The sequence below is a fragment of the Tachypleus tridentatus genome, chromosome 6, assembly GCF_004210375.1.
Source record: "Tachypleus tridentatus isolate NWPU-2018 chromosome 6, ASM421037v1, whole genome shotgun sequence".
Taxonomy (NCBI): Eukaryota; Metazoa; Arthropoda; class Merostomata; order Xiphosura; family Limulidae; genus Tachypleus; species Tachypleus tridentatus.
The window spans coordinates 29,034,827-29,106,915 of NC_134830.1; the positions used below are offsets into that span (position 1 = coordinate 29,034,827).

At 32.6% G+C, this 72,089-nt stretch overlaps 1 protein-coding gene across 5 annotated transcripts; it reads right to left on the reverse strand.

The window, feature by feature from the left end:
- Nucleotides 1–7,350: 7,350 nt before the first annotated feature.
- Nucleotides 7,351–59,967, reverse strand: LOC143252161 (uncharacterized). Of its 5 annotated transcripts, none has more exons than XM_076503868.1 (6): nt 59,560–59,908; nt 44,927–45,088; nt 43,902–43,993; nt 34,950–35,314; nt 29,164–29,346; nt 7,351–11,605 (listed from the first exon to the last, which is right to left on the reverse strand). In XM_076503868.1, the coding sequence occupies exons 1-5, from the start codon at nt 59,776–59,778 to the stop codon at nt 29,165–29,167; spliced, it is 1,020 nt and encodes a 339-aa protein (XP_076359983.1). In that variant the 5' UTR covers nt 59,779–59,908; the 3' UTR covers nt 7,351–11,605; nt 29,164. The 5 variants fall into 5 exon arrangements, with proteins under 5 accessions (XP_076359983.1, XP_076359979.1, XP_076359984.1 ...); XM_076503869.1 differs by lacking the exon at nt 7,351–11,605 and adding an exon at nt 22,566–27,378; XM_076503864.1 differs by lacking the exon at nt 29,164–29,346 and having other exon boundaries at nt 59,560–59,904.
- Between the last annotated feature and the right edge of the window lie 12,122 nt (nt 59,968–72,089).

The following is a 72,089-nucleotide window of genomic DNA, read 5'->3' on the forward strand; positions in this document are numbered from 1 at the left end:
ATCAGGGTGAAAAGGTTATATTTCTATAAGTGTTAAGTGTGAGGTAGACGAAATGAAGAATAATGGGGTGAAAAACACCAGCGAAAGAAAGCGTTAACATCGAATGTCACTGAATTTAAATCAGTCTTACAAATGAAGACCGTTTTTCGTTTTACCCACATGAGTAGTGAAGGCTTAAAACTAATGAGTATGATTATACTTGAACTTTTATTGAATATAAAGAGTGGTCTTCTCTATGATGAACTTTTATTGAATATAAAGAGTGGTCTTCTCTATGATGAACTTTTATTGAATATAAAGAATGGTCTTCTCTATGATGAATCTAAAATCTTGGAGGAAAAAAGGTGACTCTGGAGACACGGCACCAATATGTCGATCAACAAAACAATTTAAACTTTGAACCAGAAAAAAAGATAGTTTATAACGGAAGCTAGAAGTACGTTAAAAAAGTCTGCGATGAACCTTAAAGCTTAGTGGAGAATATGGTAATCTAACGGGTTGTAGCGTATTGTTTCAACCGTAACGACCCTTCGATTATCCATCGAAATAACACGTTATAGCCAGGAGGCCCATAATATACTGATTCAATGCGTTTTTGAAATAGCCTCACATTGCAAATAGATTATTAGTATTTCTTTATATGCTTAAAAATGTGTGGTCCAGCAAGAATTACGAGAGTCTTTTTGGGTGTTTGAATAGTACTGAGTCAAATACGTTATAGCCCTGATGGCTTCCATCTTCAGAGTTATGATGCCTTGAACCAATACGTCATGACGCCAGAAGTATGTGCTAGCCGTCATTGATTTATAGGTGAAAAACTAAAGAGAAAGCAGCTACTCATCAATACCCACTGCCAACTCTTACGATAGTCTTTTACCAACAAATAGTGGGACTGACAGTCGCAATATAACGTCCCACGACTGAAAGGGCGAGCATGTTTGGTGGGACAGAGATTCGATCCCACGACTCTCAGTTTGCGAATCGAGTCTCCTAACCACCTGGCCATGCCTTGCTATGAAATAAAAGAATAAAATTATATAAGGCTTTGAATTATAAAATATTTAATAATAAAATTTCCATTAAAATAAATTGATTGTAAAGTGGTTTGTTTAAATTTTTAATACAACGTGGTACCATGCACAGAAAGGAATTTAAAAAATGGCTCCGGAAGCTACAGAGTTATGTGGATCTGCCATGGTTAACTCCTTAGGGCGCTTGACTCCAATTTAGTGGAGGGGAGTGTTCGAATCCCTATCCCACTAAACATGCTCACCCTTAAAGCCATGTTGACGTTATAATGTAACGGTCAATCCTACTATTCATTGGTAAGCGAGTACCTCAACAGTGGGTGGTGATGACTTTTCTCTAGTCTTTCACTTCTGGGCCCGGCATGGCCAAGCGTGTTAAGGCGTTCGACTCGTAATCCGAGGGTCGCAGGTTCGAATCCCGGTCACACCGAAAAGATGCTCGCCCTTTCAGCCGTGGGGGCGTATAATGTGACGGTCAATCCCACTATTCGTTGGTAAAAGAGTAGCCCAAGAGTTCGCGGTGTGTGGTGATGACTAGCTGCCTTCCCTTTTAGTCTTACACTGCTAAATTAGGGACAGCTAGCGCAGATATCCCTCGTGTAGCTTTGCGAGAAATTCAGAAACAAACAAACAAACCAATGTGTTATTACTCTAAAACAAGTTTATTCTTCCTTTTATTGCTTGAAGAAACTATTTGTGTGTATGTGTTTTCTTATAGCAAAGTCTTATAGCAAGTAATTTGTATAATAACACTGGTTCTACGTGATCATGAACGATACATTAGAACAGCAAACAATTTTATCAGACGTCTGTAGAAAGATATGTAATTCAGCATTTCACTTATTACAACAAAATCTTACAAAAACATATATGACGACAAAATATAACATCAATTTGTTATAAACAGTCTGTAACCTTATATCATTCAGTACTTGATTAGTTATCCTCGTGTTATAATGACTTCCGCAAGTCAACATAACACGATGTCGATGTGGTTATTGATGTAATGGATTATGATTTCAAACTATCTTGTTACTAGAAGGTGCTGCAATTCAGCTACAGTAACTTGTTTAGGGTCATAGTCAGCAGTTTTGTTTTGTTTTTTGGCTCAGTTCTGCTTAAGAGTTCTCAGTGGGTTTAAAATGTGGAGACTTTGTTAGCCATGGCAATCTTGTAACGTCCTTTTGGTGAACATAATTCTGTACAATATACACATTGCGGTCAGTGGCATTATCATTCTGGAGCACAAAAAACTTATAGCCAAACCCTTTCCTAGCATATGTCAGAAATACCGTTCCCACGTGATGCATGTAGTAGGCGCCATTGACGTTTACCTAGAGAATATGAAGAACAATTTTCCACCATGATGAACAGCTGCACAAACATGTGTTGCACAACTTCCTATGCGTTTCTTGAAGGAAGGACAGTCTTCCTTTACATGCTCTCCAAGCAAATGACGAACACGAATCCTACAATCATCTTTAATGATCCCAGAAATAAGACTCATCTAAAACGATGATATACCACCAGTGTCTTAACCGCAAGTTGGCAGATTGTCTTACAAAAATAACATGATGATGGCGGTGAATTCTAGTTAATATCAGTTTGCAGATATCTCTGTTTACAAAATAACCTTGTTTGTCTAGTCTCTTAATTACTGTTCTTCTGGATATTGTAGAAGAATGTATTCATGCCACTCCTATTGTAAAATGTTACAAGACATTTTTCGACCTTGATGTATTAACTTGATCCAAACATAGTCATCTTGAGTAGTAGATTTTTGTCGTCTTTCTGTGGACTTTCTTGGAGCATTTGATGAAATCCGATGACGTTTTATGATATACAGTACACTAAAAATACCCTACTATTCTGACAATGTCCGTATACCTCATACCATTTCTGGGAGGTGACGAGGTATGACTCTGCACAAAGTACAGAAAAACCATTTGAACAAAGCGTTAATTTGTTTCAAACAAGATTATACTAAACAAAACAACACAAAAAACAGATGTGTATGTCTGTTTAATGAGCAAATGCTCAAAACAACCTATACAGGCAAAAATAACAACTTGTACATGTTTTGTCATCATAAGCTACCTTCTCTACCACCACTTGGACGTTTACTCAATAACTACTCCATGTTTGTAGGAAATAACATTAATATAGAACAGTATGCAAACATTTTAGCCAAGGCTGCAGTAGCAAAAGTATGGTATCTGTACTTACTTATCTGAGTAGCTAATCTTATTAATTATACGTAGCAACTGATGAGTGCATTCATTAAATGTATGTCACAATCCGGATATACTAACTACTCGGCCACTAACAGCCTATTTTTGAGTTATCAAATAAGAGCAGAAGAGTTATGAAACTTATTTTGTTTAATTAGCTAAATTGAATAGCCACCTATTAATTTATTGTGTTGAGCTCTGTCACGGATAATAGAAAGAACTTCAGTTAATACCTTGTGTGTTGTAACGACCTCTATTCTAGATTAGTGAACAATTACTGTTGTTGTTGGAATTTTTTTATTGTACGCCCTCACATAGTTAGTCATTCAAAGTGCTTTCAGTGTCAAAGATTTGGACACATTACTTCTCCCTGCTGGAGTCACGCCAGGCGGCTCTCACTCATGCTTTGAATAAACTGTAGCCAAGCAACACTTTACCAGGCAAAAGTACGTATGTATGTGTCGTGAATATGAATATCTTTTGGCGAGTCATTTAGAAGATATATCTGCTTTACACTATGTTCATTTTACTATTGTCCAGTTTTGGGTAAAATGGATCGCGTTTTCCTTATTACATCCTTTCGTATTTTTTAAAACCTTTCAACTTCGCGATCATACAAGTGTATTTGAGGTTTAATCGATTAACATCATAAACTTTCTAGAGGTGTTTGTCAACATATTTAAGTACGTTTATACAGTGGTGCCTCGGTTCTCGAACTTAATCCGTTCCAGAAGGCTGTTCGAAAACCGAATCAATTTTTCCCATAAGAAATATTGTAAATTAAATTAATCCATTACAGACCTCCAAAAATTACGCATTATGAAGCATTTTAAGTAAAAATATTGCTTATTTATACCTGTATAATAATACTTACATGCATAAAGTCAACTACAAAAAGTATAAACACAATAAAAAAAATGAATGAAAATTTAACTGCACTTTACCTGTGCTAAGTAGAGCTGATGGTGTAAGTGAAAGGTGGTGAGGAATGTGGAGAGTAGAAGGATTATTATAGTTTTGAAGGGGAGTCACCTTCCATAAAAATGTCAGGTGGCTCTCCTTCTGAGGTTCTTTCTCTTTTCTGTCTCTTTGCACTGCTACAACTTGCTTGAGACTCACTGGACCTATTTCACACTAAAAACTTGTCTAATGAGGTTTGTTTCTGCCTGCATTTTAAAATGTTCCTGAAGTAAGATATTGTATTGTCATTGAAAAGGTTTATGCTGAGGTTTGCTATAGCTTTGTCAGGGTGAAATTTTTCCACAAAACTTTGTAACTCTCCCCCATTTTCTACTCATTTCCTTGATTAGTGAACTAGGAACATCCTCCCTTCCCTCCTCCTCATCTGAAGACACTTCCTCAGTTGCCTTCTGTTGCTGCTCCTTCAGAAGGTCTTGGAGTTCTTCCGTGGTGAGCTCAGTGTTGTGGTCTTCCACCAGCTCCTCCACATCATCACCACTCACATTCAAGCCCATACACTTGCCTAGTGAGACAATATCCTCGACAACAGGCTCAGCCTCAAACTCTTCAAAGTCTCTATCTGCTACTGAGTCTGGCCATAATTTCTTCCAGGCTGAGTTCATGGTCCTCAAAGACACTTCCCTCCAGGATTTGTCTATGATCCTCAAGCAATGGAGGATATTAAAGTAATTTTTCCAGAATTCCCTGAGGGTTAACCCTGTGTCAGAGGTCAATTCAATGCACCTTTGAAACTGCTTTGGTGTAGAGTTTCTTAAAGTTCGACCTGCTGGTCCAGGGACTGAATGAGAGGAGTCATGTTTGGGGGCAAGAGCTTCACCGTAATAAAACTGTACTCCTCCATCAACTCGTCCTCTAAGCCTGGTGGGTGAGCAGGTGCATTGTCCATCACAAGAAGAGCCTTGGTGGCAACTGTTTTTCCGTGAGGTAATTCTTTACACTTGGGGCAAACACTTCATGGACCCACTCCATAAAAATTGCCTGGTTACCCATGCTTTACTATTAGCCCTCCACATGACATTTAGTTTACTTTTCAGGACATTATTTTTCTTAAAAAACCCTCGGATTCTCAAAATGGTACACAGGCAAAGGCTTAAGTTTTAAGTCCCCACTTGCATTACTACATAACAATAGATTAGCCTATCCTTCATTGGCTTGTGTCCAAGCAGTGACTTCTCCTCCTTGGTTATGTAGGTCCTCTTTGGCATTTTCTTCCAAAAGAGATCTGTCTCATCACAATTGAACAAACACATGTTGGGTGATAAAACCCTCAGCTTCTACATAGTTCTTAAATTCTCTAACAAATTTATCAGCAACGTCTTTGTTAGAACTGGCACCCTCTCCATGTCTCACCACACTATGTATGCCACTTCTCTTCCTAAATTGTTCAAACCACCCCTACTAGCCTTAAAGGCATCACTCGTTCCAGGGGTGTTTTTCAGGAGGTCAGCATGCAACTGCTTTGCTTTCTCACAAATGATGGTCTCAGAAATGCTATCACCAGCTAACTGTTTTTCGTTTACCCAAATCAACAACAGTTTTTCTACCTCTTCCATTGTTTGTTATCTCTGTTTCGTAAGCACTATCACTCCTTTTGCAACATCAGCTCCTTTGATGACCTCTTTATTTTTCAGTATGGTGCAGACTGTAGACTTTGCCATACCAAACTGTGTAGCAAGGTCAAACACGCGAACCACACTCTCATACTTCGCTATGAGATCTTTTTTCACCTCTATTGTAGCTGTAACAACTTTTCTTTTTGGTTTGCTGCTTTAATTATCATTCTTTGAGCCCACGCTGGCTTATTTAATCAGAATATTTAGAAAAACAAAAAGAAAAACGAGAACGTTCACATCAGATTTTAGCGGGGGTGTGGACTGAGTGACAGGTGCAGGTAAAATGTTTTGGGCAAGCTTGGCGTGGGCCGACAATGGTCGAAGGGTCGTTCGGATTATTTCGGGGGTTCGGGCCACAACAGCTTGGTTCGGGAACCGCGTTTATGTTCGACAACCGAGACATTTTTTCTCAAACAATATGTTTGAAAACCGAGGTACCACTTACTTTATTTAGCATCTAGAAGACTTTAAAGAAACTGTTAGTAATTTCTGGTTTCTGCTCTTGCAGAAAGTTGATTTTCTACTATGGGTTATTTTACATATCATCACTACTCTTTCCTATCTTATAGGTTTCCGTCTGTATTCTCATCATAAGGATAAGCATGCATTTTTCTTTTACTTTAACCGTCTTCTTCTTTGTACTTGTGGCTTATCTTTTCTTTATTTGAAATTAAAAATTTTATATTATGCAGTATAAGGTTGGAAACTATTAGCCGTGCTCTTCTTTAGTGTCCTTGATTTGCATTCAACTGATTCTCTTGGTGGTTTTCCATCAACTAAAACTTGAATATGTGTGACCTATTTGTAGTTCCCCAACAACTCTTAGTCATAATTTTGATATTATATACTCTGCTCTTATTGCTTCTTCATTCATACACTATGTGTCTTACCATGTTTTTAATGTCTCTTCCTTTTGATATGCTGTAATCAAGTGTTAAATAATAACACTGATCGGTACAAAAACACCAGTTATCAATAAAAAATGAACACTTTTCAGCTTGGGGTAGTGACCTTTTCCAACGGCTCCACTTCCTAACAGTAAATAAAGTTTTGTGGTGTAAAATGGTAGAAAAGTACAAAAAAGAAATATCTATGTGTTCATTTTAATTTTTAGATTTTTTTTATTACGTTATTATTTAAAGATTTAGCTGTATAATATTTAAGCACCTGTTGAGTCACTTGAGTAATTTGGTGTTTTGATTACTGTAACTAGAATAAACTTTAACATTTATTTGGTTTTCCACGAATTCCTTATCAGATAATATGAGGTACTGTAAACAAAAGAAAAAACACAGTGAGTTAAGATTAAAATAAATACATCTCTGTAAGATACAAAAAAATTAAGTGTATCACGACTCTCACTTTTGAATACGTAATAAGGATATGGATTTGGCAGAGTTGTTTACAAGCTTTGAGTGTTGTTATTGCAATTTAAAATAAATGTAAAATTGTGATATGAACATTAAGGTATGAAGAACAAGTAATATCATAAACAGCTTGCTTGTCTCTCCTTTTATTCACAAACATATAAGATACACATTTAAACAATCCATTGGTCACTCAGCATATTTTTCGAACTGCCTTTCTAATAACAATCTTCATGAAAAAAAACAACATAGACCAGTGTCAGAGATCAAATATATGGAAAAATGATAAAAAAGGTTCTATTAAGCGGTATACTAAAAAAACTAAGAATGCCTGTTAACTGAAAATTAGAATTAGAAGTACCTAAATATTAATCGAGAAACTTCAATAAATCTTTCATTAATGTGAAAACTTAGCAGGTCTCCATTTTCCACTGTGTATATATGTAGCCCTCTTGTTGTGTTATAATCACAGAGTAACGTTCCTACAGCAAAGTTTATATACGTTTTCTACCGATGTACGAATTATTTAACTTAAGTTTACTAGAAGTAGTTATCATAACATACAATCGTATTCACACTATACTGAGAAAGGTGAGACAGAATTAATTTCTAGACAAAAATATTTATTTTAGTACATATAACACTCACTACACGGACGACCAGCGCCATTCGTTATTTTCTTTACTGAAAAGTTACACTTGATCAGTAAAGAATATTAGTCATTAATAAAAAATGAAATACATATATTGAATAACACACTGATAATTTCAACCAGTTTTAGCTATTTCCATCTACACTAAAAATCAGTAAAAAATATGTAATACGGATAAACTTTTTGCTATTCTACAATACATGCAATCAGATATGCCTTTGAATCAGGGTTAAGTACGAACATTAGAACCGAACAAAACTATAACTATCAGTGAATACTACTGACATCTCTAGCAAAAAAAAGTATATATATATAATCGTATAATGTGTGGATATATTGATCTAGAACTAACATACAACAAGAACGTCTAAATACACACTTGATTACTTCTAAACAAAAACTTATAAATAAAAAATAAGTAATATAAATTTCGTACCATCTCATTGTGGTTTGAATTTCTTATTCAACTTACTTATTGCAAAGTGTGGTTATTAGAAGCTGTTTCATAGGTCGTCTTCTTTAGAACTCAGTAACGTAGTTTAGAATAGTTCTTATTGTTCAGTACACAATTACAGTTCATTTCACTTAATATTAAGAAATAAGTGAAACGTTAAAAAAAGAGACTTACATAATATTATTCCAATTGTTGCATTATCATATTCTTTCTTGTTCAGTTGTTTGGCTTTTACTTTATTTCTTCATTTTTTTCTGTATTTAATTACAAAACGTTTAAACTATATAAATTTTGTACCTAATGTTTTACATTGTTTACTATACTGGTTGGAGATGGGATAAGTACATTCCAAAACTATAAATAATTAAATGTTTTTTACTAAACATACAAGTATCAAATGTTCGGCACCCCAGTGGCTCAGCGGTATGTCTGCGGACTTACACGCTAAAATCCGGGTTTCGATACCCGTGGTGGGCAGAGCACAGATAGCCCATTGTGTAGCTTTGTGCTTAATTCAAAACAACAAAATCAAATGTTCGTTGTTGTTGTCGTCGTTCTACTACGCGCCAGAATATTTTCAATGGAGAAATAACGGCTATTTAAAAAACATAATTTTACCATGACAACCCACTTTTGACCCCAAACCTCCTTCTATATCGTTTTAGAATCTGCATGGAAATCATTTGGTCTGTATTTGATCTCGCAGTTTCAACTTTCTGTTGTAATCTAAATATTTAATGTTGTAATTTTGTTTGTTTGCTGTATGGAAATGCAGATGATAATTATAACGTTAAAATGAAAATAATGTAGTTACGTCTGTTACATCTAATAAGGTTTAAAATTTTGACATTAAAAATGACGTTGAGATTAAAATGTTTCATGAGATAGGCCTAGGATATTTAGAAAGTTCTAAAATATTTTGACATACATTATGACGCTAAGATAAAACAAAGTTTAGAAAAATATGCCTATAACACTAGGAAGCTCGGAAAAATTTTGTTAAATTCTTGTACAGCTTTCTGGGTGTTCTAGGCCAATCTTATTAAACTTATCCATCTTAACAACATAATTACGACACGCATTTCCCTTTATCAAATAAACAAATTATAACATTAATATACTGCTTATAACACAATGATAAATCAGGGAAGTTGATACGTCTACTTTTTATACCATTTACCACAGATTAAAAAATTGCAACAGAGAATTTTACCAGTATTTTTTAGGCTTACTCCATTCCTTAACGTCCATTCGTCTGTCGCTAAGCCTATTATTTTAAAATATCATATTATGGCTTTTTGCTAGAGCTTTTGTTTTGATGGTTGTAAATTCCAAAGTATAACTTTTATGTTAGAGTGGCTATTTAGCGCGTGCTCCTTGTCACTGATAGCTAGGTTTCCTGTTGTTGACCCAATATAACCATGCCTACAGCAAGAACTTCTGTCCTAATGTACCACAAGAAACTTTTTTGAAGTAGGTATTTTGTACTTGAAAAGGTTTTAAAATCACCATTAGGCTGACTTAAATATAAGTTCATTTCAGAATATTCTTGATCTTCCTTTTTGATTGAGTCCCTCGATGGGACTGCGGTAAGTCTATGGATTTATAGCACTTAATTTCAGGGTTCGATTTCTCGCAGTGGACACAGCAGATAGCCCTATGTAGTTTATCCGTAAAAAACAAACAGTTTTTTTGCTTTAATGCCAAGAAAGCCAATAAAGGTTAACACCAAGTTCATAAAACATTTGGAAACGTTGAAGTATTAAAAAAATGCTGTTGATGAATGCCAAAATGAAGGCGTTATTAATCAAATATATATTATTATTAATAATACTTCAACAACCATCTAAAACAAGACTGCAGCGAAAAGCCAAACATAGAATACTTTAAAATAATAGGCTCAGCAACAAATGAATGGACGTTAACGAAATCCTCCTAAGTCGAAATATAAAAACAAAGCTGAGCAGCCAGCTAAAAGCACCACTGCTTCACATTTTCTACATGAACAACGAATTCTGGTGATAATGAATATCATATCAAAATATCCTGTATTAATGGTATAATACTCCAGTAAGAATAACATCTTACGTATTCAAATAATACAAACTAAAGACATGAAATATTTGTTTGCGACTAAGCGACGTTTGTTTTGCAATAAAAATTCGAATGTTTTATATAGAAACATTTCAAATGATAATACTATACACCAAATTCAATAAGAAACAATACTGAAAAATATCATAATTAAACAATAAAACTTCCTACGTTCTAGCAGACTTACGCCAAAATGATTTGAATATTGGCTTAAACTATAAAGAGAACAAGATAATCTCAAACTAAATCTCTCTATAGAATTTTTTATTTCATTTTATTAGAAATTTCATAAAGAGATTACGCAGTCTACAAAATTTCTCAGCGTTACCTGTTACTTTAATTTCTTCTTATATTAACCAGTTACATATAGAATATGTATATCTGTTTAAATATCACCATATCCCATAACTCTTAAACTGATTTAGTTTCGATTCTTTAGATGTTATTCATTTTCCTTTTTTGATATCTATAATTACGCTAAAATGTTTAAATGTAACTTACAGATCAATATTTAAAACAAACTATGATGTGTGAAAATAGCATTTCGAGTAATTTTGGATGACGAACAAGGAGACATCGGACAATTCATTGCAGAATACATTTATTTTGTATCTCCTATGTATTAGCAAAGGTTTTGTATTTGAATAATAAAATCAAAATTTTACGTACTCGGGAATGACATCAAAATTTTATAGAAAATTTGTTTTAGTTTTACAATTTTGACTAAACGATTGGTACATCTTGTATTACGTAACTGACGTTTAAATGCAACGTCAAAACAAAGTTATAGGGCTCACTATCCTAGTAATCCAATAGGCAATTTTTTGTGTGTCGCTAGCATATCAATACGTCACCAGTAAAACCTGAATCTCACTCTACATATATAATTTTTATCATTTATATTCTGACGTTATTTTTACAAATCACATTTCTCAAAAGTTCAGCATCCGTGGATTTGCGAGATCATGCTTTCCATAAAGATATGATTATAGCCTTGTTCATGCTGACGCAGAGTCTGATGTTCCAATACACTTGAATTGGGTGCATTTACAATGCTAACATTACAAGGATGAATTTGGCAGTTGTTGTTATTGATGGAGTTCCGATTCCCCAGAAACTTTATTCCTGTAATACCAGTAGTAGTCTCTAGAGGGTGTTGCATGAATTCAGGAATCATAAAGGCTCCTTTAATGAAGAAAACAAGAAGAAAAACACAGGTTATTTAATCGGTATATGAAGAAAAATATTTCCCATTAGTATTGATACTAAAACTAGTATTATTCTTTAATTAAGAAACAAAATCGATATGTAAAATGGCAAATGTACGGTCCACAAACTAAGAAGTTAAAAGACGCGATATGTACGTTTTCTTTCAATTCTTCCTGCATTGCAAGATTCTGAATGAAAATAATATGATCACTTTTTTTAAGTTGCTCTGTATTTTAAAAAAAATCTAGCCATATATCGCAAAAGGCTAAAACCAACAACAGTTAATTATAAATGTTACATTCCAACTGAGATATAATTTTAAATAGTTCGAAAAGAAATGTAAAAAAAGTGCAATTCCAACTTTAATTTTTTTAAAAAAAGATTAAAATGTGAGTGATCTTTAATAACAATTAACAGAAGTGAATATGTGATTGAATCAATTTATTTTAGCCTAAACCCAAAGTAAGCATTTTTATAACTTTTTAACGCAAAACTACATAACATGATTTGTTCAACACTTTCAAAACTAAGCAAAAAATAATGAAAGTTTAGAAAGCGTTTGGTGCGAGTACAGTGTAGATAATTTACTTATTGAATTATATGCTGATCACGAATATATCAGGTCTTCACGGAAATGATTTTATTTGTTTTGGTTGTAAACAGTCAATGTCTAATGTTGCCTTCTTTTTTTTTTTTTACAAATTTCTATTTTTATTAACACACATTTCTGGGTAAACATCAACTCTATAATCTGGCATTCAGGGTTGCAGTGTGCATAGACCAATGAAAACAAGACTCATGATGGAAAGGTTTTCCGTTCTTTAACCTTCTACATTATTACTTTTTTGGTTCTTTTCGACTAGCTGCCACTTTTAGAAGAGAGACCTTCAACATCATTTTAGCTCAGAAATAACTAATCTAATGACGTAAATAAACGTCATAAGTCAAACCTTTGTTTAGTAGCTTCTTTGGGTCTTTGCCAAGAACACAAATAAGTCATCATACGTAATATATATCGTGAGCTAAAATAAATTGCTCCGGACATGATGTTTTTTACTGTTTTTGCAGTAGATTCCACCTTACAACATGAGCCTGGTTCGAATCCCCGTCGCACCAAACATGCTCGCCGTTTCAGCCGTGGTGACGTTATAATGTGACGGTCAATTCCACTATTCGTTGGTAAAAGAGTAGCCCAAAAGTTGGCGGTGGTGACTAGCTGCTTACCCTCTAGTCTTACACACTGCTAAATTAGGGACGGCTAGCGCAGATAGCCCTCGAGTAGCTTTGCGCGAAATTCAAAACAAACAAACAAGCTTCTAGTTAATACCTAATTGTTACATGCGTACATAAAACCTGGAAGAAAATAGAAAATAAACAGGATTTGAAAGTTCTCAAATACTAAAAGTAGAAACAAAAGTTAAACACCAAGTTTCAAAGTATGAAAAGAAACAACTATTTGGTTTGTTTTGAATTTCGCGCAAAACTATACGAGCGTTATCTGCGCTAGCTGTCCCTAATTTTGCAGTGTAAAATTAGAAGAAAAGCAACTAGTCATCACCACCCACTGCCAACTCTTTTATCAAAGAATAGTGGGATTGAACGTCACTTATAACGCCCTCACAGGTGAAAGAGCTGTCATGTTTAGTACAACGGGGATTCGAACTCACGATCCTCAAATTACCAATCAATTGCCTTACCCACTCGGCCAAGAAATACCTACCCAACTCACTGTATTTTATCTAAACGTTTAAAGGAGTTTAACTAGCGTAACATTGTTCTAAACTTTTCTCAATATGTTTTAAATTATTCAGACCATGACTCATTTTTCCTACATTATGGTAAAGTTAACTACCTTTTTTTATCTTTGCTGTTTTACGATTATTTTATGTTTCACCCTGTAAACACAATACAGTGACAGTAATATCAATAACAAGTTGTTTATTACCGAAAAGATTTAAAGTTTTAAGAATAAAAATAGCAAGTGGATTTAATTTTAAGTTAAGTAATTCTTTGTAAACTTTATGTGATCAGTAAATAAACTCGGAAAAAAATATCAAAATAATTAACCATTTACGATTGCAAATCATTTAAACGTTCATTTGTTTTTTAACTGCGCCTGTCTAAGGTTTGAGAAGAAAACAAATATCCGTGTCTTATATATTAATTTAATATCTGAACAACACTTAGACCCATTTTCTTCTGAAATCATAAATCATACAAACATGAACGCCCACAGACATTTATTTGAAGGGGGTGGAGTGGCAAAGTCAAAATCAACATTATATATATATACACTGAGTAAATAAAGAATTTGTTTTCACTTCCCAGGGGTCAAGTGCACCCTTACATGATATTTTCTTACCTTCACTTCTCATTAGAGTAAGTTATACGCTGACGATTATTACATAAACTTGAGTAACATACACTTTCTCAAAAAATATGTAATGAATTGACACTGGGATCAGATTTAGAAGAAAAAAAGTCAGTTGAAAAACATGAACATTGCGAAATTTTTACAGCTTCTTTGTGAGCTAAAACATAAATCGTAACTGACAATACAAAGCTCCAACTGGTGTAACAAATATGTATATATACGTTCACACATGCCAATGAACTCATCATAATAGTTTAACCTATCTCTTATATCTCACGGTACACAACAGTTTTTACATGACCGGTAACGGTCACATACTTCGCTTTATTCTTCGATATTTATTTATTTTTAATAATAACAATAATTATAAGTTTTTAACTTTTAAAACGAGACTCTAGACGTTTTTGTTTATCTTATAACAAAGCCACATCAGACAATCTGCTGTGCCTACTGAGGGGAATCTAGCCCCTTGATTTGAACATGATAAATCCAAAAAAATTACAACTATCCTAGCGGGAAACTAGATACTTTTAAACTCCTGTAACAAAACTTATAAATCAACATTAGAGATCAACTGTTCCATGAATGCATTGATAACTTCAGAAAAATATAAGTTTATAGAGCACTCAGTGCAATTCAATATTTATCTTTATGTTATTTGTTTTGAAAGTACTTAACAAACATTACTTTTCTATCATTATTATTCTCTACACTATTGCTGATAGAAAAAGTTAAAATTCAATGAAAAGTATCTGTTGAGTCCTTCTTCAGTTTATTGAAATAATAAGGCGGACATCCCTGAGAGAATATTCCAGGTGAAACTACACTATTAAGTACGCATTATTGGAAGGTGACAGCTGTGCTACTGATAGTTCGGGAGCAGTCGTCAGGTTCAGATGTTCCACTTGATTCACAGATACTACAATACTACTCGGGAGTTACTTGATAGTACTACTAGAAATCAATGAGATGGTTGTATTTATGATTGAATAAATTTTAGTAAACAGTTGAGGCACAAAAATTAACGTAAAGGTTACAAAACCACTATGTTTTATATAAATAAAAATTACAAAATATACAAAACTTTGCTATTTTGTAACCTATTCGTTAATTTTATAACTAACCCAAGGTGTATTTTTTCATATTTCAATTTTCATTAATTCACAAAAAGTTCATAAAATTCTCAACAGACGGCGTTATCAACAATAAAAAAAACAATTTTCCTTGCATATTACCTTTGTCATAGTTAGAATTTGATTCAATCAGTAGTCGGTAGTTTATTATTTTAGTCCATAAAGTTTCTAGTATGAATTTTAGGTAGCTAACAACAGTCAAATACCGATAAATGCTCATTTTGAAACTTGCTTTCTGAAATGAAGACAGTATATCTTACAGACATTAACACAGATTAACATTAGATAAACAGATACACAAGATATATTGTAAACTAAAAATGACGGAAGTATCAAGAGGTAAGCTTATCTGCTGTGTGTGTACAAGTTAGACTCTTAATATTATTTATTCGTGTTTCCACATTCCTCTGATTCAAATACACGAAGTCTCGTTTAAAACAGACGCTCGCGTGAGTAATTTACGTATCTCTTGAGGCGCAAGGGGTCACGGGAAATCCTGTAATGGCCGATCTTCAACTAGAAACATGTTCAATAATTTAATTAAACAATTACAGACATTCTGTTAATCGTCATTTGTTATTTATCCTGACCATATCTAGCACAAACGAAACAGTAGGATATTCTATTCCTCTAGAGTAATAAAAAATCAAACAAAAAAGAGACGCGAAATCATCAATGAACCACTGTACACTACCGTTAATTCACACAAAATACTTTTATAAATTTCAAAATCTGCACGAAATATACATTCAAATATTTTTATAAAGCATCCTGAACTAATTATCATGAACAGCTTTATAACGTGAATACTTCTAGTTTTTTTGTGGCATGTTTACTCACATTTACTGAAATCTTACTGCAACACTTATTTTAATACCTATCTTCTGGGTGGTTAAGGCGTTCGACTGGTAATCTGAGGGTCGCGGGTTCGAATCCCCGTCGCACCAAACATGCTCGCCCTTTCAGCAGTGGGAGCATTATAATGTGACGGTCAATCCCACTATTCGTTGGTAAAAGAGTAACCCAAGAGTTGGCGATTGGTGGTGATGACTCGCTGCCTTCCCTCTAGTTTTACACTGCTAAATTAAGGACGGCTAGCGCGGATAGCCCTCGAGTAGCTTTGCGCGAAATTCAAAAACAAACAAAAACAATTGTTTTTACTACTAATATTGCTGATTCTCATTTATAGTCGTTTTCACTAGGACCTCGTTTCAAGTTTTCCTAAGCCTAGTCTTTATTCATATAACGGTAAGTTTACCATTAACAGTCAACTAATCGTTCACTCTTCAAATTCTTTGTAATTTGTCGCCATTATACTAGGTTAATGCAGACTAAACGTCGCGTGCCACATCAACTTACTTTTTCACCAGTGATACCGTTGATTTCTGTTTACATTAGCTTCTGTTAGGTCCTTATTTCAAATTCTCCTAAGCCTAGTCCTCATTATTCGAATAACGGTTAGATTAACAAACCTCGTCATTCACTATTTGCTCCTCGCTAGTACAGCGGTAAGTCTATGAATTTACAACGCTAAAATCAGCGGTTCGATTCCCCTCGCTGAGCTCAGCAGATAGCCCACTGTGGCTTTGCTATAAGAAAACACACATACACACACATTCACTGTTTATAGATACCTTTAAAATAATTAAGCTATTTTGTATTACTGATAAAGTAAAAATAAAAAAAAGTCTCACATACAATTTCACTGTAGAAAATTTATAAAACACGAAATGACCTTATAAACAGAATAAATGGAACATATGCATTACAGTGCTCAGGTACTCCAGGAGTAGGTTTTTGAAATATATGAAAACAAATGTTGTTAACAAAATCATGTTTTTGACAAACTTCTCAAATAAAGAAACGTCGATAAGAATGTAATCACATTTATAAAAGCAAAATAAGTTTCTTAAATCCCATATTTTATTGTTTCTATTTTAATTTCGCACAAGGCTACTCGAGGGCTATCAGCGCTAGCCGTCCCTAATTTAGCAGCGTAAGACTAGAGGCAAGGCAACTAGTCATGACCACCCACCGCCAACTCTTCTACCAACGAATAGTGGGATTGATCGTAACATTATAACGCCACTACGGCTGAAAGAGTGAGCGAGTTTGGAGTGACAGAGATTCAAAATCGCGACCCTCAGATTACGAGTCGAGCGCCTTAACCACCTGGTCATGCCGGGCCCCAATTGTTTACCGTTTTCCTTTTTTTATTATCGTAATATCGCTATTTTAATGATTCGGTAATGCGAATTTATTTACGACTCCTCTTATTTTTAATAATTCGCATTAAAATTTTTTGTCAAGCTGAAGGGAAATATTTTTCATGCCTTAATCGTTTCCAATGCAGACACATACATATTGATTCGAAACGTACATTTACTCAACATTAGAAATAATACTTATAAGTAGTACTTTCAACTGTCAGCAACATTTAGGAACAATGGGTTGTTCTGAAGCTTCTGGTAGCTGTTAACAAAAGAACAAATGCATACCAGGTTTTCCTAAATATTCTCCTCGGTGGATTCAGCAGACTGCCCGATATGGCTTTGCTATAAGAAAACACAAACCTTTGTTATTATGTTCTGCTTGACTGCTAGGACATTCTCGTTTGGCCACTTATTTTTCACATTGGAACATATATCTGAACAGCAAAATTCTACTTTATGGCTATATGACAAGTACAATACTTGCATTATCGAAGCAAAAATGTATGACTATCAGCAACATCTTTTACAAATGAAAATAAACAGGTGATCAAAAACCTTTTGCACTGCATGTTTTACAACGGAAGACTCGAAACGTCGTCTTTTATTTTTTTTATATTTTAAATCACACGGCTAAGCATGGGTGAGTGGTTAAAGCTTTTGATTTACACTCTGGGGGTCACGGGTTTAAATCCACCTCCCACCAAATATGCTCATCCTTTCAACTGTGAGGGCATTATAATATTACGGCCAATCCTACTATTCGTTGGTAAGAGTAGCCCTAGATGTAGTGGTGACTAGCCTTCATCCGACTTTTACTGCTAAAGTTTGGACAGAAGCCCAGAGATCCATCGTGAAGCTTAGCGAGAAATTCAAAACAAACCAATTCTATAACAGAGTTCCTACTACATACTTCTCAATATGAATATAGATTTCATAATCTTAGTAGAAACACACACAAATATAAAACAAAATAGTAAAGATAAAATTAATAATTAAATTATGAATGAGAGGCAAATCACAAAAACAAACTCATGACTTTCGTTTTGTACCCTCGCCCTTGGCATTTTGTGATGAAGCGCCACCTACATTTCATATTCTGATGTACAAGACGCTACAGACGCCATTTTTAAATTTGGTAAAAATAATCTTTTTATGATGATAATTTCTGAAAAATATTCTAGATAAATTAACATGTAAAGATATTCTTCAATTATAACACATAACTTTTACCGAGTTACTATGGTATATATTAAACTTAAATTTATCCACAAATTCTGATCTCACTGATATGCAAGGTAATTTATATATTTTTTCAAGTCACTTTTATTTATTTTTTACTTCAACATTTAACTAATGAGTGGTCTGTTAATACTTGAAGACTGTTCATATCAATTATACGGAAAAATATTAGCTATTAAGGCCTAAACATACTAGTTTAACAATTTTCAGCTATTTGCATGTACATTATTTGGTAGATGACATACTTTACTTTAAAATACGCATAACTTTCCTTCTTTTTGAATTAACAGACCAAAGGAGCTACAACTAGCTACCAGCGCCCACCATACATTGTCTTACGCAATACGGTTTAAGTCCCTTGTATGGAACTTGTGTAAGAGGCAATTCATCATCAATTCCCGGATTTTAATTTCAAACACGTTATTTTTTATACATATACAATACTTATTACACAAAGTAATATAATTTTGAAATGTTAAAAACAGCATAACACTGGAAATATTCTTTCAGGGCATCATTTCAAAGAAGAAATAAACGTTATTTCTACCTTTGAGAAAATATAACTTTCTCTAAATTATTATGAAAAGAGAGAAAAAAAAAACATAAGACGTTATGGCCGCTATGAAATATATATGAATCCATGTTTAAGATTTTCAGTGACTGTATAAATCATTTTAAATCTACGTGTAAACATGCTTATGGAAAATGCTAATTTTTCTAACAAATATTTTCTTTCATAAATACGGGCCTGGCATGGCCTAGCGCGTTAAGGGTAATCTGAGGGTCGCGGGTTCGCGCCAAACATGCTCGCCCTCCCAGCCGTGGGGGCGTTATAATGGTACGGTCAATCCACTATTCGTTAGTAAAAGAGTAGCCCAAGAGTTGGCGGTGATGACTAGCTGCCTTCCCTCTAGTCTTACACTACTAAATTAGGTACGGCTAGCACAGATAGCCCTCGAGTAGCTTTGTGCGAAATTCCAAAACAAACAAACTTTCATAAATACAAAATGGAGTGTTGGAAAATTTTCTAATTAAATTATCCGTTGTTGGAAAGAACTTGGGCACATGCAGGATAAGTAATATTTTTTCTTCTGTATTTTGACGTAAATAACTACACAATTGGTAAGTTTATTAAGATTTAGTTAAATAAATTAGTTGTGCGGGAAAGCAGAACGTAAAGAATTTACTTTTTTCTTTTGAACGTATCCAGATAACTCTTTCACTGGAAGACTTATCCACTCGAACTGCTGTGTAACTTGATAAGTTCATACACACACCATAAATATAAATGAAATATCAGATGAATGCAAGATGACTTTATGGATTATACCCCGCTAAGAATGCGGAAATTCCATATGCCCACTATCTTTGTTCATTTATGATCTATTGCACAAATAAACAATCAACAGTTTTGGAGAAATATATGACATTTTCAGCCTGAACTATACCCTATGCAACAAGAGCTAACCGGCCTTGTCATAGCAGAATAATCCATCCTCAATTTAGAACTACTAACCAGAAGGAAATCAACAAGTCAATAGCACCCACAGCCTTTACAGTTCTCTTAAATGGAATAACGAGAAAAGCCATCACGATTATACAAACTAATCAACAACTGAAAATGCAAGCATGTTCATACACATATCGTGTTTCAAATCTTAAGCTTCTTGATTCAAAAGGTAGCATGTTAACCAGCAAGTCAAACTCAGTTTAACAGAATCTGAATCTTCATAATAACACTTAGGAAATACTTCAGGTAACAGAAAGTGTTCTTCATGCTTGAAAACATTTCACTTATTAAAAAATAACTTTGTACGACATTCATAGATTTTGCAGCATTTGATATAACCATACATGAAAGAGCACAATCTATAAAGCCTGATCAATACATTGTTGACAAATAAGTATGGTAACAATACATTATACCCCAAGACTGCACAGCACTATTTCAACTAAAGAAGGTCTACAAGTGCTGGATTCTTAATACCTTTTCACAAATTTTGCGAAAAGTAAAAAATAGGTTACTCCCCTCCAAATAACGGCCATACATGCTAAAGGTGAAACACTGTGGGACTATTATACCATACAAAATTAGGTTCCTGGATGAGGCGAGGTGTTTTTCTTTGAAATATCTACACATCTAATGGCTTAACACATTGTAGTTGCCACATAAAAACATTGAACCAATTGGTTATTTGATACAAAGCAACTAGGCTGTCTGCGAGATCAATGTTTCATCGAAATAGGATGTTGCTAAAAAATGCGCCAGAGCAAATTCGATATATGCTGGATTTTGAAGTATTAATTACTTTTAAATAAACGTGGTTCATTTTTCGAGTTAACATAAAAATTACTAAGAACATTTCTCAAACTTAACACCTAGATTTTAAACTACCAATAGTTTTTTAAACACTTCTAACTCTTTACTTACGAATAGCGAGATTGACATTTACACTGTAAGGCTCTCACGGTTAAATGAAGGAACTTATACAGTGACCGGATTCAATTCAAAGTCCAGCGCTCTAACATCCGAAACGGTTTAGCAGGAACATTGCACAAACACCTTTTTACATTGTATAGGTAGATCATAAGAGAAGATTTCGACAATTCTCAAGTGGGTTAAACCACTGCTTGTTGTCATAAAAAATTTGAACCTTCTCAGTTAATCATTTAGAAATATAAACTGATGAAATTTGTCACGATCCGAGTTTGCTGACGCAATGTAGATTTCTTCTAGTACATTTCCACTTCTAATCAAACAAAACGTATGTTTGAGCCATACGATTTAACCGAGATGCTCATTATTGAAATAATTTGGATCAACGTTACATTAAACCCCTTTCTCCGAGTATCACCAGTTAGTCACACTGGACTTTCAAAACATACGAAATGAAAACGACAATTTCTTTTTCTGTATTTTTGTGCGTCTAGTTATATTTTGAACAAGTAACTAATCAATTTTTAGTCACCTACGTGTTATACATTCTTCAACGCAAGAGGCTTGACAACGTACATTAATTTGCTAAATCTATCGCTTATTTACATTAGACCAAAAAAAAAAAAAAAATACTACGATGTTTTGGACCACAAAATGTCTTAGTTATCTTCCTATATTTTCAAATTTTTAAGATGAAATGATTTGTTATATTAGTTTTATGTCAAGCATTTATCGTTACGTTCCTGATAAATTATATTCATTATACATTTGTCAGAATTTATCTAATCAGAAATAACAAAAACAATTATAGCAGCAGCACGATTTTTTTGACCGTTAACAGAATGATAAAATATGCGCAAAAATTAAACTTGTACTTTTAACGAAATTATTAACTTGTTACAAAAACGTATGTTTATAATCATTTTATAGAAAGTGTTCGTGCCATTTTCAAGTAATTTACCTATATTTTGGCGTTATTTCACAATATATTAACTCCGAATTCCTCATGAGAAACAATTTTAAATTTCAAATAACTTTGTATTATGAAAAATATAAAAAGGGGTGACTAAATTTGCATTTTCTTTTTTAGGTAACCCCAACCTACCCTTTTCTTCCACGACGTTCGTAACTCAGGGTTAAGTTACATTATTCCTCGACCAATGAAAGTTGAATATTCGTTCACTAGTACTAGCAACTTCTAACTCTTGTTAAAGAGTGGATGTATTAATAAAGAAACAAAATAACGAGTTCTGTAAGAATGATAATTAAATAAATGTAATTACACTTTTTACCGTCGCATGTAAATTTCGCCTTTAAAGCAAAAATGATACTTACGAAAACTTTCACTATAATTTTTTTTGTCCGAACACAACCATGAGAATATTGTGTGCTAGCACAGTGTTTTAAATGAAATATCCTCTCCCATATACCTTACATTTGGAAATGTTTTAGGATGACTGTTTATACATAAACCCCTATATATTAATGTGAACTTGGTAGTGTCTTGAGAATTAGAGCAATAGACATTAACAGACAACTATGAATTTAGGTCTGGTTTAATAAAAAAAATGAAAAAAGGAAATATGACCATACTACGGAAGCAGACACAAACAAAGAAGTAAAATCAAAATTTGTAAATTTGCATATCATCATAAGGTTCACCCAGTCTATAAATTTCTGATGTTGACTGTTTCAACGAGCATACATCCACTCATTGCATATATCACAGTACGTTTTCTTTTGCAGAGTAAAGCTAACATGGAAAACAGTAAAAGCATCAGTAAGTATAAATAACGAATGGCATTTATAACACATCGATTCATGGTTCTGTTTGCCTGTTGCAAACTGTTTTGCAACCATATCAAGATACGAAAACTGATTTGTTCAGATCTCTCTGCAAAAGTACCAAAGTACTGTTTTCATGGCTAAAGTATAAAACTGAAGCTTCACAGTTTCTCACAGTATATGTTATGCTACTGATGCTTCACAAACTTACTGCAAACAATTGATAAGCTGCATTCCAACATTCTGCCATCAGATGCACTAGAACATTGCATTTTCCAGTTCTTTCTGGCATTGTGACTAGTCAAAATTTGGTAATTCTTGATGACTTTGTGTGAAAGCATTGTTCATTATGTTCTAGGTAGATCAGAAACCATTCTATTTATAGAAACGAAAATTTACTTAAAAGTTTTATAAACAGAATTATTTGCAACAGTTCTTTTTTATTCTCTTTTCCCAGAACATTCTTTATAATTCGATTCTTCATCCAAAATTTCTCCAACCATTTTTCTTAGCTTGCTTTCAGAATAATGAGTTTATTTTGCACAAACAGGAGAGTCATTCACTGCAACTAAATGCAATTTTAATCCTTCTAGTTTGGCTGGATTCTTCCAAAGAACGAATTCTAGAAGCCAACTTTTCAATTAACACAAACTTTTAAAAAATCTTTTCTCAATATCCAAACATAGTTTTCAGCTACTTATTGCAGAAATCACATCAGTATGTTTTATTATTTCAATTCCGTGACAAGAAATTCCTCCAATTTATCATGAATACACTACTCATGGAGTACAAATTCTCAAGACAGCACATGATATTCTACTAAGAAATTACCTCCACAGCCTTACATAAATAAAAATAAACTACCACAAACAATGCTTTACAGCATTACAAAAATAGGTAAGTACACAGTGTAATTAAAAATAATGTTTAAAAAGCCACACCAAATGGAACAAGACCAAATTTAAATGATGAATAGTTCTAATACACCTTCTTTCATCAAACCTTGAACTGATGAGGGCAGCTAAAATGTTGAAACTAGTTTCCACTTAAATTTAGTATTGTTCCATTAGTGTAGATTTAAGTGTTATAGCATATTTACCAATGCCTGCTGAATGGTATACCATATTATTTCACTGAAATTATACAAGCAAAACGTATGTATTTCACATACATTTAAATACCTTCATGAAAATTCTCTTTATGAAATATTACCTGGAAAATTAAAAAAAATCTCCCGTAAAATTACAGGATGCCAAAATCAGAGAAATGTAAAAAATCATAAATTTATATCAAACTTTAAAAATGTACATGTCAATGGAAACTTTGAATCTTTCAAGTTTTCTAGCACTTTAACATTCAGCTCTTCTGAATATTAGTAACAATATTACTAACATGGAAATATTAAAAAAATGATGCAAATATAAATATTAAAACAAGGTTATTAGTGAAGAACTTTATGGAAATTGGTATCAAAAAACATAATAAAACAAGTTGGCAAAATATACTGAATGACCTTGTAAAAAATTTAAGTAATGCACAATGAGAGAAAATTTAATATTTGTTCTATTTTAAACAGCAAAATAAACACAAACTGACATTACTTTCCAGATTAAATCAAGTGTTGGACAAAACAAAAAGTAACCAAATCCAAAGTAATATTAACCTTCATGCTTCTTTAAAAGAGTTTGCAGCTTTTTCCTTAAACGTATACCAACAACACATTTTTCATATTATTAACACTGAAACTTTCACCTATATATACGCTGAGAACTGAATATAATTTAACAAAGAAATGCTTAAGTACAAAAAATACAACAAATAATAGGATTTGATTTAAGTTCTATACAGTAAATTTTTAAAACTTAATACTGTACTGATTATTTCTGCGATTTTCATGTGATAAGACAAAAGCAGTTGTTTATATTCAATTGTTCTTCCTTTCTGCAGTTTTAGGTAATACCAATGAAGGACACTAGTGCACAAATCTATTCATAATGCAATTAACAGTTTAAAAATATGGGTCACATATTGTTGTCATCATCTATGAGAAATCAGCTAAGAGTTACAACATATGATACAATAAACATCTTTGTTATTGTTCTGTTCTTTTGCTGGGTATTTATCATAGCTGACAACAAATCAGAACCTTAACACTCATACAGAATCTTAAAATTTTTCTTCTAAGAATTAAAAAACAAAAAACTTAAGAAAATGCTCTTTGTACTTAAAGAATAACCTGTAATGTCAATTATTATCATTTTGTATGCTACTACTATTCAACTGAAAGTCAAATTCAATTTTGTTTTTATACAACAAAAAAGCAATAGCTGCTACATTTTCATGACTTGTTTACACGTGCAAAGTGGCACATTCTCAATTTTAATACTTGTATGTATGTGTGCCACTATTTTTGAAGAGGAAAGTATATGCAATTTTACTTTCTTTATTTACATACACCTTAAAACAGGTTTTGTAATCAATTTACCTAATTATATTATACCACTGAGAAGAATAGAAACATCCAGATACACCTTTAATTGAAGAGTGAAAAAACAACAAAAAACTATGTGAATTATTTAACTGTAGGGCTCAGAAGTAACCTAAAATATTGTTTGTTATTTTGCATCTGTATTGCACAGTGCAATATTTTAAAACCTTCCATTTTTGATAAGACAAAACCTACAGTTAATGTCAACATATAAATCCACAATTGTAAATTAAAAACAGTGATCTCCAAGTACATAAACAATTACTTCTTTTGTTCTTTTCAAAACAAAGGCAAGGTCAACAACTAATGTTCGAAGGTATAACAGAATTGTAAAGGTAATCATTCTAAATCTCTTGGTTACAATACATTTTTATATACATTTCTCCATTTAAAAATATTAATTTTTGTACGAAAATCCAAAACTTATCATGTTATCTATATAATTCATAGTCTTTAAGTTGCAACTAATCCAAAATCCATACAGTATTATAAGTAGACAATTTTAAATGCAATTTCCACAAATAACAACATGAACAATATACACATTTCTTAATTTTGTTTAGTAAGTGGTCACTTTATTTATGTTTTTATCAAATAACATCAAAAACATTTGACTGAAATTAAGTTCTCATATACAAGATTGTTTTTTTTTGTTTTTTTTTACTATTACACTTTAAAAGAAATTCCACAATACATACATAAAAAACACATTGAAAGTATTGTATATATATAACTGATTCATATGATTTTCTAAGTTTGGTAAATATGACTGGGCCACTAATAAAAGTGCAATACCACCTATGTTACTTGAGAATTTTTTCCTTAACCCATACTCACACAAAACAATTTTAACTAACCATACATACAGGGCATAATTGGTTTAGTGGACACATAAACCAATTATACTATTTTCAAGATTCTATGTAGTTCAAAATATAAATCAAAAGTACCAAAAATATTTCATGGGAACCATATGTACTATTACACCAGGAAAAGCCTGGAGAGAAAATAGGAGAATACTCTCACTTGAGTTTCTATAGTGATTATGTACAATTAATTTTGTAAAAATGTTCAAGAACACTATTAGAATGTATCTATTCTTATTGCTATCTAGTGTTGACCGAGTCAAATACAATGCCTACAACAAAAAATTCTGAGTATGGTTTGAATAAGTGAACAAGAAAATGAAGATGTGTAGTCATAAAAAATTACCCAGATACTTATGCAATTAAATATTGCTTAACCCAAATTATTATACAGAATTCAAACTAGTTTTAACATATGAGGCTGATGAACTCGTAACCTAGTTTTCTATATCGAGAAGAAACTCAAGCAAATATCATGTACAAAGAGGACAGTAGTGTTCACACTTTTATACCTAGTTTCACAGATAAAAGAAATGTAAGTGTAACCCACTATCAAAGTACTACATGTTTAAGAACTTTAACATAATGTCTAACATTACATTATTATGTTAACATTAATGAGCATGATTGAACATTTTAGAGATATGAGATGAATACATATCACAGAAGATCTAAGTGCATATATATTACCCTCAAGAAATTACCATTACTGATAAACAAATACATACATTAGCTTAGAAATTAAGTAACACTTTTAAAAGCAAGGAACAAATGATTTGTTTATCACTTTTTATGACTTATGTTAAATAAAACAAGTGGGAAAATTTAGACCTACATATATATATCACAGTAAAAATATTTTGCTTCCAATAGGACTACACCACTTCCACTAACAGTTAACTGGACATGCATCAAAATGTCATCCATAAATATAACAGATGAACAAATCACTCATTTTTAAGCACTCTTATTACATAGTTAAAACGAGAAGTTGCCTTAAAAGTAAGAAAACTGAAAATGGTCTCCATGAATACACCATCTTAACTGCTTGCTAAGCATATCTTCATTCAACTGTGGTTCTGGTCTTACTTTAACTCTATTTGTATAAATGTCTTGACTAGCACATCTTCCATCAATTACAAAATAAGAGACAGGAATGTCACTTTCACAGATTGGAGACCACACATGAGTTAAGGAGAGTTCATTTTTCTTCACTGGGTGGGAGGAAAATGTAGAAATTAAGAAAATACAAAAAAAAACATCAGAACAGGAATGGTAGCTGTTCTAATCAAACTGGGATCATGCAAATAAAAGATAACTTGGAACATGAACTGAGTAAAAGAACACGTGATTAGCTGATGTGACCCTCAATAACCAGGATTCAGATTCTATCACTAATCCCCAAAGGAAGTACATAGTTTATATGTACAACAAGTTAATTAACTAGTCATTAAACTATCTACCTACTTTCCTAAATTAGACTTACTACTACTAAGCTATGCTAAATACAAGTACCAGAATCAGAAAGGAGAAGTTTGGTTAAACATATTGTATCTTGTATAGGTTATATACAAAATCTTTCTGGTTTTCAACATCTTGTAAATTTTTGCTATTAAAAATTACACTTGATCATAGGTAATCACACTAAGCAAGCACAAGGTCATCAAACAAAGTTCTACCTTTCTTACTAAATCCATCTGGGCACAGTTTTTAAAATTTTCATTGTGCCATACAGATTTTTGAATGAGAGAAAACACTTCACCACCCCACACTGTATGTTTTCAATCTTTGTAATTCCTGAGCATTCTTGACAAATATTCAACATTATCACGACCAAATCTGAACCCTATAGCTCTGTAGCCTAACTTAACTATATGAATTTAAACTTTGATCTGAGCAGTTGCAAGGAGAGATATCAACTTTAGGCCATGTACTTTTGACCTACATATAAAGAATATTTATTATACACTAAAAACTGGAAGCTGTAGCAATGATACTGAACATATAAAGAACTGTATAGCTTAGGTCTCTAATTTTCAAGTCCTGATCAATAATCATAGGACCTATATTTAGGTATCCTGATGGCATTATGCGACATGCATTGTTTTATTTCTGCTAATGGTCTTCTAGATCTAACTATACACACACGTTAAACTGAACATCAACTGATGACAAGGCAGTCCTCCCCAGCCATTTTTGGAATACTGGTTCTTTCAGCTGGGCCATTAGTAGAGTTTGGTAATCAATTAATCTCTGGGCTTGTTAAAAATTTTTATAGCATGAGCTTTGGATAATTGCAATAATCAGAAATATTAATATCATTGCAATTTATTTTATAATTTAAGTACTTTGGTTAACCACTCTTGCTATATAGAACCAAATCACTATATCTGGCTCCTTGTAGCTTAGGCATAATACCTCATTATACTAGAAATGCAATTACAATGGATTTTACTCAAAAGCTGACATAAAAATAATAAAATAAAACAGTATAAAAGCCAGAGTGATGAATATCAAAACTAACTTTCCAAACTTAAGTTGAAAAACAAGTAGTTTTCAACTAACATATTGACCAATAGAAAAAAGATGCAAGTGTAGCATAGTTGTCATTCTGGTCAATTCAGAAGTGAACTTCTCAGATCTAAATAGTATCACAATGGATTTTATTTGTTGTCACATAATTTTACTTATTAAGAAGAGCTCTTGGTACAGAAAAGGGTTAAAAATTTCACAGATATGAAATCATAAAAGCAATGACATTCTAAATGCATGCCACTTATGATTATCAGTTAATCTTTGGTTCAAATTATGTTCAGCATAATAAGGTTTTCCATACAATAACAGTTAAAAGCAAACTTCTCCTTCTAGTTAACAAAGACATATATACTCCACGAGAGATCAACAGAATTATAAATAATTAACAAAATTATTAAAATTTTTTATACATTGCTCAGAAAATGAAATATCACAAAAAATTTCTTTTGACTTTACAGTTATACCTCAGTGCCAAATATAATATGGAATACATCGTGGCACATGTTGTTTGGTATCATGGCGTGCCTTATTCCCAAAGCAACTTTGTTGTTTAGGTATGAGGTGGGCTTCAGACCTGTCTATATCACCACCTGCTGCGGCCATGTTTATAGATGAAGAACAGAGGTGAGGCTGTAACACCTGTGTTGCTGTAAAGAAGAGCGTTCACTAATTCTTCATACATGTACACAGGAGAGTGAGGCAACGTATACTTGTGGTTGTCACCAAGCACTATCATCCGCTCTTACTCAAAGATTTCAGAATGGCTTCAGCAACTAAAACTGGATCTCATTTTCCAGACTTATCGCTAGTTTCTTATTTCTTAATCATATTTAAGTTCAATCAGTTACAAAGACAAACTTATTACATTAATGTTCCTACAAAAGGGGCGATCTTGCCAATTGATTAAATAAATGTGAATGCATTCTAGAGCTCAATATCCAAAAAATAAAACTCTGATTTAATTTATTGTACTTTAAAATATTTTGAAACACGCATGCAAAACACTCTCATAATTTAATCACAGCCAAATTTTATTGGTTCGAGCTACCAAATTTCAGAAGAAATATATCCAGATATAAGTATTTTATTAAAAAAGAAACTAACTACTTATATCTAACATTAGATAATGTTTTTAGCATATCATTAATTAAAAGCTTGACCAATATGGTAATAAATCATCAGGCTCATTGATTGATTATTCTAGCATGAAAATTGGAATAATCAGATCCATCAATCCATTATACTGAACAATCATTATAATGGTGTTTTTTATCATGACAAAGCCACATCGGGCTATCTGCTCTGTCCACAGAGGGAAAGTAAACCTCTGATTTCAGCATTCTAAATCTAGAGATTTACTTCTATCCCATTAGGGAAAAAATTGTAATGGAAATATTTTGATTCTTTGTATAGTCAGAATAATTCAAATATAATAACACCATGTAACAAAATTTTTTACTTTTTCTTGTTCCTCAGTAGAGAGTGTTATTTCTCAATTGCTTATGCTTAAAGTAAATGGAAAAAACTTATTTTTCTCTTCAAACTTTCCTTTTGTGACCTGGGTAATGAAAGTTTCAAATTTACCCATTTTTCCAGAACATTCCAGGTAGATTTAGTGCTGAATAGCTGATAAATAATTTTCTAGAACTTTCCATAGTAATATATATACAGGGGCTCACCACTTCAGTTTAGTTCTAGTTGCCTAGACCTATCTGATTTTATCAGAGATGGCATCAAAAAGCTGCAAGCATTCTCCAGATACATTCTGCTATGTATGTGGCCAATTTATCAACACAAGAACAAAAAAGTACTCTGGAACAGCTTCTGCTAAAATGTGTGAAGCCCACAAAGCATATTTTAGCATGTCTGTCAGGGATCAAGACAAACCCTGGGCACCTCATTTTACCTGTGAGCACTGCAAAAAAAAAATCCAGAAGGCGAGATGGACAATTTTTGCTTGCTTGAATAATAAGATTAGACCTTTTAAAATTTAAATATCTTTTAATTAATTTCCAATAGCATAGAAAAAATATCACAAAATATTTTGCATAAACCTCTTATACATTAGTTGTAGATGAAATATATTTATTCTTCATAATAACAATTTTATTTTGCTTTTTTGCAGGATGGTAAAGAGGGGAAAAAGAGTCACAATGTTCTCTATTCCAAGAATTTGGCATGAACCAACTGACCACTCAAGCAATTGCTACTTCTGCATGGTGGACCCTTCCAAATGTTGAGTTGGCAAGAATCCATCTGCTATCATGTATCTGGACCTTTCATCATTCATAGCCCCAGTGCCACACTGCCCTGAGCTCCCTGTACCCACTCTGCCAGAAAGAAAGCAGCCATCCTCAGAAGAGAACAGCAAATCAGAAGAAAAGGTAGATGTTGAAGATCCAGATTATAATTTCAGAAGTGCAGCTGGTGAGAGAAACCCATACTACCCCAACCAAAAAGATCTCAATGACTTGATCAGAGATCTTGGTCTAACAGAGTTGAATGTCGAGCTTTTGACACCTAGGCTCAAAGAGTGGGATTTGTTAGATGATAGTGTGCAAGTCGCAAGCCAGAGGAAGCGTCTCAGACATTTTTCAAGCTTCTTCACTCGTCAAGATGGGCTCTGCTTCTGCCACAATATATCTGGTCTGTGCAAGGCAACTGGACTTGCCTGTAACCCGAACAAGTGGTGCCTCTTCATTGATAGCTCATCCAGAAGCCTCAAAGCTGTGCTGCTCCAAAACAGAAGCAAATATCCACCTCTTCCCTTGGTTCATTTGGTGCACCTCAAAGAGAAATACAACAGTATCAAGACCTTGCTATAAGCCTTGAAGTATGGTGAGTATGGCTTGGAGGTTATTGGAGACTTCAAAATGGTGACATTCCTGATGGGTCTCCAAGGAGGCTTTACCAAGTTTCCTTGTTATCTTTGCCTTTGGAACAGCAGGGACACTGCAGAGCACTACAATAGGAAACACTGGCCAAAATGGACCAAGTTCTCTATGGGGAGGCACATTGTCAAGTGCGAGCCACCAGTGGGCCTCCAGAAGGTGTTTTTCCCACCATTGCACATAAAATTGGGTCTCTTGAAACAATTTGTCACAGCTCTTGATAAGGAATCTGCAGCCTTCAAGTACCTTCGATACTTCTTCCCTAAGCTGTCTACTATTATTTAATTGCTAAACTAAATTGTCAAAACAAAGACCAAGTTGATGTCTTTTCACAAAGCCTATCTAAAGAACTTTGCTTAGCTAGATAAGTTTCCCTATTCACTATTGACTTTTAATGCACATAGCTTTCTCTACTCTAGTATATCACATTTAAAATATATTAAAAACATTGTTTTCTAATAAATAACTAAGATGACCAAAGCCAGTCTGAAATCTTTTGAATTGAAGAAATGCAACATGTTGGTTAGCGTCAAAACTTAAAATGATACATACTTTCTTTTTTGATTGCATTAATTGTGTATTACATAACAGTTGCAAACACATCTGAAATATACATAAGCTTAATAAATAAGGTTTAGAATAAAAACAGACAACCTCAGCATGCATGTACAAAACAACATACCTACCCATGGGTATGGAAGGAATACAAATTTAAATACTGATATAAACTTGCACTTTCAACTAAAACATCTTCTCTAATACAGCAAATATAATTCAACTATAACAAGTTTATTTTTCCTAGTTCAATAACACTTCAATCAATGGTTAATTACAGTGAAGGACAATGTTTTAAATACCATGAAGTTTTGTTGTGTTAGAGTAAAAGTCCTTGTTTGGTGTGAGAGTTAGATAGAAACATGGATTTATTAATACCTTGCAGTTGAAATCATCTTAAAACAATTGTAATTAACATACTATACTGCCATCCAACATTCAAAATAAATCTTTATCAGATAGTAACTTTTGATAATTCTTTTGTGTAACAGACACTTGAAAAAGGATTTAGTTGTATTTCATTGTTCTGACATGTGCAAGTAGTTCACTCCACTTGTTAAAATATAAAACACTCTCAAACTATTTGAGTCAGATTACTACTCTTTGTGAGATGTTGCACGAATATACCTCAGACTGAAAAATTTTTTTTTCCTAAACAGTAAGCATTACAATGTGTAACATCCACCAAACTTAAAGCAAATTTAGCTTAAGAAAATCATTTCATACATTATTTTGCAACTGTGTACAGTACAAATTTTTAGTATACACATTATGCAGTGCTAGCACAGCTTTATAATAAAATACCTAATGTATATTAAAAAGAGGGGTTGATAACATTTGAAAAAGCGTACAATTAAGCCACCAACAGCTAGTAATTGCAACAACCTTATAGGAATTGCAAGGTTCAATCTAAATTTAAAATGGACTTGCATCTTAGTGACCTTGTTGTTGTTGTTTAACATTTGCATTTTTCTAATTTTATAGTGTGAAACACCAAAACACAGATGTATTAAGTTGTACAGACCAAAGTGTTATTTGTGTTTACTCTTGCTCAGGAACAAGCCTCATATGTTATCTAGCAATTACTACAATTCCAAGCTATACTGACTCTTAAATTAGATTTGTTAGCCAAAGAGCTGTTGTCTGCTTTAGATATGTGATAGAACTTTGTGTATAAAATTGTGTGAAATATTTTACCATAATACACTGAATGGCTTGTTGAATGCTGGATGGAGTGAGAAATGCTTTACGCAGTAATTAACTTATCATTACTTTGTTTACCCTTTTTGACTATTTTATTAGACATTCCACACTAAACAAACAATAAAATGTATAGAACTGGTTGCTTGGCATGGTAGGAAATTTAGTCATAAGGAAAGATTAGCAGTGTGAGAGGACAAAGTCACTTTTATGCAAATATATCACCTTAAAAATGTGCAGATTTATGTACTAGTATTGAACAATATTAATTTACTGACCATGTACATTATGGCAAGGTCAACTGTGACTAGCTTAAATAGTAACAAAAGAAAGATAAAATCTTTCTTTGAAAACACTTGATCTATAAAAATTAACATAATTCATTTAAAAGCACTGTCTAATTAATTTAAAAAGAACTAATGTTTGTGAAAGATTTTAGTTGGGTGTAAATAATTTCTTAAACATGTACAACCCAATATACATTTAAATATGCAGAAATGAATTCTGATAATTTTCACTGCTATTCCCAAAACCTCAGTCAGATTTATCTTCAATAAATTTTCTTGAACTCTAATATAAACAAATGTTTATATTTCAGTGACAATGCCTGTCATAAAAACTGAAGAAACAGGTACTGATAAGCTACTAAAACCCAATAGAACTTTTATATTGTATGTGTTTTTTTTAGGAGAGGCTTCTATAGCAATTATATGAAGTGCTTTACCAACCTTATGTTATTTAAGCAAACACAAAAAGCGTTTATCAACTGAGTGGTCTGCAACTTAGGTTTAAAGCGTGTAATACAGCCATCTGGTTGCATTTCAAGGTGTTTATACATAACAATAAAACATTCTGTAGAATTTAAAGTAAGGTGTGAAGATTTTAATTTCAGTAAATCTAAAATAATTTAAATTTAGCCAAACAGTACAATAGAAAATAATACCAAGAAAATCCAAGTGGAAGCAACAGATATGTTAACAGAATATGCTTAATTTCTTATTTAGTTGCATATGAGAAACTCTGGGCACAGCAAGCAAGAAAAAGCATCTCTAAAGCAACTCAAGATAACAATATCCACAGAAATTTTAGCAGCACTTTTCTTAAAAAAAACTTTTCAATTACGGGTGACAGTTTACTTTTGGAAGAAATTAGATTTCTATCCTTCCTCAAGTAGTATAGTTAGAATGTAAGTAGCCAAGCAACCAAATTCTAAATTTTATAAAAAGTGAGCATATTTTCAGCACAAATAATAGTTTGTGTGTATATAAAATTAACAATGAAATTCCAGGTTGGATAGAAATGAGTAAGTGTTTAGTACACATTTTACACCAAATTTTATTTACAAAAACCAACAAAACAACAGTAATTATTTTAAAATTTTATGCATTAAGTTTTCAGTGTGATGTAGTTTCCAGTTGTTCAGTTGCATATCCATAATACTGCATTTTATTTCTTAGTATTTTTGTTTTATTGTGTGAAGTCAACTAATTAGTTGATGACTTTGTGACACTGCATTAAAGAAATTCTGCTAAATATATTATACTAATTCAAACAGTTCTGCAGTTCCATTACTAAATAATAATATAAAAGCACCATTTACTTACCCTCTGTTCTCATACGCTTTGCTTCAGCTTCTTCCAAGCCTTCAAAGGACCGTTTTCTGCCCAAGATGGGCAAATGATTCATTGTCACACTGTGGGATAGGTTGCCATCATTATTTCCAGTTTCCATCATATCCTGTCTAGAGTCTTTTACAATTCCATTCATGCCAGCTGAATCAGTTAGGTGAAACCCGTTCTGGTAAATGCCATTAGTAAGACTTCTTTCTGGCAACATATTAGAATTGCCATTCACACCCACACCATTCTGAGTCATACGAGACTCGGTTTCACCTAAAAATGAGGCCACAGCGTGATGTCCACACATTGTTGCTAGGCTCGTTGGAGTTCGGCCATTGTTGTTGGTAATCCTGCATGCACAATATACACAAACATCAGTTTTCAAAACAATAATGAGACAATAATCTCAAGTACTGCACCAGTGATCCAGGATGACATAAATTTATACATTATATGCATAAACTACATATAATTTTTAACTTAATAAATTTAAGCTCTCAGTAATTAACTGCTGAAAGAATCTCATCTTTTAGCATCACATATTCTTATTTGAAAATAGATAAAATACGGGGAAAAGATCAACTCATACATTAGACAGTACTTCTAAACAATAAATCTTTAACATAAATGTTTAATATTAGTTACAATAAGACATTCCAAATGTAATAAAAATTATTTTCTGAATAGTTCAGCTACTTATTATTCCCTTAGACATGTCTCATCATTTGAACTGAGCATGTACTTAAGAAAATATATAAGCAGTGTTGAGCTTAGTGGCAATGAGCTGACAAATTTTGGATTAGATAGTGCATTAAATGCAAATGCTTAATAAAAGACAAACGAAAGGTAGAGGGTCAAGAAACAATAATTTTAATATTACAATATATTATTTATTAAGTATAGAAAAATAATAAAGTTACAATTATAAATAAATAAAGAATATAAACATGTGGTTTAATTATGCAAACTTTTAAGGCTAATTAATAGCTCATATAAAAAAATAAAACTAAGTAAATATTTATATTACAAAACCGAGACTCCATCATGCTTATATAAAATGGAATTTTCAGAACAATGATGCCAGAGAAAAGCTGAGGATTTTAATGCTTTTAGTCATTTAATTCGTTTTCTAATTTGTATATTAAAAATCACATCAGTAAAATGATACTTTGCCCATTTTAAACTTTTCCTGTTTTTACATGAAGAGAAATTCTCTCAAAATTGCACTTTTTGTATTATTAACCTTTGCATGGCAGCTCACAGAACAGCTCAGAGTTTGTTTTTTTTTTTAAGTAAAACTTTTAACTCTTGACTAATTTGAGATCTAATAACAGTACTGGACTCAGTAGGTCAAACTCTTTTGACTGGTGCATTTGACCATGCCCAAAAATCTCATATTAATGCACTCTAATCCTGCCTGAAAGGATTTCAATGAGGAAAGACTGGTAAAGATCTTGACAATAAAACTGAATTAGGAATCCCAAGATATATCTTATAAAGTAAATAGGGAAAAAAAATACCATAAATTACTCTAATCTTACCTAAAAGAATATCAAGTGCCACAGTTACTGAAGATTCCCCCTTGTTCATAATAAATATTAGATTTGTCTTTCAAATGTTTCTTCTGGAAATATTCAGTAACCAATCATAAAGTTGTGTATCAAAAGATACAGAACTGCTGTTATTACGAAATTAAAATAAATGTATCCTTTAATGATTTCCACGATCTTTCAACTTTGGTCAAGGTATGTCCTAAATATTTAAGGTACTAATACTGCTTTAGTATACCTGCCATTATTTCTCTCTCTTTAAAGAAACACAAAATAGAAATATGGTTGCAATATAATGCAATAAACAGGATGACTTCCTTATCTTTATTACATTTCTTATTCTATTTTAGATCATCAGCCCGACAGTCTGCTTCAAACAACAAAATCAAAACATACTGATCACATACTAATCATATAGAATATTATTAAGATAACTTGGAATAAATCTGTTTCAAATTATATTCAACTTGCATAATAAACTGATAAGCTATAAATAATTATAAACACCTTACATATTACATTATTTTAATATTTGTGCAAATTTTTTCAAAGTAAAAATATCTAAAACAGAAAAATTTCTTTTAGCTATACTTATATAAAATAAAAGCAAACTTAACAGTTTTATTCATAATTTAACTATTATTCTTCATTTTATCAATATTTTTAAACTGTGGACCAGTTTATGCGACTTAAACAAAATAATGAAATCAAGGTTTATATATAATTTTTTAATGGTCTCATGCTAGTCCAACACTACACATTTTTATAAAATTCTTGATAACAAAAATTACTTGACGTTGGAAAGGTTAATATAAATAGGGATGTATATTTATCATATAGAAAAATCTGTAATAACATTAAGAAGGGTGTCAAACTGAAAAAGAAATCTGAGGAAACTTGCACAAGCAGAAAGATACAGAGCAATTCCTTTTCTTCATGTCGCATACCATCATGGCACAAAACTAACAGCTCTTGAACATATGCGATTTTTCAAAATTCCCTTTTTTCTCCAAATCTCAGCATGTAATGAGATTATTGGTGGTAGTTAGCATGCTGTACAATGATTTGTACAAGTCTCACATTTGTCAAGCGAAAAGCACAGATTTCCACGGATTTTTCACACCTATGTAATACATTACACATCATAATGACCTGTTTAAAATTCTTCAAATTTTAAATACCAACATCATACAAGTCTACTAAATAGCTTAATAACATTTAAGTGTTAGAATATATGTGTAACATCCACAAAATATAAATATTATTGATAGTTCAACAAATTTTTCAGTGTGTTTACTTTCAGTTAGTGTCTACAAGTGTAGACAGTTTAATGTTATGTTCACAAGTATTTAATTTATCAAACCAAATCTCATCTTAAAGTACAATTTTATTCTTCTCTGAAGCTTATGGCCTGTATATCTTTACGAACACAATATCTGAAGTTTGTTATGCTCAAAGCTGCTGCACAACAGATTATGTAAGCTGTTCTCACCACAGGGTTTAAACTATGACTTTTAATGCTACATAGCTATAAGACTCACTATTGAACTACATGAGAGTTGAACTACAAGTTCGGTGTCTTTTCCTAACAGTATACTTGAAATTTTGATCTTCTACAAAATGGTTCAAATGCAACTTTTACAAACATTTTATAAAACTAATACCATAGAGACTTAGTAGTAAGGAAATCTGCTGAATAAAAGATTGCATACCCTTGCCTCACTATTCCACTTCTGAAAAGGGATGCAGTTACATTAGATAATGTAAATTCTCACCATTGAAAACTCAAAATCCTTCTCAAATCCAGATTGATTAATGATCATTTTTTCTAGTGTGATGAGGAGTTTCAACCTTAATGAGACCACATGAAATTTGGTACAAATATGATCACAATTTACAGTTATTAACTGAAAACTGTGAAAAATGCCCTATCTCCCTGTTACAAAAATTCTTCAAAGTAACCCAGACCATATTTTGGGAGGTTTGTCCCACACTGAGTTCCCATCTTGTGTAAAATTTGTGCACACAGCAGTCAACTAGTTTGAGATACACATGCAAAACCTATACAGATACCCACACAACGACCAAATTGCAATACCCTCACAGGGAAGGGGGTCAGTATACTTTATTTAAAATTATGACCATTGTATTTTAAACTTCCTACTTTTGTGTGCTTAAGACGACTTTCCTAAAATAAGAAAAGTCAAGCATGCACCAATGATAATAGTGCATAAAAATGTATTTCTGTACATAAATATACAATGACAAAAGTACTACAATTTAACCAGCTTTCTAACTCAGCTACAAGTGAATAAAATATTTCCCTCTTATGGTTGAGGCAACCTTGTTTAATAGGCCAAACTCAAAGCCTATCATTGAAATGAGTTAGTCTTATAAGATATCAATAAATTAAAATTTCTTCTCACTACTGATTATAAATATTCCAATAGCAAATGACAAAGAAAATGTATTTGTTTATTTTATAAAGAGCAGTATGATAGGAAGGCACAACACATGGGTTTAACTTTCTAGCTTATACATCAACAGAGAAAGACTTGAATTTGATTATGCCTTAACATTATCTAAGTAATTTATGTTCACTAGGGATATCACAAAGAGATAGCAATAACACCAAAAATGGGCAATTGTTGACAAAAGTGTTGCATGATAGAGAAGTGAACACTGAGAATTGATTCAAATATTACCTCTTGAAATATGCAGAAGCCTCTAATATAAAAAGCTCATTAACTATTTTTTGGTGCTAAGCTCATTGATACACACTCAGGATAAAGTAGTTTAATTCAATTTTGAATGTATATTTGTAAAAGGCCATCATTTTGAAAGTATAGAAAATAAAAAAATTTAAAGCCTTATTGAAAACAAACATTAGAAATGTACTTAGGAGGCTCTACCAATTACACAAATAACTTTCCAGATTTTTGGGACAAAGAATAGTTTTTCTAAATAATAACATGAAATTATTTTGCACTTAAGACCAGTAACAAAAAAGGATTATTACACAAACAAATCTTTAGTAAAAATATTTCATTAAAAATCTGACATTTTGTACACAAAAAGCTTGTACTTTTTATTGGAAGTCTACCAAATTTTGTGAAAATACACATGGTGCATCAAAAGTTACAGTGCAAATTTTTATTATGTGCAAATATGTAGATGAACTCGTGTATATTATATCAAGCCGGCATCAAAAGTGTTAATTTTGTCACTTGCAATAAAACATACGTATCTGTTCATAAAGTATATTACTTGGCAAACAATAAAATCTCAAACAGAAGTGGTGGTAAGTCACAAAAAAAGGCCCAATACATTATTACCACATACAACATAAATTCACAACTATAGCCCTGCATAAGTAAACAAAACCAAAATCGGACCATTTCAAATACGCCAAACCATGTTTAGCAAAACATCTAGCTACAGTTTAGTGGCTTTCAAACAATCCTGAAAGTATACTTATTTATTTTGTTTTTCCAATGTAAATTATGTGACTGTCATTGACTGTGTAACATCTTACTTATCGGACTGAAGAAATATATGTACATAAACAGAGGGAAAAAGATCTTCCCAAGTCACTTTTTAAAATGTCAATATAATTTCTATATTACAAACATAAGTAGAATGCTCCGAGTGTAGTGTATTTAGGCAAAAATATAACAATGATAAAAGAAAGTGCAACTAATATACCTCCTGGAAGCAAACAGAAAGACAACTGTCAAACCTTAAAAGATTATGAAAGCAAAGAATGCAAGTACATATGCATACACCTCAGATCTTTCAAGGTGTTCACTGTTAAGTAACTGACATTTTTATCACTGATGCATAAATTAAATTTATACAGAACATGCCAGGCATCAGATATGAAAGATGTAGTGTGGTTGATACATCATTTTCCTTTGCTTTCAATTATGGGTCCTTGAACATTTAGTTTTTCAGCTACTTCTAATAACATGCAAGTTATAGCTATCAGACCTAAATTACACTTAAAAAAAGCTTTTAATCATATGAATAATAATAACAAAAATGTTATGCCAAATTTATACTTGAAAGTTTTGGTCATATTATGTTTTAAGCTTGACCAATTAGAATTCAGAGCAATGGGGATGTGCCAATTAACAGATAATAATCAGCCACTTTGCCATTAATCATCCATGCATGAGGTTGGTCACATGAAGCAAGTCTTTACTGAAGAAACATTTACTGCAATTATGAAATTACTTTGTTAAGCTCCTAAAAAATAACATATGCTGTACACACAAGCACACATGTATAAAAAAGAAATTTTAAATATTCCTACTAAACATTTGTCTTTGAATGTATTCTAGTCAGTCTTACCCAGATTCTGACTAGGCTGAATGCAAGGTCATTTTCATATCAAAAATCATTTTTTTCATCTTGCAGTTTTAGAGCCTCTAGAACCTCTGACCAAAATGTTTAGTTTTTCAACAAAACATTGTATTTTATCTGTTAATTTATCTACTTTAACACTAATTATGGCAAAATTAACAATGTTTTGGGAAAAATGAGACCCACTGGTACACCTCAGTTGTTCCATCCTCAAAACAAAACTATTAATAAATAACCTAAAAATAGTAAAGCCAGCTATTATCGTTCATATACTTATCAACCTTTCTCTTAAACTCACTTAAATTTATTGTCTCTTCAACATCTGAAGGCAACCCATTCCAAAGGCCAATCACCCTGTTAGTAAAACTTTCTTAGCTGAAGATAGATCCTATCCTGTCAAGATTTGAGTGTCCCTTAGTCTTACTATTCTCACTGTCAAGTCTGAAAAACAAGATACCAGGAACTGTCTTCCAAGTCTTTTCCAACATTTCAACATCTTTCCTAAGGTATGAGCCAAAGACTCAACACAAAACATTCCAAATGTAGCCTAACCAGTGACCTATACAATGAAATTATAACCTCTTTTAGACTTATATTCAATATTTTTTAGATACAACCTAAAATCCAATTTGCCCTACTACTAGCAACAGCACACTGCTGGATGGCTTAAGAGACTGATCAACTATTACACCAAGATCCTTTTCTTTCATGACACTTGTTGATGTTATTCTGATCCATATTATATCTAAAATTCAAATTATAATAACCCACTTGCATTATCTTTCCCATTTATTTGCCCACCTCACCAAATGACCTGAATTATTTTGTAAATCAGCATTCTCATTCTTCCTCCAAGCAACATCCAATCCCTTAATATCATCTGCAGTTTTAAGTGATTTATTGACTATTCCTTCACCTACATTACTGATGTAAACCGAAAAGAGAAAAGGTCCTAAAACTGAGCTTTGAGGTACTTACTCCATTTGTAACAATAATCCAGTTTGACAAAACTCCATCTATAACAACCTTCTGCTTTCTTCCATCTAGCCAATCTTCTACCCAATTAGCTAACTTATCCCCAACACCAACAGATATTTTTTATTTTACAATCCTTCTATGTGGCACCTTGCAAATACTTTTGAAAAATCTGGACACAGCAAATCTACACCATTAACCTCCCCTGAATAAGCAGTAACCTATTCAATGAATGTCAGGATCTTCCCTTAATGAAACCATGTTGACTACTTAACAAAATTCTAAACTTTTATAAATGTTTTTGCAAAGTATCTAGATATTTATCACTTTTTGAAACACTGTCCACAAGTGACATAAGACTAATGGGTCTATAATTACTGTAGGTTAAAATGAAAGTAGAAGAACATGCACTCTCAAACTAGTAATGCTTCACCATTGTAATGTGTGGGTTATCTTGAGTAATGTTTCACTTAAGTCTGTTTATCTAGCCTAACAAGTTCCTAATTTATATGGGAATTTACTATTTATATGTTGGCTTTTGTTCTTTTTCATAGTCGCAAAACCTTAAATTTACTTTTTTAATAAGGTTGTTGATAGTATATGTCTTATTTCAAATAACAAAAAATGAATGTTCTAGAACTAATATAATCTGAATTTCTGACTTGAAAGTGGTTTGAAACAACTCTTAGCTGGTCAAGGCGAGCTTGGTGCTAATAACCAATGAAACAGAGGTCAAATAATTCAAATGCCATCATTAAATGGAGCTAATGTTTGTTTATTTGAAAATTAAGCACAAGTTATACAATGGGTTATCTGTGCTCTGTCCACCACAGGTATTGAAACCCAGTTTCTTGTGGTGCGAGTCTGCAGACATACCCCTGCAACACGGGGTGGGAAGGGGGAGAAGACTAATGTTAGAGACAATTCAGCAAATTAAAATTTTCCCTTTTTTATTGGTTATAATGTCAGGGAACATTTGTTTTTAAATATAAAGATGCTACTAAAAGGTGCAGATTTGACTTTCTGATTTTTACCTCCATAAAACAAAAATACTGGATGCTATAAAATCAGACTGCCTTACCAATGTCATGATAATTTTGTAATTGTTGTTCAAATTAGGACAACATATAAGGGTAGTAAAGACACCTAAAATGGATAATTTTGGGTACAGAAGTTAGGTGATATACAGAAGTAAAGATTGGGAAATGATTCAAATTGTTCCTTCTGAAATAATACATTAAAGCTATAGTTGTATTAAAATTTGAATCATAAACTACATTTTGATGCTAAGTTTACTGATAATGATAATAAAGCTATATAGTTATTTGTTAATATAACTGCTACAGATTGTGACATATGTACTTTAAATCTCATCCATGCACAAACAGTTAATCAGTTTCTGTGATAAGTATGTATTTTAACAAGTAAAAATGCAACAAAATTTAAGCAATCCAATATCCTATACTCACTTCTGAAACTGTCAAAGTAGCATACAATCAAAAATAAAGGTATTATAACTAAAAATATATAAGGTAACTACAGATGTTAGATTTGCTTTTGCTACACACATTATAGTACATATTTAAATTACTTTATTTGTGAAGTAAATAATTTACTGAGACTTCATTAAAATTAACCTACTATGATTATGTAAGTTGTATATTAAATGTAAACAATATTAATTTCTTCAAAAATTAAAACAAGTTTTGAAAAACATTTATGTATAAAATTAAATAATGTAATAACTTTGTTGCATATATACTTGCTTGTTAAATTTCAGCATAAACAGCAAATATATTTAGAAAAATTGACCTTTGATATAAAAACATAACTATACTAGAGCAGATCAGTAATTTAGAAACAATTAATCATTATTTTAAAGCTAATTAATCGTTATTAATATCTTCACTAAAAGGATCATTAACTTACTGTTTCCCTCATTTGCACATCTCTACTAATAATGAACTCGTATTTTAGCTGCTTACATTAGATTTTATTAAGTTAGAAAAAAATCCACAATAACTGGATGAGTTAACACTGCACATACCTTACATCTGCACCCATTGCTGACAAAAGTGTAACACACTCCATACTTCCAGTCCTTGCACCTTTATGCAACGGTGTTTCACCTAGATAATCCTGTTTCAGTATTAAAGAATTGTTAAAATGTTCACCTTTACAATTCATTACATACATTTTTAAAATATCTCTGTTCACTTTTTATTGCTATTTTCACTACTACAATTCTTTAAAATTATTTTACTATTCTAAACTTAAGTTACATTGGGAAGTATTAGTCAAATTCTTAACTTTTTTAAAATTAGTACCTAAACTTTAATTTCTTAACAAACATTGCTCTACAGAGCCTTTGAAACATACATTACTATCCATTATTTACTCTTATATGGTGGAACACATCATCACTGTGTATGAAATTTTTAACATTTTATACAATAAAATGATTAGGTTAAACTAGTATACAGAAATACTTATCAAACTATGTTTTTTATCTATTTTTATTAATTTTAATTATTCTTTCATAGTGAGAGGAGTATGTATTAAATTATTGGAAATGAAATAATTATTACACTTTTTACCATATCAGAAACTTATTTATTAAATATAAACAACTTTAACTTTACATATTAAAATATCAAAATGTACAAAATGTGTTCAAAGAAATGTTGTCCAGCTTCATTTATATGATCATTAATTCAATAAGATGAGCAATATATCTCAGGATGGCTAGTATGGGTATTAACACATTAACTGATAAAGCAGAGAACAACATTTTGACCTTCTTAGGTCATCTTCAGGTCAAATTGTTGTTCTTTGCTTTATTAGTAAAAGTGTTGATACCCACATTAGCCGTAGCCATCCCTGGCTATATTTTTACTTCAAATGGGTTTCTCGTCACAAAGGTGAGCAATAAACCAAATCACATTTTGCAACATTTAAACTTTTCACTATCAAACTGTATTTACATGATTACTTTTCTATACAGAAAATTACACTACAGTTTGAAAATTCAGAATAACATTAAACACTTGAGAACTGCTAAAGAAACCTCACCTGGGAATTTATGTTTGCTCCAACCTGAAGAAGCCACAGAAGGCAATGTGAATGATTAGCAAAGGATGCAATATGTGCTGGAGTTTGTGAAAACTTGGATGATTTGATGTCTATGCAAACAGTACTTGGATCACCAGAAAACAGTTTCTGCAGACAGTCAAACTGCAGAACCACAATAACTCGTGAAAATATTTTCATGTTACTTACATTAAATATTAAAATAACACCAATGTCAAGTTAACAATGAAAGTGATTGAGAATCTCGTATCCATTTAAAATCTTTATAACACAAATATTAAATTATATTTATTCATCAATTTATGCCAAAGACTTGTCAAAATCAGAAAACTGCAATTGTACAGATTAAACTAACTGAACTTTGTAGCCCAATTATTTTTGTATGAACTCTGAGCTTTTATTAAAAACTACAAAATTTACATAACCAGAAGTCAAGTGAAACAATTAAAAGGTAATTTCTCTGAAACTAGTGATGAATGGATACAAAAAACATGCAGCAAATCTAATTTCTCCAATCAGAGCATACAGGTGATGACTGTCTACCGAGCTCTTTACATTATAGTTTACCATCCCTTGCATTACTTCAGTACAGAAAATTGCACTGTGTATGTTTTTAAACAAAGAAGACTGACTGTAAAGCGTTATTAGGAAAAAATATTTGGATTTTGATGCAATGGGTGCATCCAGCACAACAGGGTGCTTAGATTCACCTAAATAACCTTAGATTTTTTTTCTTCTAGATGCCTTAATTTCTTATCATTTATTGACTGCAAGAAAAGATTGCAACCAAAATGAATGCTTTTTAACAGTTGCCATTTCTGTAAGTGTCAAAGGTGGAGATAATTCAATTCAATGAATATTTTTTTCATTCATGCTGCTATCTGACTGGGCCATACCAGGCCAGGTCAATTCCAATATTTCCTGTAGAATGCTCAAGTTCAGCAATGTCTTTAACATTCTCTCTCTCATTTAGAAATTTTAAAAAATTTAGTCATTTCATAGTCTTTATACATAATCAACCAACTTTGTCATAAGCCCTCATGGATTTCCTAATTTCTTTAACCAAATTTCTAGCTTTCCAATAATTCAATAAATCTACTTTATCTGCCAAATGATACTAGTGTGGCACAGGAAATTCCCACGTTTTCTACAACCCAAGCTAACACAAGAAACTTTTGAAATTTGCATATACCCTAAGAACATACAGAACATTGATGAAAAGAAAACTACTAAGTTATTTACCTTAACTAACTGATTTACCATGATGTCAAACAAATCTAGTGTGATATGATATGCTACATGAATTTAAACAGGGAGACTTTTTTTTTGGTCTTGTGATGAGAACTGTCTCAAGTGTTGTGCATGTCAAAGATGAATAATAATTTCATGTACATAATCTGTCTCAATGAAAAACAGTAATTTGTTCTGTATTTTCTATTTTACCCAGATATTTAGTAAGTGCCTATATAAAGATTTAGCGCTAAGTAAAAACCTGGTGTTGTCATTGCCAAGTAGCATAAGGCTAAACAAAATATTAGCACTTGAGCTTCAAAAGCTTCAGAAGCTATCTGAAACAGATAAAAACCATATACAATTTATGGAGAAAACTGTGTTGTGTTGAACATCATGAAGTGTCAATGATGGTTTTCAGAAGCTACAAAAACATATACGATTTATGGAGAAAATGTGTTGTGTTGAACATCATGAAGTGTCAATGATGGTTTGCAAAGTTCCGATCAGGGGAATTTGACCTGACTAATTCTTCACATTCTGGATGGCCATGATAAATTACTAAAGATGTTCTGCAAGTTGATAGTCTAGATTAATTTTTTGTTTCTGTAGGTCATTTAGTTCTTTATATTTCGAGCTTAACATGGCTTTTAGTAGTTTTTTCTGGAAACTATGAAAAGTATTTGTATCAACTGGCCTGCTGTATTCAACCAGACATTTATGAACTTGTACAACATAACATCAATCAACTCAATAGTAAGAATGACAAGGAGACAAAGGTCTGTCACAACAAGAAGCTACATAAATTGAGGTACCAACATGACAAACCACCGACAAACCTCATAATAACAGATCTGACCAAAAATTAAGCAGTGAAGAAATACATCTACTCAACAAGAAACTCAACTTTGCAGTAACACCTAGAAATATTCCATCCATCGAAATGAAAGCCTGTCTGGAAGACCTAGCTAGAAAACTGTTGATCCACTCCACACAAATGAAAACACCAACAAAACAACCATCAGGAAGAACACTACTTTGACAACAATTCTGCAGACAACCAATCTTTCCAGGTAGAAATGAAAACATCTATTTCCCCGAAACACCTCAATACACTATCTTTTTTTCAAAAGAATTTTCACATAAAACTATCAACATAATTTCACATAAATCTAAAACACAACCTCACACAAAAAGATATTAATTCTATAAACAACTTAAAACAAGACATCAACATCAAAATTCTAAAAGCAGATAAAAGCAATGCTATAGTTATAATGAACACAAATGAATACATTCAAAAAATGAACATCTTGTCAGATACAAACAAATTTAAACTACTAAACAAATCCAACAAAAAAACATGAAAACCAGTTAAACAAAATACTACTACAAATGAAAAATACCAACACAATCTCATAAAATATTTATTCTCACCTATGAAAAACTGACTCACCACAACAATACTGCATCCCCAAACCTCACAAATGTGATTGTCTACTACGACTCATAATGTCAACCTACGAATCATTTAATTACAACCTCAGTAAATATATAGCAAGGACATTTTCTAAATATATAGCATCAGCTGACTCCTTTTACAAACCCTTTTAACTTTGAATATATTCTTGAATCATAAAGCCTTAATGGCCAGTTTTGATGTAATCTCCCTCTTCACAGAAGTCTCAACACTGAAGCCTTCAAAATAGCTTTAGAACTTTATATCCAGGACCCCAACCCATTGATACACACCCCCAGCAATCAATAGCAACACTTACAGAATTCACTACCACCAAAACTAGCTATGTTCAATACACAGAACTACCTACAAATAAATGGCCTAAGAATGGGGAATCCATATCACCAGTTCTAGCCAACATTTTATGACACAGATTGAATCTCAAGCAATCAATTCAATCTTACACCCACCACTATACTGGTACAGGTATGTTGATGATACAATTGATGGATTCACATCTGCAGAACACACACTTAGTTTTTTCAATCACATTAACTCGATTCACGCCAACATTATGTTCATCTGCAAACAAAAAAAAAAGCTAACCAAATAGTATTTCTTAACCTCAAAATCACTAGAATACACAATTCAAACAGAAATCCACAGAAAAATCACCCATACTGGATTATAAATTCCCTGGGACTCAGTATATAAAACAAAACAAAAACTCAACAAATTAAGAAACCAAATAACCACAACCACACAACTATGCTCATCTGATGAAATTAACAAAATAATAGAAAACTTCATTAACATCAAAATATTTCCTCAAGAAACCATGGAAAAAATTATACACATACACTTAGACCAACAACAAACAAATAACAATAAATCCCAAGATACAACAAACTATAAAACCTTGTACTGCTGCATACCATATGTTTCCAACATCAGTAAAAAATAACCAACATTTGGAAAAAACTTATAATAAAACACAACATTCCAGTAAATTTGAAATTTATTCAAAAACCAGACACAAAACTAAAGTCCATACTATGTAAAAATTACACTGACAAACACAACACCAACATAATTTATAAAATACAATGCAACAACTGCCACAACTTCTATATTGGAGAAACAGGCAGAAAAATGGAAACTAGATTCAAAGAATGCAAAAAACCACCTTTACTCATTTTTGAACACTGCAAATGAAATAAATACAACCATAGAAAACACCCAGATATTAAGCAGGGAAACAAATATGAACAAATGCAAAATGAAAGAAGCCCTACATATACAGCAACTAAAACCAATATAAAAGAACACCTTTATACCTATACTAATTAATAACCTAACATCCACCTACAATGCCCCCTACAATCCGATACCTGTTTATACTCTAGCCCCTGAGAAATGTGTCCATCAACGGTCACATTCTTAACCTGAAGATTACCTAGGAAGGTCGAAATGTTGTTCTCTCCTTATCGGTAAAAGTGTTAATACCTATACCAGCCATTCAGAGATATATTAAGTATGATCTTCTGTTTTACCTTTTTCCTCTTTATAGTAACACACTTCACTTCACTTAAGCTTTTATTTTACATAAATTTACAAACATGTCTTTCACATCATCTTTTCACTCACCCTATTTTACTAATCATAAATTTTAAAATTAGTAGAAAAAATTATTCTAATCTTACTATATTACAAAACATCAAAGCTAATTATGCAATGATAAATCTCCAATCAAACTTTTGAAACCCACTTTCAATAATTATGAACAATAAAACTACATCCCCCTCTGGCTACCTCTGATAATTTGAAGCAGAAATCAATACTGAATCAGTTCAAGAAAGTCATTTTCCTCACTATTTGATTACATGCAGTATGTCTATAATTAAGATTTCCCATAATATTTACCTTTAAGGTACTAGCAACAACTCTGATCTTATTACAGTGTTTTTTGTTATGCCCTACTGCATGGACTATAACTTTCACTTGAAACTGTTGCTTTTAAAACACCTAACTGTAACCCATAAGTATACAACCTATGGGCTACCATTTTTTATGCCTTCATTTCCAACTAGTAGTAAAACAGACTACATCTGAAGGCCATCACTAAAATTTTCAGTACAAACTAAAAAAAATTGCAATGAAAAATGTTGGGCCAAATATCAAAACAAAAAAATTTTCTTCTTTATATCATATTAATTTGGTATTTTGTCTTAACCCATCTAAGTGGGTGCACATAGATAGTGAAACTCAGAAGTATGTATGCTCTAGATTTTTATGCTTTGCTTACCATATCCAATACCCAACTTAGCATGCACATGGCAGAAACTTGTCATGTTCATGCTCAATTACACTATCCCAAATTAATTTTATTTATTATTCTCTGCCAACAAGATGCAGTTTATCACTTTTATACAGCCATGCCAGTCTTTTTTTAAAACATAAAAGTCCCTATTAACCATATTGTGATAGGTTATGGGTCAAAGGCCATGTCATCATGGTTGTTAATCCACATTCAAAATTCTACCAAACTACTATTTTACAAAGTTACAAGAATGGTATAAAACTGTAGATTATAATTCAAATTTTCATATTATACATTATTTAATTTCTAAATTTAGAACTAAATACCTAAAAAAAAACAACATCTAAATACTGAATTTTGAGTGTTATGTGGTTTGTTGAATGCAGTACAGGTTCAAATTAGATGTTTTTAAAATCAAATGCAAAGTCTACAGTTTTGTACAAATTAGGAACTCAAATTACTGATATTTAAAAGCTAGAATATATAAAATAACCTCTTACCTTTTCTATATGATATCACTAATGTACTGAACTAAATATAGTGGTCCCACTCACCTGCTTCAATTTTTGAAAATGGCCCCTTGTAAACATTTATATAACATGTGAATAATCAATCCAAAGTTTAAAAGTTCCTCCTTGTGACTTTCTAAATGATATTCATGTGTCACGACACCATTTCGTTCTTTTGAAACAAGATTCAAAGGAGGTATATTGAGTCTTTGGTCTGCTCAAGATTTCACATTTTTTAGACCAAAATTAAGCTTAGCTACTAAAGTTAATGAATTATAATGGAATTTAATGGCACTGATATACTAATTTATGACTTTCTGGCTATTCAAAGTGTAAAAAAAGGATTTCATTTCACATCCTCCATGTGTGAACTTTAAGGCTTAAACTACAAGCAGTAGGAACTGAGCACACAGGTCATAACAAGGAAAACTAACTGTCTGCTTTACTTCTTTATTTACTGTTACATTTTCAAGAAAAATGTTTAAAAATGTGTTTGTAAATAGTAATAATCTATATACAAATATAATTTACAAGAACTGAAATGTGACTGTATTTTATGAAATACTATTCAACTAAAACACAGCCCAGACAATTCACTTTAGAAAGACTACAGCTCAGTTTTAAATTATTGGGCAATGCTAAGACAAGTACATGTGTCCTACATCATTGTAATTTCTGCATTGTTAGGCATGGCTGAAAGGTCAATGTAATAAAAATAGATATGTATAGATGTACAATGTTTTGAGATTTAAGCTACATAGACTAAACATTTGTATTTTCATTTTAAAATATGTAGGCATTCTACAACAAAAAGGCATAACTTATATTTCCTAATTTTTTATGATGGTTACAGGGTCAGTCAAATTGACAGACCCTCTAAAGTTACAGTAAAGAAAATAAACAAAATATGGAGGTTTAAATAAAACATTTGAAATTTATTTAGGAGGTTTTAGACATTGTACAAATATTTCAGATAGATTTCTGGGGTGAAGAAGAGTTTTAATAATCACAACATGAAAATTACTTTACACTCAGACTAGTAACAAAACAGACAACAATTCAAAAACAAACCTAAGTACAAATTATTCATTAAAACACTTGAATTTCTTTGTACAAAAGACTATGAATCATTACTAAATCTACAAAATTTTGTGAATACACACAGCATTAAAAGTATAAATACTTAACATGTGTAAATTTATTACAACCTTGTGTATTTTATACCTAGCCCATCCAAAAATAATTAAATAACATGTAAACTGAAATGTCAAAATAATTCCAGTTATCTGTGATCTCCAAATTTAAAGTATCTTCCAGTAATTCTCATTATATTAAGAAGGTGTTTCACCTCTACAAGCCCCAAGCTCATCAATTTGGTTCTCAATACTCTTAATTCTACAATATTACCAACTTACTATGATCTAATTTTTTTAAGCTCCTCTAACAATCTTGTCAGTTTATTCCCAACTTCTAATACCACTTACAAATTACCTTCATGCATGATTAAATTATCCTTAAGTTTTCCTTGAGTTTCCCTCAACACTTCTGCTACCTAGTTATGATGCCCATCTCGAATTGCCTCACCACCCTCCAAAGCCACCCATTTGGTGCTCTAAGCAAATTCTTTGATTCTTTTAAGCACTACATTCCCACAATACCAATGGAACAATCTCAAGAGAATCACAGATCTATTCTTAAACCTCCAAATGAGTTTTTACAATTTTAAAATAGCTCTTTAGATTTACAATTTATATTATCCTTCACTCTTAGATGCACTACAGAAATGGAATGTTTCTTGTAAACAGCAACTCAAACATTATCCTCTACTAAGCACCTAAAAAACAAATTTTATTCCCAGTCTTATGCTTCTCATTACAAACAACTTTATTAATATATTTAAAGAGCCCCCTCGTCATAATCTTCATTGCAAGTAGAAATTGAAATTTAGTACCTCAATGGTAATGAACCTCCATTTATAGCCCTAACATTTTAATATTACATGCATTTGTAAATCCAGCACTATCTTGTAAATATGAAAGACAAGCTGTGTGAAGTCTACACACAGAACGTTTTGTTTGTCAAAACTATTATTTTACATTTACAACTAGTATACAAGTCTGTCAAACATTACGGGAACCACAGAATAAAAGATTGATGAAGAATTGTTGAATTTAAATAAAACCAATTTGTACCTCCAAATACACCTACTCTTCACTTCTTTTGTCAATTTCATAGAAATTCTTTAATCAAGACATTTTTACTAAATACTACACAGAAAAATGAATATTTATCATGAACAAAAGAGACTTAAATAGCACTCTTGAGCCTTTGCAATGTTCTAGACCAACAAATAGAAAATATAGTGAGCAAATTCCAAAAAATTTTCAACTCTTTTAACTAAACAAAGGATAAAAGATATTTGTAGGTAAAAATATTTTTTTCTTAATATCTTAAGGCCAAGTAGCTAATATACATGTTAAAATACCAAAAGAATATATATTAATTAACATTTACTCACCACTTAAAACTTTTAAACACAGGCTATAACATAACAAATAGAAGACTAATTTGTTGTCTCATTCTGGATAGCTACTTGATAAATTTTATTTTGCTTTTGGCTACACCTCAATGTCAAAACTTCTGAAACTATTTTGCTGTTATGTACTTATGTTACATCAAAGATTTTAAAAATAAAGATGAAAAACTAATCTATCAAATATCATGAGTATTGAACATTCAACATAAGCACTACAGCTAGTGTAAGCACAATAAGGTTACAGTTTCAGTTTTGTTGCTAAGCAGTGATCTATATTGAGTATTACCAAAATAGGGGGCATAAAAGCATTCTTGTCAGTGACAAGTTAAGGTAAAAAGCCTTTTATAGTTTAGAAGTCAAAGATATTTAATATTTAGGATCATGTAACATTAAAAAAAATACAAAGTAAATTAATCAGTATTCACAGAACATGTAGAGGAATAACCTTCTGTTATAAAAATTGCAGTAACATCAAGTTGATAAATCAGGTAAAATTTTAAACTGAATTAAATATCAGAAAAACTGTTGAAACTGAAAAACACAAAGATACTCTATTAAAAAGTAAGTATTTTAAATAATTTAACTATATAACTTTACAATGGTATGCTAAATGGTGTGGACTATGGTAAATTTTAAAGTGTGAATGACAGACAGACAGACGAGCATCATGCTACATTTGGTGTAATTTATGGTTTTGCTCGATTTCTTTAGTCAGTTGATGGCTATTTACAATGTGCCAAGTTAACTATAAAAACTGCTAATTTTTGCACTTCAGTTTTTTAAAAGTGTAATAAGATTAGAAATGAGTAGCTTTTACACATTAGATAATAACATGTGAAAGCTATGAAAGTTCAGATTTATTTGACAGAATATTTTTGTTATATTACCTGCAGTGTGGGTTAAAAGATACCCTGTTTCAATTGACCAGTTTAAAATAAATATAAAAAAAACACCATTTCTGCTCCTGCTGTATTTACCTCTAGTGAAAATATACACGTTAACATTTTTCTTGTTACAATAATATTAATTCCTCATATCTTTGATAGCTTTGTTTCGATTTGTGCCAAGTTAATGTTTGTTTATAATTCCTAAACATATAGACACACTTTTGCTTAGTCTGTGCTCTATTCTATAAACTGTAAAGGCTAAGCACTAAAGAATAACAGACTAACAAAATACATAGCTCCTCCTCACAGAGTAATAAAGTATATATTACACATTATCATAACTAGCAATCTACATGATCAAGTAATCCCTAATTAGATACCACTTTCAGTTATTAACAGATAGTAATAGGAGCATTACTACACTATTACACACAAGTTACAAGTATATCAAACATATTATTCATTAAAAAAAATGTACTTACTGGATTCCATTTGATTTAGAGAAACTAGGAAACATAAATGTTAGAACACCACAAATGAAACATCTCTAGAAACATTACAAACAATAATATACACAGGCACAATAGTTGGTATTCTGCATTTAATTAAATGCATCTTTTGACAATATCAAGTAAACCAACATTTGCATCATATAAAAGGTACAAGTTTCAAATGTACTGTTACAATATAAAATGTACAAAAAATGTATACAAAAATGATGTTTAAAAAAAACTATTAAAATACTAATATTAGATACAAGTAACATCATAATATTAAAAATGTTTTATTTGATTTTTTACTTGGATCTTAGATAAGTTTTTATTAAAGCACAAAAACGGATGTAGTTGGAAAAGTCCTAATTTCATAAATCATATGAATAAATGACCTGTAGTTAGTATTAGTATGACCCATATTTAAAAAGAGCACAATCAAACTATATACTTTAATTATAATTAATACTTTTGACTTTATTTTGTAAAGTTTAGGTGGCACTGCCATCGCTATTACCCGTATTAGAATCAATATCAAATTATATTTTCACCTAAATGTATGCGTTATTTAGGAATTGTATTTTGAAAAAAAAAATAATCACATATATAAAGATTTTAACACATCTACGAACTCGTATTTAATTGTCTGTACACAAAAAAATATCTAACATAACTTAATAAAAATTCTAATTCAATTAAAAATATACCCATAGAATTGTGAATGGTATGTACCAATTTTAGAATATATGAAGTAGACTCGTCTCCTTATATTACGTATTTACTATCCCCTTAGGTACCAATATAATTGAAATTATACAGTCACAGCATAGCTGCTCAGGGCATTTAACGTTTTCCATATAGTCTATATTATTTTGAGAGACTTTTTTAGCTTGAACTCGTTTGAAGTAGAAATAGTCACGTGTGATGGCTTCTGTTCACACCCTACAACTGAACATCTGAACTAAAGCCATATTACTACCCCCAAGTTTTGTATGTGTAGGCCTAAGATAGTGGATGCTTCATTGTACAAAATATTTATTACTGAAACCCAGGCACTAAGTGGATATTCAGCGTGTACTTGCTCTTCACCAATTGAATAATTACCTCAGGTGTACACAAATCGAAGTAAGAACACTAAATGCTCTAGCTTAAATACATAATCCTCATGACACTGCTATCGACAACAATAACATTTCTGTAGTGCATACGTTTGTATGCGATACCAAATAATTATCTATCGTACTATTGTTGTTTACAGTTGTATAAATTAGCAATATAATTTTAACTATCTATAACACTTTGCCAGAAGATAATACAGCTACTTACTATAATAAAACACGCACATTTATGCTACTTTAAGCTAAGCTTCCCCATGTAGTATTTGTTACACAAAAACAGAAAGGTGATTCAACTTTTGTTTTCATGGGACGTTTGCGGATTTTACTTGCACGTAAACAGATGTAAATGTTTGAATTTAGGCTATATTTCATGCAAAGTTAATTCCAGATATAATGTCATAACACTTGTGTTCTTTTAAAAATTTTCTGGGAGGACACGCTTTCAGAAATCGTACCATTTGCAATGCTCAGACAAATAATGCCTACTGGTCAAAGACCTTTGAGAAAAACGCGCCAAAATAACCGGCACTTAACTAGTTAACGCATATCAAAGATGAAATCTCTGAACTCGTTTCTTTTTCATATTTACATATGGAATAAAATACAGAAACGAAACTATATTTGAATAAAACTTACCGAAAAATATCACTTGTCACACTTCTCACAATTAAAATGCCTAATAATACTGAAGAAATTAAAATACTGATAGCGATACACTTAGCAACAAAGGTAATGTACGTTCGTCTGCACGCTAATACACAGGTACAGTTTCAAAGCCACGTTTCTGGGCGCTCACACACTTTTCGTATTGGCTGAAAGATATTTACTTGGACCACCCTTTCCTGGAAAATGAGAATACCCCATATAGAGATGAACGCCTGAATGGTTAGAAAAACGAATGGAAATTTCCACTCCTTAAATTTCTTCCTTCCTGCATCTTTTCAATGATGAAGAAAGAGCGGGAATCTAAGTGGACAATAATATCTGCCATATTCAGAATATCACAATTTATTTATGAAAAGTTGTAGCAGAAAAAATAATTCGCAAAAATTTCATATGTTGAAGTTAATACTTTTTACTTGAAATTATAAATAATCCTTTTTAAAGCCGTGCAACCAGTTTTCCATTTGTGGACAATTTTATTTCTGTAAAATGATACAAGACGAATATGTGCTATTAATATGTCAACCAAACTACATGCTACGTCCAGTGCCTACAACTACTTTCTATGCATATCAAAGCTATCGACTGATCCAATCGTGGTTTAAGCTATTTATATCATCAGTTTTTTAAACAAAAACTATAATGGGTGAACGAGATTAAACATTACAAAGCTTATTCACGCCATTCATAAATCGTATTTAAGGTAAGAATTAAAAACAATATTTGCTTACTTTTCACGCTAATTATGCATTATTATTAATTCAATCAACTTTTCCATCATTCAGAATGGCTAACATCATCAAGCTAGTCTTGTTTCGACAGAAATTTTGTGATAAGTTTTAGGGCTTATATCGCTTAAAACCGGAGTTTGATATTTACAAGAGTACAAATAGTCCATTGTTTAGCTTTGCGCTTAACAACAAATCACAGCGTTAACAAGATAAAATTAGGTCAGTAATACTAAGAGGTTATGAGTGAACGAAAGAAATAAACATGTCTATCACACTTTGTCACCCATATTCAGTTCAAACTTACATACCCGTGCCAGGAGATGACCTTTTTATGGGGTTCTAATTTCACAGGCCCTCGACTTTTAAACTGTTTCTTCTCAAATTATAATTCCTTTTACGATTAAAATGGGAATTATTATGGTAATTCTTACTTTTACAAGAAAAAAAGATATTTGGTCAAGAGAGGTTAAGACATGACAAAGTATAAATTATAATTGTCTAGAAAAGAGAGGAGTTAAACTACCCAAACTAGTTTCGTGTGGTTGTTTACCTCGACACAAAACACTTTCTAAAGCATTTTTAGTTTTATTTAGTAGTACGTGATCAGATAAATTTTGTCAAATTAGGGCAAGTTATGGAATATGCAGTGGATACAAATACAAAAACACTTTTTAATGCTACTAGAATGGCCCAGCATGGCCATGTGGGTTAAGGCGTTCGACTCCCCGTCGCACCAAACATGCTCGCCCTTTCAGCTGTGGGGACGTTATAACGTTACGATCAATCCCACTCTTTGTTGGTAAAAGAGTAGCCCAAGAGCGGCGGTAGGTGGTGATGACTAGCTGCCTTCCCTCTAGTCTTACACTGCAAAATTATGGACGTCTAGCGCAGATAGCTCTCGTGTAGCTTTGCGCGAAATTAAAAACAAACAAGCTACTAGAATATACAATGTATATACGTATGTAACAAAACTTCAAATTTTTACAAAATTATAAAAAACAGAGCAGAAGTCTTAAATTGCATTTGAATATTGATACTGTTTTACGTAAACTGGTATGGGGCCCTAATAATAATATTTACAAAATTAATAGTTCGGAATACAGCACAATATCAGTTTTGAAGGAACACTATTTTATTTAATGTTCCTATTAAATAACAGTTTAGAAATGTAAAATAAAGCATACTATTCGAGAAATTATAATTCTAACATTCTGGGTATGGTTTGATTAAGTGTTTTGCAGAATTTGATGAATTATCTAACCAAATGAATAACTTTTTCTTAGTTACCACTAAGTTTTCTTTTACCAAACTAAAAATATTCTAACTAGTCATAATTCTTTTTATCAAACATAGAATTTCAAAATATACAACATTAATTTTTTTTTTTTTTTTTTTTTTAGTAATAGGAGGTCTGAACTTAAGGAAAAACAAAACCAAAAACGATTGGGTTACCATGATACTATGTAATCCTAATAAAACAAAACACACTAATTACATCACAACTTATAAAATTATCATACAAATTAAATTTATTCCCACCTTATTTATTTATTACAAGACATATATTTGACATGTAACCTGTCTTTGAACGATATGTTAAACTTTTATTTTTCGAATTTTCCATAACTACATCAAAATTCAAATACGTATGTAGATTGCCTGTAAATTTGTATGTTTTCAAAGTCTTCACAAAATGTTTCTCCTAAATTATAAATATACTAATACACATTGGTCATATAAATAATTTGAGTCGTATATGCAAATAAAATAAAAACTATGCGAGTGACATGGCAAATCGACCAGAATAAAATAGAACACCTCAAATATGACGTCAAAACAGAACGCCACACCTAATTTCTTTTTGTTCTTACAACATATTTTTATTCACTCTGGTGCAAGTTAAATTAAGAATATAGTTGTAACTCTCGGCGATTTCATTTTGTTAGTGTTAATTACTGGTAGTCTGGTACCGGTACAAAGACGTGAATGAAGTTAAAAGATAAATAATAATATCACAGTATATGTATAGACCTACGCTCTTATTTTGATATATAAGATATACTTCCGTGTTTCTCCGATAATAAGACCTACCCATAAAACAAGACCTAGTGTGATTTTTGGGGATAGTTTTAATATAAGCCCTAGTTAAGAGTGGCAGGAAGAGGAAAGAAATAAAAAATAATAATTTATTAATTAGTTTAATAGTTAGTTAATTAGTTGTTTAAGTATTAATCAGTTAGTTTAATAGTTTAATGATAGTTTATTTTAAATGGTTAGTTTAATAGTTTTACTTTGTAACTTCATTTTTTTAATATATCAAAATAAGACATCCCCCGAAAATAAGCCCTAGTGTCATATTTTGGAGTGAAAATTAATATAAGCCCTGTCTTATTTTCGGAGAAACACGGTATTCTTACGCTAGATTCGAGCGACACAAGTTATACTAGTTAGCAATAACATAATTCAACTTGTGTAATTCAATATTGCTGGAACCAGCAGTAGCATAGGACTACAGTTACTGAGTTACCGCTAAGTGACAGCTCCCTTATACTTCTTATAATATTACTGTTATTATGATACATATAAATAACAATATCATTTTAGTGGACACTTTCATGGCTTTATTGTTTAAGTTATTTTTAAATAATCCCGTGCAGAGTAAATGAAATACCTTTCCAAAATATGCTGCCCAGTGACTTGGCGTCCAACAGTAGAAAGAGTCCTCGTCAAGAACTGAATGGCTCCCGGATTTCAAAAGGAAGGAAACCGCTTGCACGTCACCATCCCGACATGCTCGATGTAAAGGGAACTTATTACGAAAAATAAACTCATTGTTTTCACACCATACCTCTTCATGTTGCCTTTCTTCGACATGCGTCATACCTATCATGAAACGAAATTCGTTTTTATATAAACAGACTTTAACTCAACATCACTTAACAACGAATCAATAACATATGGAACCTTTGCAATTTTATTCTTGCGTAGCGTGTCCCAGACAACTCTGATTTGTTTAGACATACGGGTAAGTTGGTAAGGTAAAAAGGCCGGTTACACAACGGAAAGATGCCTAGCTTCAATAATTCAGCGCTCTCTATCGCACGAGAGATGTAGCGATCGGAGATAGGCAGAATATATGGACTGGATTATTTGGATTGCAACATGCCAAAAATTAGTAATATGCAGAGGATATTAACAGAAATGGGATTCATTGTCAAAAACGGCACATTTCAAGCAACGTAAGACATGAATGTTGTTTTCTTGGGGAGAATATTAGATGAAACGGTGTTAAACTAAAAAGACGTAAGAAGGAGGCGTCTTCTCTCACCCTGTTCAGTTTGTTTTAGGACCACTTTTTAAACCTCTAACACAAAGCAGTAAATTACCGTGTTTTAAAATTTAACAGCGTATTTTATTGTAAAATAGTACAAGTCCCTTTGTTTCCTTCATTTTAAAGCTGTTTTTCCCTGAATAACTCGCATCAAGCAAGGTGTAGAATCAGGTGTATCATTGTTAGTCATAAATCATTTCTATGACAGAGAACAAAGGATATTGGGAACATAAAGACAGGAAGGCAAGATCCTAAGCCTAGTCACTCCCTGCGCATGTCACTGCATAAATAAATAGATTCTTGATGGATTAACTATGATGCCACGACTAATTTTTATTGGCTTCATATGATGGTTTAGGTAGTACTACACCAGTTTTTCAAAGTTTTCAGTAAAGCTGATATGACATTTATATCAGGATGTAAACGAAATGTTTGAGGTCACAAATAAAAATAACATTCTAGATAAGATATTACAATCTAAGAAATAATCGAAACCAGTTGAAACTTAATACAATATTATCACGTTAAACAAAAGTTGTATAAACTTTTGGGTCTGGCCCAACATGGCCAGGTGGTTAAGGCGCTCGATTTGTAATCGGCGGGTCGTGGGTTCGAATCCATATCGTCTCAAAAATGCTCGCTCTCTCAGCTGTGAGAGTGTTATAACTATATGGTCAATCCCACTATTTGTTGCTAAAAGAGTAGCCCAAGAGTTAGTGGTGGGTGGTGACGACTAGCTGGCTTCCCTTTAGTCTTACACTGCTAAATTAGGGACGGTTAGCGTACACAGCCCCTCTGTGACTTTGCGCGAAATTCAAATACAAGAAACAAACCTTTGGGTCTATTAGCTTTGTCAACTTTTGGCGTTCAAAAAGTAGTTTATATGTTGTATAATTTAGGGATATTTTTCCATTTTAGTTAACATTAGTTTGTATTGTTGTAATTGTTTCCATAGTTGCGTGTTTTTTATGGATTATTTAGTAAAAAAAGCAAATTCCAGTCTATTTAATTATAAAAAAAGTTTTATTTCTTCGACTTTAAGTTGGCTGAACTAACGCTTACTGATATGTTTACGTTCACTATTAACACTAACACAATTTCACTCACTTGTTAATTTTTTTTTTGTGTGTGTAGTGTACTTTCTCGAACCTTTAATACATTGGACCAACCGCAACCGGCCTTTTTACAAAACTGCAGCAAATGAGGAACACGTTTGTTTTGTTTGTTTGTTTTTTTGAATTTCGCACAAAGCTACTCGAGGGCTATCTGCGCTAGCCGTCCCTAATTTAGCAGTGTAAGACTAGAGGGAAGGCAGCTAGTCATCACCATCCACTGCCAACTCTTGGGCTACTCTTTTACCAACGAATAGTGGGATTGACCGACACATTATAACGCCCCCACGGCTGAAAGAGCGAGCATGTTTAACGCGATGGGGATGCGAACCCGCGACCCTCAGATTACGAGTCGCACGCCTTAACACGCTTGGCCATGTCGGGCGCCCTCTAGAAGTTCGAGATTCTATAAGTCAAATTATTGATTCTTTTAACTAGGTCAATGGGTGCTCCCCAACATTTACTTAACTTTGAAGGTAACTCTCTTTTGCAATATATAGTGTACAATCTTAACATTTTACTATAATGAAATAGGTTCATATGAGTACTTAGATCATAGTAAATACTAATCTTATCACTAGTGATATAAGTATTCTTCAGGTAAAGTCATACTTGATGACTTGTTTTTATTCTTACTGTAGTGTCTGTGTAAGATTGTTGAGTGGTGATTCTCGAAATGTGAATACAGAAGGTCCAGTTGTAGTTGTACTTATCTTCCAAACACCAATGACGGTGACTTGTTTCCTGTAATTTCAAATGTCACTGTTCTGTAACTCATGTGTAAGAGTGGAAGATTTTGGTCCCACATTTTATAATACTCATCCACATATACGATTAAATAATTTAAGAGTATATGGATCTATGTGTTTACTGTTATGCAAGAATACGTATGAAAGGCCGTTGTCCTAGTACATCTATTTTCAAGAATTTTAGACATATATCTAAAAATCAAAGATGATTCATAAGTTTATCCCTGATCTAAGTAGAGATCGATGAACAACCTAAATTTTGAAATAAATTCTTTTTTGCTACATTTTTTACTTCTAGTCAGGATCAGCACATATTTTTGCCTATCTGTGAAATAATTTGTCATCACCACTGAGATGTATTTGCTTTAACTGCTATTCTGATGGTAGAGTATGGGTGTGTTTTTATATAGCAAAGGCAGGGCATGGCCAAGCCTGTTAAGGTGTGCGACTCGTAATCTGAGGGTCGCGGGTTCGCATCCCCGTCGCGCCAAACGTGCTTGCCCTTTCAGCCGTGGTGGCGTTATAATGTGACGGTCAATCCTACTATTAGTTGGTAAAAGAGTAGCTCAAGAGTTCGCGGTGGGCGGTGATGACTAGCGGGCTTCTAAATTAGGGACGACTAGCACAGATAACCCTCGAATAGCTTTGTGCAAAATTCAAAAAACAAAATAAACAAACATATAGCAAAGCCACATCGAGCTATCTGCTGAGTCCACTGAGGCTGTGGTAGAGAACTATGCATTTTGACAGGAACTCTATCAACTGATCCACCAATGGCTGTAGTTGTCAGTGTTGTTTCTCTCACAAATACAGTGGAGCGCCGTTAAGCCGCGGTATTTCGGGGTCAACCTGCTTAACCGCGGCTTAAGTGGTCCGCGGCTTAAACCTTTGTGACTGAAAAGCCGAAGTCGCCAACAGCTCCGCCGAGGAGCCTCATCCGGGCCATTGCGTGATCATTATAATATTAATGTATAGACTATTCAGATACAATTGACAAGTGCCGTTTGTTAATATGATATGCTCACTATTAATTCAGAAACTGAAGTGATTTCTATTGAGTTTGTGGCCAATATTTATACAATTCCATAAAAATATCGGATTATCGAATTAAAAATAATACTTTAATTATTGATCACTTTTTCATGGATTTACCGCGGATTAACTTTAATGTATGGAGAGGTGTGATTCGGTCCCAATGGCGGCCTCCATAAAGCTGACATAGAGAGCGGATAAGGTAGATTAACGATCGATTTCTATTGTAATATATTTTATTTATTTCCCAAATTAAAGCAAATCCTTTTTAAATATCCCCTTGAAGTTATAAAGACAAGGAGAGTGTGAGAAACTTTAAAAAGCCAGGTAGTAGATTTAATACATCAAAAATTTTGGGACAAGACTTGATACAGCGGCTTAAGCGATTTCGCGGTTTACTGGTTCGCAGCTTAATGGCGCTTCACTGTATTTTTGATCTCATCACATCTCACAATATTTTCATCAATCCAATGTACATTTTCACTTTGTGACCTAAATAGAAACAGTTTTATACACTTTACACATTCACTTAAAGGCTTAAACATCCGTCTGCTGAAAGGCTGTAAAGGCACTAAGTGCTTCTGACTATGTTGGCTACGAAAGTACCAAATGAAGTCGTAACTTATGTATACTGATATCTTCCTATTTTTACGTAACAAGTCTTCTCATAGGCGTAATGAATCCAACTTTACTCATTACATTTTCGTATTCGGACCGTATTGAATCAGCGTCTGCCATGAGAGCGTGGATCGTTTTGCATCATTCCTCATCCACTAAACATTGGTTAAATACTTCTATCTTTTGTCTGAGAATCATTTTATTGAATGATGGACCATATGAGCTCATTTTCTGCGGATACTTATTTCTACATTATGCTGTTTGCAATTAAAATATGTATGGTTTTGTACTTTCCATTTTCATAGTGCCAACATTCTTCATTAAGTCTTCATAATAATGCATAAGCATTTCATTTGTCCAGTCTAAGTCATGAGGACTGTCGGGGAAATATCGTTGTATTCTATTAACAATTTATGAAATCCGTATCATGGATCAGCTGTAAAACTTTCACAACTCTTCTCACACAGTTCCTGTAAATGAGATAGTTGGCATACCTTATATGTAGATTTAACACCAGACTTCCGACACGCTGTTTTAGAGGTGGCTACTTCTGATGTTCTGTAGTGTGGAAGTGTTACTTGTATAACTTTATAACTTGCACTGTTCCATCCAGCATTGGTTCAGATTTAATATATTTTTTTGTTTTTGTAACTCTAATGATGACATTTGTAGTACTCAGATGCACCATTGTTTTCAAGTACAATGTTTATAAGCATGCCTTATTTCATAGTTCCCAGATGGAACACTGCGGTGTTCAAGTGCCTTTCTAGCTTTTACTTTTTCATTAAGGGGTGATCTATGTTAAGTGAAGATTAATAAGCCTGTTTGCCTGATTTTGTTTTTACAGAAATGAAGAATTGTTTTTAATTGACAAAATATTCCGAGTTATTCTTGTTAGTGAGTGTTACGGATTTACTATTATATATTCATTTTAATATATATATTTGTTTTAGCTAAATATATATTTAGAATTGCATGTAACTTTTACTGTTGAATATTCATTGCAGAATTTCTGCCTATTCACTAAAATTGTAGAAGATTATCGATTGTAGGATGAACAATATATGTGTGTACAAAAGCACTATCGTATCGTCAGTACTGTTGTGCAGCTTGAAATTTCTACTAATTCTTCTCACGTTTATAAAGAGCATTAAGGCAATGCATCAAAAGACATTGTATATTGTTGGTTTGTTTCAGTTGGTATACTATAAACCTCGGAAATTATAACTGTGATTTATCTTTATTAACCAGGATCTTCAGATATATTGACCAGGAACGTTTATAAATTTCGAATATTACAAACTATTTAAGTTCAGCAGATTCACATTGGAAGTTAGTATTTTTACAAAGACATTGTATAACTTCTGCTGTAAGAAACTCACTTGCAACCAGCTCCTCGTTAAGTGGATTGTTCCGAATTAACTCAAAATCAATTCGCTCATCGTGAACTGTCGATAAAATATTTAGCTCCATACCAGATACAAGACTCAATTAACTTCTAAATTTTAATTATCATTTAACTCAGTTTTAGGCTATTTCAAATAGTAATACTTAACATGTGACTAATAGTTGTGAGTGGACTCGTACTTGTTCTCTGCTGTTTGTTAGCCAGTTCAATTAACAGTCATCAATGACTCTTTTCGTGAATCATGTACTTGTAAATGGATTAACTCTTTAAGACAGTGTTAGGAAATGAAAGAACGGGGAATTTTTCAATGAAATTACAAACTGTTGATTCAGATTTAAGACATATTTTAGATTTATGCATATTTCCATGTATATTTATTCTACTAACGTTTTCAGCAGAAGCCTATATTTTCCTTTTGTTTAATATAGCAGGAACTCTTAAAATTTCTGCATTAAAATCATGTGTTTTTGTGTGTTTGTAGCTTTTCTTTTATATTATTTCAGAGCTACTCTTAAAGTTCTCGTGTTGCGTTAGAGTTCAACTTCCATAAATGAAGTTTATCTTAATTTTTACTTTCACTTTGTCTAGGGTAAATACCATAAGATTCTTGCGAGTGATTCAAAATTATTTGTGCTCGTCGTATGCTACGGAGTTTTAAAGTTGAAATCACCTTAAGTGTGATGCCCAGTAATTGAAGCATTGGGTCTGCAACTGTTAGATTAATTTTGTGTGAAGTTGTGTTGTTCAAGAAAGGCTAGGAAGGAGTTGAATTTCATGATTCTAGTATATTTACATATGTTAAAGTGAAAGTATATTAATCTAACTTGGAGTTATTTTTATTTAATAGTTTTATTTCTTTAAGTCTATTTAAAGGGGGAGCAGATGAATCAGCAGATGTATTTTTATATTAAAGTTTTCATTTGCTCTTCCTGGCTCCACATTTCCTATTGCGTTAATGGAATTATGCTTATTTGTATTGTCAACTGAGATTCATTAAATATGTACTCTTTTCATAAACTTGGTCTACTATCTTTCTTTGTAACTTAGGTGTTCCAACTCAATGGGAGACATACATTAAAGTCTGATATTATAGAACCTCTAGTTATAAACAGATATAATTTTCCACTTTAGTGAACACCCTCGAGATACCAAGCATCGCTATTCTTCAGATCCGCAGCGTTCTGCTAACAAAATTCATCAGATTAAAGCTGAAGTGTTTTGTTCTACATTTGGCAGTTACTATGTTTAATGTCGTTCTTAATAAGTCCTTTGATCAGCACTTGACTTCTTAATGCATATAAAAATTGTCTGGAAATTCTGTTTCCGATGTTCTGATGGTTAAGTATTGCACAGGAGTTGCTGGTCATAGAGTGTAAAACCGTTTGAGGTAAGATTAATTTCATGTTCACGTTTCTGCACAACGTCCATTCCCAATATGAACACTTTTTCGAAGTCAATTATCTATACACCATATTGTGAAGAAAAGCTTTTCACAGTTAGAGTATCTTTACAACTTTTCTCTTGCTGGAACTGTTTTAACACTTGTTTGAATCATCTTTTATTACCAGATGGTTTTAACACTTCTTTGAATCACCTTTTATTACCAGATTGAGTCGAACAGTGTTAGTTGTAAAATCAGTGTCCATCTACACATTGCAAAATTTACTACCAATGAATTCATTGAATTTTAGCCAGATTTCATTAAAAACAACAACAACAAAATATCTGATTGTCTCAAGTGGAGCAGAAGGAGTATCTTCATCTGGATTGTGCCACTTTAGTCCAGCTAATTCCCATTTTCAATGTCTGGTTAACTCTTTGTTGTTTGTTATGGTATATGAACTCTGGGATTAATACTCAGGATATCAGTTTCTTGGTTTACTATAAGTTGTTGATTCATCACAATATTTGCTCTACTTTCTAAACTCATAACAATGCATCTTCTTATGTCATACTTTGTGAGCATTTCATTTCTTGCGGGCTTTGGTTTGCGGTTCCCGGCGATGTGACATTTCAAGATGCAACTGAAACACCTACCGTCCCGTGGTTTATTTCTTCCATTTTGAATAACCATTTGTTTAATTAATTCCTTAAAGTGTGACCCAGCGTAACCAGGTGGTTAGGGCGCTTGACTCGTAATCTTAGGGTCGCGAGCTCTAATCCCTGTTATACCAAAGATACTCGCTCTTTCTGCCGTGGGGGCGTTTAATTTGATGATGAATCCCATTGTTCGTTGGTAAAAGAGTAGCCAAAGAGTTGGCGGTGGGTGGTGATGACTAGCTGCCTTCCCTCTAGTCTTACACTGCTAAATCAGGGACGGCTAGCGCAGATAGCCTTCGTGTAGCTTTGCACGAAATTCAAAAAACAAACTATTATTTGTATATTTTCTTGGTCAACAATTTTAATTTTATATTATAATACATGTCGCCATGTATCAACATTTTGACTTGTTTGTACTTCTTTTCTGTCAGGTACTTCTTTCTATTATTTATATTTCACTATTTAAAATGTTTCTCCAGTATTTAATGCTATAATACTATGAGACAGGGCTAAAATTAGATTTTCCTCATAATATTGCATGCTAGGTAATTTTTACATGATCAGCTACAGCTGAGGTTTCGATTTGATGCCTCCCTCCCCGGCTGGGACAGAGATAAATCTTCGGATTTAGAATGCTAAAATCGGAGGTTTGATTCCCCTCGATGGACACAGGAGATAGCCCGATGCGGCTTTGCTATAAGAAAACATACACACTCTATTTGATGACCTCTTATATAACGCTTAATATTCTTGCAATCTGTATTTTAATTTTCTTTGAGTTTATCTAGTATAAATATTATTACATTTACATTCTATTTAGTATATATCTATTTTATCTATTAATTATATTTTATCTTTAGTATTCCGTATCGTGTCTTTTGTTTTATTTATTGGTTTAAAAATAGGATAAAAATTATGACGCTTTTCAAATACTTTATACAATTGACTTGTTAAACGTGGAACGTAGGTAAATTTAAATGTTTCTTTTACATAAATATGTCTTAGTTTGGTATTTTGAACTATATTTGCACCTTTGTTAACTTTCACAAGTGGTTTGTTCATAAGATTTGGTCGAAGCCTTTTTCAATAGCTATGTGAATAGTCAACAATAGTTCTTTATTTAAATTTTATTGTCTTGAAGACATTTTTAAAGCTCTAACCACCTGTACATGCTGGGCCCATGTGTATCATAATCCTCAATATCTGTTGCTTATCTTGTTTAAACACTAGTCGATTTTCTTTGCTTTGATGTTACATTTTACTTGTATAAATTTCGGTATAATTATATATTTTTTTTGTATTTCAATAAAGTTTTAAACTGTGTAAATATGAAACGTTGGTTTTAATTGTGAGATGTATTTATTTCAAATGATCCGAAACAGGTGTAATTTCAATTAAATGAATAAAACAAACTAAACTGTGGCTTGTTCTTGAATGTGCCAGTCCTGCATAGCTAACTTTAGCAACAAATCCGAATACCTCCAAACACATCAAACTGTGATGCTGTATACAGCTGTTGTTTTGTTAGCACAACACTATATAGTGGGTTATCTGAGCTCTGTACACTATCAGAAATCGATTGATTTGTTTTGAATTTAGGGCAAAGCGACACAAGGGCTAGCTATCTGCTTTGGCTGTCCGTAATTTTAGCAGTGAACAACAAGAGGGAAGGCGGTTAGTCATCACTGCCCACCGATAATTCTTGGGCTATTCTTTCGCTTATTAATAGCGGGATTGACAGTCATCTTTTAACGCTTCCACAGCTTAAAGATGTTTGATGGGACGAGGATTAAACCCTCAATGTTCGGATTTCGAGCCGAGCACCATAACCACCTTTTGCGAGGAAACGAACTTCAGATTTTAGCGTATGTAAGTCCAGAAGCTTAACTGCTGACCAGTAGTGACCAGAACCTAGTAGAAAAAAAACGAGAAACAAAATATGAGCGAACATGTAAATGGTTTGTAGAAATACTGAAACTTCACACTGGGTAACTCTTTAGAGAACACAAGAAACAACTGTTGCTTCACTGTGTGAACGTATTGATGTTTATCATACAGATATTTCTAATTACAGTTTCCATAGTGTTTGGATTAGTGTATAACATGACTCTGATTTGAAGCTGTCATATTACTGACAGTATTGATTCCAACACACACATGATGGTTTAGTATACTCATTTGGTAAATGTATGCAATCTTAATACAATTTGAGCCACTGTTGACATTAAACTGTTAGCATTAGTACTTCATGCATCTGATACATGCAGGCTAAAATTGATAAAATTTAAAATAATTTATTATTATTATTATTTTCAATTTGAAAGCTCTTTGTGAATTTCCTGTCTAAATGATGTTTATATGGATACAAGTGCATATTGTGCTATATCTTTGGATTATATTTGTAGAAGCTGGCCAAAATCTTAAGGCCAATGAACATAAAGAAAAAATATGCATTTTGCATTGTTAGACTCAACCACTTATTTGAGTAGAGCTTCGAAAGATGAAAATAAGAAAAGGGAAAATAAAAAAAAAAACCTTTTAGCATTTAATACGGAAAATGTGAACATTATGAAATTAACCTAAATACTAGCTGGTCAAAAGTTTAAGACCATACTGAAACGAAGCGTTAATTGGTAAACACGTAACGAAATTTAGTCATTTGTGTTCAAGCATTAGCGTTGTCAACATCTCCTGTGTTACATTGGGTGAAAACGTGGCAGAATTGTCGAGCTGCATAGTAAGGTCTCTCTCAACGTGCCATCGCTGGTGAGATTGGACGTAGTGAAACTTATGTTGCAAATTTCTTGAAAGAACCTGAGGGATACGGAACGAGAATTTTAAGTGGTCGGCCCAAGAAAATTTCCCCGGCGTTGAGCAGGAGGATTCGACGGGTTGTCCGGTAAGACACTAGCCGATCGTCGAACCAGATTAAGGCCCTTACGGACGCAGAATGCAGCTTAAGGACAATAAGACGGTATCTATGAGAGAAAGGCTTTAAAATCGTAAACGTCTTCAAAGGCCACGCCTCCTTCAACACCACGGAACAGCTCGGTTAAACTTTGCTGAGAAGCACCAAACATGGGACGTAGAAAAGTAGAAGAAGGTTTTCTTCTCTGATGAGAAAAAAAATTCATCTGAATGGTCCAGATAGCTTTCAACGTTACTGGCACGATAAAGATGTCCCACCAGAGACATTTTCTACACGACACAGTGGAGGAGGTTCCATCATGATCTGGGGTGCTTTCTCCTTCCATGGAACAATGGATCTTCAGGTTACACAGGTGCGTTAAACAGTAGCTGACTACATTGGCATGCTGGAAAGAGCATCCTTATTGATTGAAGGCCCTCGCTTGTGTGGAAATGACTGGATCTTTCAGCAGGACAACGCTGCAATTCACAATGCCCGCAGGACAAAGGACTTTTTCATGGCGAATAAGGTGATTCTTTTGGACCATCCAGCGTGTTCGCCCGAACCGATCCCCATTGAAAATGTTTGGGGATGGATGGCAAGGGAAGTCTACAGAAATGGACTTCAATTCCAAACAGTGCATGATGAGTTTCGTCAAGCCATCTTTACCACTTGGAATAAAAATTCTAGCCAGCCTTCTGTAAACGCTTATATCGACCATGCCAAAGAGAATGTTTGCAGTTATTCGCAATGACAGCCGTGCAACTCACAACTGAGACCTCTTGTTGGGTATTTCCTACCCTGTTTAGGACTTCTTTTTGGTATGGTCTTAAACTTTCGACCAGCTAGTATTTAGGCTAATTTCATAGTGTTCACATTTTCCCTATTAAACGCTAAAAAGTTTTTTTTTATTTTCCCTTTCCTATTTTCATCTTCCAAAGCTCTACTGAAATAAATGGTTGAGTCTAACAACGAAAAATGCATATTTTTTCTTTATGTTCATTGGCCTTAAGATTTTGGCCAGTAGTGCATATAAAACATTTGCCTCTCCCACACTGCGTGTATGATGGGTTATAGAAATTCTAATAGTTTTCATGTTTGGACATGACGCCATCTAGAAGTATAGTTGGCGTTGACTTACATCAAAGGTAATAACTGCTCAATAATAACAATAATAAGAGCAAAGAGGTTATGAACCACATTAACATGCCCCCTTGTTCCGACTATAATACTGCAAAGTTTGGGCTCAGATTGGCCCAGCGACGTAGGAGTAGTTAGATAACGTATAAACACAGAGTTTTTTTCGTGCTTTATGTATAACTAAGTAAATATAATTAGAGTTACTATGATATCAAGCTAACACTTGTGGTGTAAGCGAGTATCTTTATTCAGAGCGAACATTAGGCATTTTTATATAATTTAAATTAAACGTGTTTATATGTAGCATAATATTGCAAAACTATCTTGCCCCTTTTTTCACAAATAAATAAAAAGTCTTAGGAACTGCAATATCTTGCCAAGAGATGGCGGCAGTTGAAAGAACCTGCTCTAGCGAATGTAAAAAAGCCACAAAATATATATATACTTGCTTGCCGTACTTGTTATAGTTTTATTCACAGAAGTATTGAACAATTTTATGTGCAAGCGTGAATGTAACAAGCATTGGCACTTTAATCTCGCGTAATGAAGCTGATAGATCACAATGGACTCCGTTTATTTTCATTACCGTGGTTGCAGTTCAGATATTTTTCACCAGCTTTGAAAGACACTAAAATCAGGTATGATTCAAGAGATACAGTGCTCTGCAAGTAGAGACAAAAGTTATATTGTAGAAAAATAAATATTCTGAGTATGTTATTTATTAACCACTTCAGCTGCAATGTGATGTTTATATTAAAAAAATAGTACGGTAGTAAATGTATGAATAAACCACGAGTCTTAACTATTAGAGGGGAAAAATAAACTTTTAACGTAATTGTTTCTGAATTTCGCGCAAGGTTACA

Coding starts and splice junctions, on each gene's coding strand:
- LOC143252161 (XM_076503864.1), bottom strand. CDS start 59,778: ATGATAGGTATGACGCATGTCGAAGAAAGGCAACATGAAGAGGTATGG. Junction 45,089..59,559: donor GGGCAGCATATTTTGGAAAG/GTATTTCATTTA, acceptor GTGGTTCTGCAG/TTTGACTGTCTGCAGAAACT. Junction 11,606..34,949: donor AAAGCGTATGAGAACAGAGG/GTAAGTAAATGG, acceptor TCTTCATTAAAG/GAGCCTTTATGATTCCTGAA.